Source organism: Ictidomys tridecemlineatus, chromosome 2, assembly GCF_052094955.1.
Source record: "Ictidomys tridecemlineatus isolate mIctTri1 chromosome 2, mIctTri1.hap1, whole genome shotgun sequence".
Taxonomy (NCBI): Eukaryota; Metazoa; Chordata; class Mammalia; order Rodentia; family Sciuridae; genus Ictidomys; species Ictidomys tridecemlineatus.
This window is the reverse complement of record NC_135478.1, coordinates 113,307,330-113,374,081: the sequence shown is the minus strand read 5'-3', so window position 1 is coordinate 113,374,081 and position 66,752 is coordinate 113,307,330. Positions and strand designations below refer to the sequence as shown.

At 42.7% G+C, this 66,752-nt stretch overlaps 2 protein-coding genes across 3 annotated transcripts; both read right to left on the bottom strand.

The window, feature by feature from the left end:
* Window positions 1-10,846: 10,846 nt before the first annotated feature.
* LOC101972647 (SEC14-like protein 4) lies at window positions 10,847-29,470 on the bottom strand. 2 transcript variants are annotated; one of them, XM_040292023.2, is made up of 13 exons: window positions 29,251-29,468; window positions 28,680-28,837; window positions 25,353-25,428; window positions 19,064-19,107; window positions 18,720-18,779; window positions 18,405-18,593; window positions 16,794-16,889; window positions 16,427-16,487; window positions 15,403-15,486; window positions 15,001-15,107; window positions 14,774-14,913; window positions 14,512-14,681; window positions 10,847-12,635 (listed from the first exon to the last, which is right to left on the bottom strand). In XM_040292023.2, exons 1-13 carry the CDS (start codon window positions 29,303-29,305, stop codon window positions 12,496-12,498), a joined length of 1,380 nt encoding a protein of 459 aa, XP_040147957.2. In that variant the 5' UTR covers window positions 29,306-29,468; the 3' UTR covers window positions 10,847-12,495. The 2 variants fall into 2 exon arrangements, with proteins under 2 accessions (XP_040147957.2, XP_077895735.1); XM_078039609.1 differs by lacking the exon at window positions 14,512-14,681 and having other exon boundaries at window positions 29,251-29,470.
* An 8,927-nt stretch (window positions 29,471-38,397) lies between these two features.
* On the bottom strand, window positions 38,398-54,055 carry LOC101972354 (SEC14-like protein 6). The gene is made up of 12 exons (XM_005341873.3): window positions 54,002-54,055; window positions 52,122-52,197; window positions 45,889-45,932; window positions 44,296-44,355; window positions 44,029-44,217; window positions 43,415-43,510; window positions 41,603-41,663; window positions 41,398-41,481; window positions 39,613-39,719; window positions 39,386-39,525; window positions 39,124-39,293; window positions 38,398-38,882 (listed from the first exon to the last, which is right to left on the bottom strand). Exons 1-12 carry the CDS (start codon window positions 54,053-54,055, stop codon window positions 38,770-38,772), a joined length of 1,194 nt encoding a protein of 397 aa, XP_005341930.2. The 3' UTR covers window positions 38,398-38,769.
* Window positions 54,056-66,752: the final 12,697 nt, after the last annotated feature.

The window sequence follows — 66,752 nt, the reverse complement described above, 5'->3', positions numbered from 1 at the left end:
GTCCTCCTTTTGCACCAAAAGTCTGTAGTCAAGTAGAGAACAGGATGAGGCAGAAAATGGAACTCAAAAGGTGTTCTTTGTGAAAATTTGTTTATTCCATGGGGATACTGCTCCTTTTCCTGATGTCTTTCAAATCTCATCCCAAGGAGCTGGTCCTGGAGACCTCAGGATGGGAAAAAGCCGAGCACCCCTACCCTGCTGTTTCTTCCCATCGCCAAGGTCATGAGAACAATAAGGACTTGTCCAGGACCCTGTGCCTCCAGTTAGTAACAGCTCCCTTAGTGAAGTGGTAGGCAGGCTAATGGCCTTGTGCAACGAGGGTGTTTTTAAACACCTGGGATTTCCAATACCCTGATCACTGAAGAACATCCACCTGAAAGGGAAGGTCACCTACGAGAAGACCCAGAAGGTTTCTCCAGCCTTTGATTTCTATCATGCTGCCTGACAGTCCACCAATAGATGAACCTGCAAAGAACCCAGACCTTCTCTCCACTTCTATATAAAATCTCCATTTCAGGATGGCATCTCTGAGGGCTACTTGCCTACAGAATGGAGCTGTCAACACCTGCCCTGCCCTCCTTAAATAGTTGGAAGGAGGACCTAATGAGATACATAGACTTTTAAGGATTATACACATCTAAGGAATTATTCTCTTGTAGTTCTCAGAAGCTTCAGGAAGGGAGAGACTCTTTTTTTTTATGAAGAATTTAATTATCTATACACATAACTAATTCAAAAGGTTGTATTACAGTTGTTAAAGCCGCAGGTTTATATATTTATATATTTTACATTCATTTGTCATGTCTGAGGGAGAGACTCTTTTATCCATGATGGTCTATAAAACAACCATCTCTTGAGGATAACAGTATTAACTTTTCTGGGCATCAAGGGGATCTACATAAGCTGAAACCACCTCTGGTTAAGCTTTAGTCCCCATGGCTGGCCCATGACTCCTGGGCTATCTTGTGCCCTCTATTCTGGGCTATCTCAGGGCACAAGTGGATGATTCAGAGGTACCAGACTCTGTATCTTTCTTGGTCTGGACCCCTGATACAGTTGTGTCCAAAGGAAGGTGGAGGCATTTCTGTCTGTATCCCTTTGTGTGGGGCACAGCTATGTCACTTAGAAGCAGTTAGGTAACTCTCCACACCCTAGCCCCACCCCACTTCACATTCCAGCTTCAGTTTACACAAAGCCTGGGCTACACCCCTCTCATCAGGCTGGCAGCATGCACAGATTGGGTTTCTCCACTGCTCTATCATTAGATCCTAATCCTGCCTGTTTCTCACCAGTCTCCTTTCTCACCTTAATCCCTCTAATGTGAAGCATCCCAGTTGCTTCTGGGGGCATCAGAGGTTTGGCTGCAGGGAAGTAAGGAAGGGTTGCTGATCCTCCCAGAAGCTGTGGACCTTCAGAGACATCTTTAAGCACCTTTTCTGGCCCAGATCACAAGTGCTAAGCAACCTTCTGTGTACACTATGTGGTACTGGGGTCAAATCCAGGGCCTCATGCATGCTCAGCAGGTATTCTATCATGAGTTATCTCTAGCCTCAGAAACTGAAATTTTAATTTAATTGAATTCTGATTAATTTTGCTCTAAATTTCCCCAATGTGATTGTAGCTACTGTATTAGACAGTGCAAAGGGATCATATTTCTTGAAAGCTTATTACACGGAAGGGCTCATTCTGAATGTATCACCTCTTTTAAACATTAGAAAATCCCTTGGGGGTAGGTTCAGCCTCATCAGTAAGATGAGGAAACTGAGGTAAAGGGAGGTTAAGCAACTTATCCAAGGTTAAGCTCAGATCATTACCCACTCAGGTTATCCCATAGTTTTGGCTCCAGGAGCTTCCACACTAATTAGGGAGAGAACTCAGGCACAGGGGTCACCCCGATGTGATGCAGGTGGCATTAGAGCCAGGCCTGGGAAGAAAAGGGAAGATGCTAATTGGTGGAGAGCCAAGTAGAAGACTGAGCATCCCAAGTGGAAGGAATAGTTCCTTCCAAGCAAAGATGAAGAGGTGAGAACATGGGGGAAGTGATGGGGATATTACATTAAACGAGATGGATTAGAACTTTATGTCATTACCAAACCATCTGGAAGCAGATATGAGTATCTCCATTTTACAGCCAAAGAAAAAGGAAATTAAGAGAGATCAAGAAAATTTTCTGAGGTCATGTAGTCAGAATTTGAACCTTAGTCAGGCACAGTTGTGCATACTGAAATCCCAGAGATTTAGGAAGCTGAAGCAAGAGGATTGCAACTTCATGGTCAGTCTCAGCAACTTAGCGAGACCCTGTCTCAAAATAAAGAATAAAAAGGACTGAGAATGTGGGCTGGGTTTGTAGCTCAGGGGTGGAGTGCTCGCCTAGCATGTGCGAGGCCCTGGGTTTGATCCTCAGCACCACATAAAAATAAATAAATAGAATAAAGGTATTGCATTCAACTACAACTAGAAAATAAATATATTTTTTAAAACAAGTCGAGGGGGAAGGACTGAGAATGTAACTCAGTGGTAAAGTATCCCTGGGTTCAATACTCAGTACCGAAAAAAAAATAAAGTTAGAATTTAAACCCAAACCTGTCTGAACCTTCATTGGAACTATAGCAAGTCCTTCCATCTCTCAGAAGTTTCAACATTGTGGCTGTAATATAGTGAGAGATCAATAAGTTATCTAAATCACCATCATAGCTTAAAAAGCTGGGATCCACCCTCTTTTTTTGGGGGGAGGCATCTATCCTCTTTGAGTTTCAGGCTGTCTTGGGGCCAACAGGATTAAAGTTCTCTTCTTTAAAACAAAGGCCTGGGACAGGAGAACCCCCTTCCCCCACCTTCTGTGCACATCCTCTCAAAGCAAGGCTCCCATGGTGTGTTTAGCAACTTATTTGCCAAGCTCCCAGGGGACCATGACAACAACCACACATAAACAAATTACCACAGGCGGGTAGACAGAGTTGCGAGCTAGGATCCCTCCTTCCAGGCTGTTACTAGGAAACATGAAAGGGCTGCCCCTCTGGCCCCAACATCCAGCACATTCCTGTCCACCTGCTCTATGGGAATCATGCCAGAACTAGTTGATCGAGTATGGGGTGGGTAGAGGAGGTACAGGAGTCTCAACCTGGGGCAAGCATTCCTGGGAAGAAGCAAGCGTGGGGAGGGGAGGGTGTTCAGACTACCAGAAATAGGAGGTAGGGCTTAAAAAGGAGATTTGGAAAGGGAATTGGGGTGCTCCAGAGTCCCAGTGATGCTTTGAGTCACCCCCTGGGACAGTTCCCGTACCAGCTTTTACCCTTCAACATTTTCATCATATTTATTTAAGATAAAAATTTTTTAATGGCACTGGGGATCAATCCCAGGGTTTTGTGCATCTAGACAAGTGCTCTACCACTGAGCTACATCCCCAGCCCTTTACTTTCTTTTTTAAATTAAAAAAATTTAAGTGTAATATAATTCACAGACAATAACCGTATTTCCCCACACAACTGTCAGCACTGTGTAATCAACACACCTTGCTTTTTCAGTCCAAAAATTGATTTATAACCTCTTATTATGTATTCATCACATGGTCTAATTCTCTTCATCATGTGGCTTAAAAGACAAATAGCTTAGCAATGTATTCATTAGAGGAATATGGAGTCACATTTGTCTTCTTACACATTGAATCCCTAGAATCCTCAGTCCACATGTAATTTGTCAGTATATTTCTGAAAGCTGACTTGCATGGTAACCACATTTTATATGAATGGTACTGAGGAAGATTAAAATTTGTAAGTCCACACTTGGCAACATTATAGTAAATTTCTCAATAACAGCTGATGTGTTAACATTTTTTTCAGACTGGAAAATGGTTTACTATATTGTCACAAAGAAATGACATGCATTGTTTGAACTATTCAATTTTAAGATATATTCACAAGTATTCAATGCATCCCAATCTTGTACCCAACAACAATCTAGTAATAAATATTTTTAAGTAATACCAGCACAAATTTTAAAAATTCACATAATGTTTACATCGGACTTTTTTTGCAAAAAAAATATTATCATAAAATCTGGGACAATTATGTGGTGAAGCATGGGAATTTCCTTATTCTTAAAAGGTATATATTCTCAAAGTTGTATGCAACCATCACCACTATCTAATTACATTAATTTACGTCATTCTTCCCCAAGCTCATCATTAGTCATTCCCCACCCTGCTCCCCTACTTCAGCTCCTGACAAACAATAATATACTTTCTTCTTTTTTAAATTATTTTTTTAGTTTTAGGTGGACATAATATCTATTTTTATGTGATGCTGAGGATTGAACACAATGCCTCATGCATGCTAGGCAAACACCCTACCACTGAGCTACAACCCCAGTCCCAACCACTAATGTACTTTCTATATAGATTTCCCTGTTCTGAATATTTCATATTAATGGAATCTTTAAAAGTATATTTTCAAAGTTCATTCAATTTGTGGCATATACCAATATAGTCAGGAGCCACATAACATTTTGATGAACAATAGATGACTATACCACAGTGGTCCTATGTGATTATAATGGGGTTGAAAATTTCTTAGCTTGGTATTTTTTGCTGTACCTTTTCTATGTTTAGATGTTTTAGTACCCGAATATTAACCATTGTGTTCCAGTTGCTTATAGTGTTCAGTAACATGCTATACAGGTTTGTACATTTGTACTCCAGGAGCAATAGGCTAACCATGCTATACCCTATAACGCATGTAGTTTGCATTAACATGCACTATAATGTGCGCACACAATAAGAAAATTACCTAATGATACATTCCTCAGAATGTCTGTCTTCATGTCTCTACCAAATGGTATTGATTACTCTAGCTTCATAGTAAATTTTGAGTCAGGTAGTATCAGACCTCCAGCTTTATTTTTTTCTAAAGATTGTTTTGGCTATTTGGAAGCTCTTTGTCTATGTGTGTGATCTCTTGAAAGTTCATATGAATTTCAGCAATTTTTAAAAAATAGTTCTTAGCTGTAGATGGACAAAATATCTTTTTTTTATGTGATACTGAGGATCGAATCCAGTGCTTCACACGTACAAAGCAAGCGCTCTACCACTGAGCTACAGCTCCAGCCCAGCAAATTTTTTCTTCTACAAAAATATTATTGGGTTTTTGATAGAGATTGCATTAAATCTGTAACTAGCTTTGGGTAGTATTTACATCCTAACAATAGTAAGTGTTCCAATCCATGAATATGGGATTTCTTTCCATTCAATTTTGTTTTCTTTAGCTTTTTCCTACAATATTTTGTAGTTTTCAGTGTACAAGTCTTGCATCTTCATGAGTAAAGTTATTACTAAATGTTTGATTCTTTTTGATGCTATTATAAGTAAAATTGTTTTCTGAATTTAATTTTCAGAGTGTTTTAGTGTATAGAAGCACAACTAATTTTTGTATATTAATGTTGTATCCTGAAAACTTGATGAACTTATTAGTTCTAATGGTTTGTTTTTTGATTTCTTTCAATTCACTGCTTATTCACTTTTTCACTCAATAAATGTTTATTGCACATTTACCATGTATAAGGTTCTAGTCAAAAATGCAGTATATCAGAGAGACAGTCCAGTGAGAGAGGTAGACATTAAATTAATTCTTTATTATTTAATTTTCTTCTCCCTTTATAATCAGAAAATAAAGAAATATATGAAAATGATGACAATGATGTTGATGATACTGTTATTGCTGATGCCTGAGCCAGGAAGTATGAACAACCACCAAGAAGTCAAGACTTTTACTGGAGGAGACCCTCAAAGACACCTAAATCGGCAACACAGCTCTTGGTTAAGCTTATCAGCTCTTCCCTTCCCTCTCTCATATGATGCTCTCTCTGGTTGCTTATCACATGAATGGGTTTCTATGATTATAAGCATAGAGAAGAGTAACAAAAGATGCCACAAAGTGAAAGAGTTCTTAACATATACCCTGTCCAGGATTGGCACAACCCTTCCCATAGTGCCTGGGGGCACACTGAGGACAAGGAGTGTCCTAAGTTTTTCATATCAATCTTTTGTCTACTTCCATCACCATCTTTGGGGAGACTGGAGTACTCAGGACTACTGGGGAGGGGAACTGGGTCTGGAGATGACCACATAAAAACAGCTCAATTAGTGGTAATCACTCTCCCATCACCAAGCAAATAATATCCAAATAGTTCAAAATGGAAGGTGCTTAAATACCATATGAAATGTATGGGTCTGGATTTGAATATTAGCTTTGCCTTCAATGTGTTATGTGATCTTGAGTCTCAGTTTTCTGACTTGTAAGTTGGGGCTGATAATATCCTTTTCCTATGGGGTAATCAAGATGGCCAATGGAGAAGAGGGTAGTAATTTGCCTCATTCACCACCTGGTATGTGGTAAAGCTATAGAAATGGGCATGAGGAGGCCCATGGACTCCTTCTAATGATCTATCAACAATGTTGGTTTTTCATGTTATTATTGATTCAGTCACCCAGCCTGCCATCAACTCAGGACAAGGACACAGTTAGGCAAGTCCATTATTTCTGCTTCCTTCTTTCCTGATATGTTTCTGCCTTGCTCCCGCTGTCCTCGAGTATCTCTTCAAGGCTGAAGGACTGGAGGTCAGGAAGGTTGCTATGGTTTGGGTGAGTGTCCCCCAAATGCTTGTGTATTAAAGACCTGAACCCCAGAGTGGCACTCTAGGAAGGTGGTAAAAGCTTTAGGAGGTTGGTCCTAGTGTGAGGTCCTTAGGTCACTGGAGGTTTTCCCTGGCAGAAGATGTGCAACTGTGTGGGACTGAGGCTCAGACCCTGGGAAACAGATTCAGGATCCTAGCAGGTGAAAGAAGATGTGAAGTGCAGTTGGGATAGTAGACATGCTTTATTCAGAGGTGGTAAGACCTCAGTCCCCCAGTCTTTTTAATATGTTTAGTATACATTAATCTTTTTAATAAAGTCCCCATAGGCTTTTTAATATGCAGACCAAATAAGGAAGGCACATTGCCAACAGGTTACATAAGAGTGCATGCTCACAAGCTAATGTTTAGGACCTTAAGTACCTATGCTGAATCAAAGTGTTTATGACCTTGTCTACACACTGAAAACATAGCTCACCAGAAGCCTCTGTGAGGGAACCTAACTATAGCCATTTGGAGCTTGCCCTACAGACTCCAGTCTCTTCCTCCTCTGTTTCCTGGCTCATTACATAAGTTATTTTGCTCTGCCATGCACTCCTGGTGTGCTATTTTCACCAAAGGCCTAAAAAAATGGGGTCACCTAATTTTGGACTGGAACCTCCAACATTGGAAACACAAATAACCCTTTCCTCTTTATAAATCAGTGGCCTCAGGAATTTCATTATGGTGATGGAAAACTGACTAACAAAGAGACACATAGCTGTGGAGTCAGATATTCCAAATTCCAGTCCTAGTGCCACCACTGAGCAATGATGCTGTCTCTAAGACGCACTTTGTTTCCCTGTAAAAATGGAGGATGACTAGTACATAGGGCAGCAGGACTATGCAGGTGCTCAATAAATTGCATCTATTTTATTATTTTTTTTTCTCCAGGATTTACGGAGCATCTGGGGAGTGCAGGTTGGGTTAGCTCTAGGGGCAAATAGGAGACAAACATAAGGCAGATGATGGCTCCATTATGTGACAAGAACTGGTCCTCCATGAGTATGGAGGAGGGTCCCTAATTCTGCTAGGCCTAAGTGGAGGTGGGGCCTATGGAAGACCTTCCAGAAGAGGGCTCCAGTGGTCTTGAGGGTACACAGAACGAAGCTGAGGAGGGAGTCCCCAACTTCGTTGGGAAGAAGAAAGGAGCTTGAAGAATTGGTAAATTCAGGTTGTTAGGTGCAACTGGAACAGGGGTGTGGTGCCAGATCACTGAGGCTCTTGTAAGACACCAACAAGTCTGATTTGATCCAGGGGGAACTAAGAGCCAGTGAAAGGCTTACACAGGGAGAGATGTGATCAGACTTCCATTTCAGAAATATTTTTATGGCTGCCCTGTGGAGTCAGGATGGAAGGGGATAGGAATGGGCACGAGGAGGCCCATGGATTCCTTCTAATGATCTAATCCAGAGTTGATGGAGGCTTGATAAGGCACAGGAAAGAAGATGAAGTCCAGCCAGCAGTGGCAGAGCCACTTTCTGTCACTCCAGGAGGACTCAAACACCCCAGACCTGGTGAACTTGGCCTCTCAGGCCTTAGCATGCCTGTGAAGCAGCCATTCCAGGAGCTGTTTGGAGGCAAGAGAGCCCTCTTCATGCTCTCAGAGCAACACTGCCTCTGGTGGCTGAAGGCAGGGGTCACCATGGCCATGTGAGCTCCCGAGCTGGCCCAGCTGCTTTCTCTCTAAAGCCACCAAGCCTATCCCCTTCCCCCTCCCACTGTTCACACCTTACCTCCTCCTCTTTACATTGTGCAACAGGACAGTTCACTTCCTGCCCTGAGTTTCACTCTCCTCATCAATAAGCTGGAGATGATGCTTTGTGCCTCAGCTCAGCTATGGCACACAGTAGGTGATAAGGAGGTAAGCCTGCACTGTCACAACCCACCGAGAGGCACAAATTTCTTGGAGGCTTCTCTAAACTCTGAGCCTTCCCTCCTACCCCAGAGACCCCACACGTCACTTTGTCCTATCTTGTGTCCCCATCCCAAGCTAAACCTTCTAATTAGCAGGGCTCACATGCCCACAGCAATCCTCTCCTCTCAAGAAGCAGAGCAGGGGACTGGCAGCTGATCTGGGTCCCTTCTCCAATTCTGCCATTGGACACCAAGCCTTTGGCCAAGGCAGTCCTCCTGGCTAAAAGCCTCAGTTTTCTGGCCTGTAAAATGGAGTTATAATCCTGGTCTCCTTTGAGGTTGCATATAAAGGATTGTGCAAACTGAAGTGCAGTGCCATGGAGCACTGCCGAAGACCTGCCCTGGACACTTGTGGCGACAGATGTTCCACAGTGCTGTCCCCTCTGGCATGGGTTCCTTGGAAGGTGAGCTGGGCTGGGGTGAAGATTTGAAGGACACTGGAGAGGAGACTTTCCAATTGCCATAAGACACCCCTAAAATCCCCTACCTGCTTTCCTCCAAAGATTGTGAGGAGTTGAGCTGGGAAGAGTAAGTCTTGTCTCCCTTTCCTGGATAAGTGAGTCCTCAGTGTTTCCAACACCTCATCTTGAGCAGGAGTTTAAATGGGTGGCCTCCTGCTAAAATTTTGCCATTTTTCCTGACAAATAGCAAGACTGTTTTTTTTAATGTTTATTTTTTAGTTGTAGTTAGACATAATACCTTTATTTTTATGTGGTGCTAAGGATTGAACCCAGGGCCTCACACATGCTAGATGAGTGCTCTACTACTGAGCCACAACCCCAGCCCAAGACTGCCTGCATTATAACATGTTTTAAGTTTATTTATCTATCTATTATTTATTTACTAGGGATTGAACCCAGGGGTACTCTACCACTAAGCCACATCCCAGCCCTTTTTAATATTTTATCTGAAGATTAGGTCTCACTGAGTTGCTTAGGAGATCACTAAATTGCTGAGCCTGGCTTTGAACTCACAATCCTCCTGCCTCAGTCTCCTGAACTGCTGGGATTACAGGCATGCACCACTGCCCCTGACTAATTTTTTAAATTTTGAGACAAGGTCTTACTATGTTGCTGAGGCTATCCTTAAATTTGTGATCCTCCTGTCTCAGCCTCCCAAGTAGCTGGGATTATAGGGTGTGTTACTACCGTGCCTGGCTAATTAAAAAAAATAATAATCATTATCTAATGTGTGTAGTCATTCTGAAGAAACAAAAAACACTGGGAAGTTGTTACCAGTTTTACCCCCAGCCAGAAGAATGCTCCCACCTTTCCTCCAGTCCCAGGAACCCAGTGGCTGTCCACACCTCATTGCCTAGTCTAGAAAGGCTTGCCTGCACCTAAACAAAAACCCCATACATCCTTCAGTGGTCGCTTCCTTAGGCAAAGCTCATTTTACACCTGTCAGGTTTCTTTGTTGGATGGTCCCCGAAAATTCAGCTCCTGCCCCCCACAAGTGCACATGATGACCACATGAATATTTGATTATTATTAGAATCACTTCTGTTTCCTTCAATGTAGGCAAGTTTCCTTTTAGCAAAGTTGGGTTAGTTCAACATCCTTGGTGTCCCCGGAGCTTGTGGTGCCTAGTGCTGGGCATATACTCAATAGATGTTGAAGAATGAATGAATAAATGAAGAAGCAAATTTGAAGTGAGCCAGTGCCCTGCTCTGAGTGACTTCCTTTTTTTTTTTTTTAAAGTGATACTGTTGAGAGTTAAGGATGATGTTGTTGAGGACAAATCCCTTGCTGAACTCTCAATGTGCCCCTGCCCATCTTGCCAGGTAGGAGACTCTGCTGTCACATCTGCTGGTGACTGCTGTACTTATTGCTTAACCACATAGCACACTCACTGTGCCTGGCTCTGGGATCTGGAGCCAATAGTGCCCTTACATCGTCTCCTTGTTACTTATCACCCCACCCCGCAGGCAGCCTGTATTTGTGTCTGGTTTTTGTAAATAGGAGATCAGGAAACCCTTGTGCAAGGGCAGAGCAACATTTGCAACTTGCATGAGGCTGTGCTGGTAATGGAAAATTGGATGGTTAGAAGGGCAAGGGTCAGGGTTCAAATCCAGAAATGTTGTTATTAGGCAGGAGGTTTAAAGGCTGAACTGAAGCAATTCTGAGTCCACATTATGACAACAGATGGGCTTTATGATATCTGTCACAGGGTCCTCCCAACTGCAGTTGCCCACACACCCCTTTTTTTTTTCCTTGCCAATCTGCTTAAACATCATGTTGGACAGGAATTCCTCATGGCACTGGGATTTAGAAGTTCAGTTTAGTTTATTTTTTTATTGCAACAGAGCTCCTGCTCAGATTCCAAGCCATGAACAAAACAGCTGCCCCAGTTGCAGGGGCCAGGAGGGATAGGGAGCTGAAACTCCCACAGGGCTCTCCTAAAGACTCCTTGCCTTCCTCAGCCTCATCATTTTGTCTCTTAAAATACATCTTGGGTAACAGAAAGCACCTATCAACTGAAGAAAATGAAATCACAGAATCTTGAGAGAAGAAAATGGGCTGGTGCCTGGCATCTTGTTTGTAAAGTGCCTGGCCGGGTGGCATGTGCTGAGACCTTCTGGTCTCTGGGAGGGGCTGTGGCAACCAGAATGCTAATGCTTTGCAGCAGAGATCCCTTTTACAGCAACATCTGACCACTCACTCCAGGGGATATAGCTGGGTACTCAGTATGCTTGCCAAGTGGGATAGCAATGCAAAAAGACCAAGAGGGCAGGATCAGTGATTCTGAGCCAGAGACTAAGCCCACCTGGGTGGGACACAGTCTTTTGAAATATTGGTGGCCCCTGGCATGGCCCAGCCAGAGACCAGGGTGCAGGGCAGCATAACCTGGGCTCCCAGGCTCCAGATGATGGCCTCACTGCCACCCAGAGTCAACCCACCAATACACTAGCTCAAGTTGATGGCTTCCTCAACTCATTCCTGGGCGAGGTCTACTCTGTGGGGTACAGTCCACACTGCAGAGGAGGTGGCTGTCCTAACTGGGTACCAGGAGGGTCAGTCTTAGAGCAACCATTGCCATTATAGCCAGCTCCTGGATCACAAAAGTGGGGGGACATTGGCAGCAGACTTTCTATTCTCCCCTTGATAAGATACAAAAATGGAGGAAGAGTTGAATGGTTCTCCAAGAAGTAAGTCTGAGACCAGCATGAGCACCCTGAGGTGGCAGCTCACACTCTTTATCCCAGCACCATGACACCTGCTTCTAACTGTGCTTTGGTCTTGGCCCCTACTCGATCCACAAAGAACCAGAGCTGAATGTGGCAAAACCCCAACAAGTGTGGAGGGGAAGAGAGGTCAATGGAGACTCAATCTTTATCTACCCAACTTTGTAAGGGCTCAGCATGGCTTCCCCCAGCACTGATGGTACCCCTGCAGGGTCCTGCCTCTTCATTTCTGTCTTTCCCTAAAAGGCAGGAGAACAAGCTTAAAGAGGCCCTGTTGCTCAGCTGGACCTGAGCCTCCTACTCCTGCCCCATCTTCTACCCAGCTACCTCAGCCGGCCTTTCCTATTCCTTTTGACCTCCTGCGTGCAGAAAATGGGGCTTCCCTGCTCTTTAAGCCTGCACTTAGCAGTGCTCCCTGACAAATCTGGTGCTCACATATACCCCCTGCCCCAAGCTAGGACACCAAGCATGGGTAAATGCTGGGATGGGTAGACCTTGTGGGAGGAACCTTCTTGGTGAACTCGGGGTCATGCTATTCTCACTCTCTAGGAACAGGGGATGAGAAGCTCATCTGGTTTCCTCCCCACTGCTTGGCCACTATGCAAATGGGCCCACAGTGGGCTGAGATGATGATGTGGGATAGATGGCTCTCTGTGACCATCAACACCTGGGAAGGCAGGAGCAAGGAGCAGGGTATAAAGGGGTTGGAGAGAGCAGGACAGTCAGGGTACTCAATGTACTGGGGAGGGTTTCACTGCATTGAGACTCTGCAGTTTCTTCTCAGATGTCTTGTCAGGGAGCAGCACCTCCACAGTATAGCTGATATTCTTGGAATGCAGCAGGCTGTAGGTGTTGTCAAAGCGCAGGACATCTGCAAAGATACATCAGGCAGAGTGAACCCAGCACATACGAACAGCTGGTGGCCCTGGGAATGGGCTGTCCAGGGCCTTGGGTGGGGCCTGAGGGTCAGCCACTGCCCAGCCCCTAGCCCATTGCTCACTCCTACCTCCTTGGATGATGCCTGTAGTACATAAAGGAATCATGAGACCCTCTACATGCTGTGTCACCCCTTTTAGCCACCAGGCATTACATCAGCCCTTCCAGCTTCCTGAATCCTCAGAATGACCCATGAGGAAGGTGCTGTCATTCTCATTGCTATGGATAAGTGTCTCACAAAGGTCCACATGTTAAAGGCTTGATTCCCAGGGTGGTGCTACTAGGATATGATGGAATCTTTAGGAGGTGGAGCTTTGTGGATGTCCTTAAGTCATTGGGGGTGCCCTTAAAGGAGATCATAGGACCCCATTCTCTTCATTTTTTTCCTTTTTTTTTTTTGCATTGCCCACTCACAATGTGCTCCCACCATGATTTGCCATCCATCAGAGATCCAAAGTAATGGGGTTGCTAGATCTTACAGTGGAAACTGCAGGACCATGAGCTAAAGTAAATCTTTCCTCTTTATAAACTAATTGCTTCAGGTATTTTGTTATAATGACAGAAAGTTCATAATCCATTGTATGAATGAGGAAACAGAGGCTTAGAGAGGTGATATGACTTTCCAGTGAACAGAGAGCAAGGGAGAGGAACTGGGACTCCCTTGTCCCAATGGCTCAGCCCTAAGAGCAGCCCTACTTCCTCTGGAGGCAAGCACTAACTGAGCTACACGAGCAGCTTTTCCAGCTCACAGATGGAAGGCATTTCCTACAATGCCAGGGTTCAGAATGGACTTTGGGACATGGAATCATCCATACTTCTCATTCACCACCTTCCTAATACTCCCTTTCCTCAGGCTGCACTAGATAATGTATTGGTTAAAGTTTTACTAACACAAATTCTCCTTCTTCACAGGAAATTGACCTTGACTTCCCTCCCTCCTTGCTCTACTCACTACAGAAATGGAAAGTGAGCAGTTTCTGGGTGCTATAGTTAGATTTTGAATGCCCCCTAAAAACCCATGTGTTAAAGATTTGATCCACAGGGTAGGGCTACTGGAAGCTATTGCAACCTTTAGGGGGTGTGACTACTCCCCCATCTTTGGTAATTGGGACATGTCTTCAAAGGGGTTGTGGGACCCTGACTCTTCCTTTCTTCTTTTGCTCCCTGACTTGTAAGCGATTTTGTTCTACTTCACACTCCTGCCATGATGAGTGCCTTGCCAGAGGCTCAAATCAACAAGGTCCATTGATCATGGACTGGAACCTCCAAAACTGTGAAACAAAATAAATCTGTTCCCTTAAAAATTCATTATCTCAGGTATTCTACTGTAGTAACGGGATGCTGACTAATATACTGTGCAGTAATGTTTCTGATAAAATTAACCAAACTGCCTTTGTCCTGGGTGATCTGGGAACAAAGGATAAGCAGCTAGAGGAAGCCACCTTTTGGGGATTCCTGGAGCAGGGTGGTCCATGCAACTAGTGGTATGCCCATGGCTATTTACTCTCCTGCCTCAGCCTCCTATGGAGAGTTCCCAGGACTGAGCTCACAGCCCCAGACTCAGAACTCCAGCTCTTTCTCTGTAGTGAATCTCTGCCCTTGTATTCACAAGTAGGGGCAACTCTTCAGATCTAAGATTCCAAAGCCGACTCCCATAGACCCTGTGGGACCTAAGAGCTTATAAGGTCCCCAACCCTCTCCCTGTGAGCTGGAAATAGTGGGCACACAGAAGGCTGGACTGGCAAGAGATGACCAGCTTTTTTCTCTGTCAGGAAGAGGACAATAACTCCAGTGAATCCTGCAGCTCTTACAGACACCGGCCTTGAAGCAGGAGAGGCTCCCATCCTCAGGCACCAGGTGGGCATTGTAGCGCTGGCTGGGCAGCACCTCTGTCATCTCCCCAGCCCTCTGCCGCTCCCCTATCTTGGTCTTCAGGAAAATCCCAAAGCCAATGTCTCCACCATCTGATGCAAATTGCCACCTGCAACAGACGGAGCCCCACTGATGACCTCCTGCCTGGGCCCTGGAGCCTCTTCCAGTTGCACCCAGGTGTGGAGCGGTCGCTGTCCCTACCTGAGCACACAGCCTGGGAACAGGATCTCATTCTCCACGTGCTGGGAGGAGCCACGGCCCACGGTCACTGTGTGCTCATACTGCATCCTCACCTGCTTGCACAGGTGGTAGCTCTTGGGCACCTCACCCCCGTAGTTGATCTGTGGGTGAGGGTGGGTGAGGGTGGGTGAGTAGACACTAGGCCACGGTGGTCTCCCCTCTGTCTCCATCCTCTGGGCACTCCATACCTTAGTTATGCACTTGGGGTTGCCATCAGGATCAGTTAGAGTCCCCCCAAACTCCACAGGCAGCTGGTCGGGGCTGATGAACTTTGACAGCTCCTGCTTCCAGTTGTCTGTGTGGGAACAAGAGCGGGCCTCCAAGGGGCTCAAGGAGATCAAAAGAGAGCCCAGGAAGGAGACATAGTATGTCCCCGGCTGTACCTGGGCATCTACTCCTAAGAGTATCCAAGAGCTTATGTGGTTTCCAGGCCATTGATCTAGGAGTCAAGGCCTTGCTTTTGTATACAGAAGCTGACTGGGTCACCCAGGGTCAGTGACTGAGTCACGATGAGCCAGGCAGAAATGGGGCCTTCAGCATTGACCTCTGCAGATGCAAAGAGAGTCTCTCCAGGAGACCAAGTCACTCACCTCCCAAAATCACTATCTTCTTGCGTGTCTCCTCACTCATGAACGATTTAACCAAGTTGAAGGCCACTGGGAAAAGTCTGGGGGCTGAAACACGTAAAACTCCCTCAAGAAGCTGGACCAGAGAAGACACTGGTATTTAAAGCCATGCCCAGGGGCATGTGCTAGACAAGATTTGGACAGATCTGGATTCTGCCACTCCCTGCTATGTGACCTTCAGCTAATAACTCACCTTCTCTGAGTCTTAGTGCTGTGAAATCATGTTATGGGTAACACTTGGCACAGTAGCCGCCTCTCAATAAATAGCTGTATCCCCTAACCCAGTTGTAAGGTGTTGGGTCCAGTGTCAAAATTGACCCCAGTGGTGCCTCTGTGTACTTGTGATTTTTTTTCAGGTGGCTTTGGGATCCTCTTTAGTACAAGTAGATAGGGCATCTGCTTTAGACTTCCTGTCTCATCCCAACTTGGTCCCTCTCACTGAGTGCTTTCTGTGAATTGGGCTCTGTGCTGTCTTCTCCATAGAGTGTCTCATACCAGCTTTCTTTCATTGCCTCCTCATCCCACAGAATGAGAAAACTGAGTCTCAATGGTGTGAAACAGACTTAACTCAAAGTCACAGAACTAGTTGGATTCAACCCAGATCATCTGATTGCAGGCACCTGTGGCGACCCCCTCCCTGCAGACCCTTGAACACAGGGATCATCCCTGCTCAAAGAGTGTTCGTTAGTTAGCATGGTCCATGGACTGTTACCAATCCAGTCTGAAGTAAGTAAGGAAAATAACAGCAAACACGGAGAAACTTAGAACTTATTTGACACTGCTGCAATATACCAGTGTAGGATTCTGCATGTCACAAAAGTATTCTGCCCTACTGAAAGGCCTGGAACTCAGAACCCAAACAAACAAAAGAACCAGTTCTTCACAAAGGATGGTTTGAGAAGCCCTAAACTCAAAGGCTGACCTACTGTCCCTCCTACCCCGTTCCTCACTTCTCCCTCCCCAGAACCCATCCCAGTCATGGGCTCACCTCGAACAACAATTAAATTCTTCATTGTCTCAGGATAATTTGCTTCCACCATGGCAAAAAACTGTGAAGTCAAGATGAGGCGGGTCACGGCCTTACCTCTCCATTTCTGTGGCCTCTGACACTGCTGAGACAAGAAGCCCACCCCTGGCCCCTCCTGACTTCCCCAGGAGTGTGTGTTCCCTCCTCTGTGTTATTCTAGCTCCTGTCTCCCCTTGGAGGGTGGACTCCAGGTGAGCGTGGCTGGCTGGTCTGTGGCGCCCCTGGAAGGCATCTCCACTTTCCCACAGACCAGAAGCTAGTGTGGACTGCAGCTCCCTATTAGCCTGGGAGCCACCGCCACTCCAGCCTCTGGCAGCACCTGACTTACCTGCTGGTAGACCTCCACTGCTGGCTTCCACAGGTGTTTCAGGCCCAGTCCCTCCATGTCAAACACCAGCAGCACCATCTCAATCTTCCTACCCAGCTGCATAGATCAGAGCAGTTCTACTGGTCAGACCATAGATCCTGGAGAGCCTGGCCACAGAGATTCAGGCACTTCTCTGGACCTCCCTGCAGCCCACACCCTTGGCATTTTACAAACATCTGTAGTTACATGACTGTATTCAATCCAGAGCTATGCTTTTGGCAGGCTGTGTGGCCCTGGGTGAATTTTTTTTAGTTGCAGTGGGACACAATACCTTTAATTAATTAATTAATTAATTAATTTGTGTGCTGGGGATTGAACCCAGGGCCTTTTGCATGGGAGGCAAGCACTCTACCATACCAACTGAGCTACATCTCCAGCCCCAATACCTTTATTTTTATGTGGTGCTGAGGATCAAAACCAGCACCTCGCACGTGTTACACGAGCGCTCTACCACTGAGCCACAGCCTCTGGGTGGATTTTCAACCACTCTGATTTTTAAGTACTCTGATTTTTAACCACTAGCTCTCTTTCTTTGTGAAATGGAGATAATTCTAGGTTCTGCTAGAATTTCTATGAAAATTCAGTAAAATGATGCACAAAGAACTCAGAGGCTGGCATTTGCTGGTCCCTGATAAATATTATCAGGTATTATTATATTAGTATCATCATCATCATAATTATCGACTTCAATTGGGAGCCTCTATGGAACGGAAGACATTGTGTTGACACCATAAAAGCAGCACAGCCCTCCTGACTGAGAGACATACATCTATTCAAACCAGGCACTAACTACAACACTTCATAATTTGATTATCCTTGCCACAAAGTCCTTGCTGGGGTCTATTTTGTATCCAGCGTTTGTGCCAGGTGATGATGACAACACAGGACTTGCTCTTGTCATGTGGAGTCAGTCATTTGCCAAATCAGGCCACAGTGACATATCAGCTCCACCAGAGGAGACTTCTTAGCCTCATTACTTATGTAAACTCACAAAACCAACAAGGCCACATGTGGCATTAGATTCATCCTAAAGGATACAGAGGGTCAAAGAGCAGCTCAAGGCAAGGAAAAGAGATCTGCAAAGGAGGATGTGGAAGCCTTCTGGAATCAGAAGCTTCATGCCCCATAAAGCTCAATATTTGTGTTTCAGCAACTCCCAAGTAGCTTCAAGGGTTCCTCAGGGGATGCACCTAGTTTCAGGGTCACTGTTATCAGGGACGCTCACCCACTGGTGTTTGTTGTTATAAAATTTGTAATGGTGGGATATCTTTTCCATAAGCAAAGCTGAGTATCTACTGTTCTCAGAATTCCCAGAAGAACAGAGCTAGATCTTTATCTGCAGCCCAGATCAGCATCTCATCTAGAGGTTTTGGTGACCCTAGACCGATGCAAGTTAAGTGTGATGTACACCTTGGATACTCACAGAGGGGGACAGCAGGAAGAGCTCATGTTTCACCAGACCTCTAAGTATGAGGGGTAGGGGGACAGGGTGTCATCCTTCCCTGGACCTGGGGCCCCAAACTGGTCAGACTAGGTCCCCATGTGCCCCACCCCCACTCCCCAGTTGCTCACCTTTTGACTCTGCAGCTCACACTCCTGCAGAAGCAACTCAAAGGCCTTGATGCGTTTCCGGATCAGCTCCTGCTTGGAGGCTGACAGGAGAAGACCCTTGGGGTCGAGGGTCCCAATGATTTCAAACCACACAGGACAGCCTTCATAGTCGTAGCCACACAGACCGCCCGAGTCATACCGCTGGACCACCTGGACACATGGGTAAGGCCCTGACTCAAACTGGCCCACTAGACCATGTCCCTGCTCCCTCAGGTGGTTGTGAGTTGGTGGACAGAGGGACGTCAGATGGCCTAGGAGATGCTGCATGGGGCTCACCTCTGAGGGCTGCCATGAAAGGATGTTGTCCAAGTCCTGTTGCTTCCGGAACTCCATGTGCTGCAGAGACATGAGAAGGCTTGCCCCAAAGGCCTCTGCAGGCACCTAGGGACACCAGACCAGGTCTCTTTGCCCACAGCCACCAATGTCCTGTCAGAGCATCCACAGGCTCTACCACACAGAACTAGGAATAGGGACAGGAGGAGGGCTTGAAGGGGAGGGACCCAGGTCTGATGTAGACAGGAAGCTGAGGACGAAGACACTTGACAATGGTTACACTTTCTCACTGAATACTGGGGGAACAGCCTGCAGGAAACAGGACCCTAGGGATGATGGGGCCTCACCTTCCGGAGCATGTCCTCTGACTTCTGCAGGTCGAAGTTTCGAGCTGAAAGAAGAATGAGGGAAGAAGCTGGAGGCCAGATGGAGAATAAGCTGCTTTCTGAAAGCTAGTGAGGACATGATGGGGGTGTTCCCAACCTTTTCCTGACACTCCAAGAATACTTGGGGACTGGAAATGTTTTTCTTTTTTTTTTTTTCTTAAGCAAGAATCTTTACTCTTCTGGAAGACACTGGAGGGCCCTTGATTTCTGTTTCCAGGCCTTTGAAAACTTTGAAATCTAGAAGTCAATCTAGCCTGCAATAGTTGGCATTCTCCAAGGATCTGAGACCCCACACAGTATTTGAGGTGCTAAAAAGCATGGGATTTGCAATTAGAGTTGGGCTTGAATTCTAGTTTTGCCTTTTTGTTTCCTATGCAACCTGGAACAAGCTATTTACCATCTCTGAGCCTTATTTTTTAAATCTGTTAAATAGGAATAATAATTTGTTCAGTAATTCAAAGGAAAGTGTGAGATACAGTAGATAAAGTGCTTGGCACAGTACCTAGCTCACAGGAGGTTCTCACTTTTTTTGTGTGTGCTAAGGATTGAACCCAGATGCTCATACATACAAGACAAGCAAGCACTCTACCACTGAGCTACATGCCCAATTCACAGTTAAATTCTCAATAAAGAGTAGCTATTGTTGTGATTACTTATTTTGAAGAAATTGTTATATTTTAATAAAAAAATGTAATGCTCCATTTGATTTAATTAATTTTTGGAGACAATCTATGTTACCTAGATTGACCCTGAACTCCTGGGCTCAGCATCCCACGTGTCTAGGGCCACAGGTACATGCCACCACACCCAACTATGTTCTATTTTAGAAATGTCATGACCATTGCTCTCTAAGACCACTGTCTCACTGTTGAATTTGTTCATTGATGGAGCTGCTGAGATGCAAGATTAGAGATTTTCAAGTGGAAAGGGCTTGATATCACCCAGAATTCCTCTGCCCTAATCATGAACCACCTCCAGCAATAACCATTGAGGCCACTAGCTCAATTCTGATTATCTCCCATAATGTACTGTTTATTGTCTAAACAGACAGATAGCCCACAGCTCTTTTTAAGTACTGGAGATTGAAGCCAGAGACACTTTACCACTGAGTGTGCCCTAGCTCTCTTCTTTTAATTAATTCATTTATTTATTGAGATAAGTGCTCACTAAGTTGCTGAGTGTGGCCTTGAACTTTCAATCCTCCTGTCTCAGCCTCCCAAATTGCTGAGATTACAGGCTGTTGCCACTGCTTTTGGCTCCTCAGCAGCTTTGACTGAGGCTAAATTTGCTGCACAAATGATCCTAGTCGCATTTTCAGAGGTCAAATATGTTTGTCAATGGAAATCTGTGCAAATATATCAAGAGGAGCTATCAAGTATAAATGTTTTTTTTATATTTGTAAAAAGTATTTTCTCCCAGTTATATATTCATTTAAAAATCACCTCTGTGTCAATGATGTTCAACAGAACTTGTTAGACCAGGACGCAAGAAAAGACCACTGACTCCAATTAAAATCAAATTAAAGCAAGCTTATTATTTCGACCGGCCAGGCTGCCTCTCCTACCCTAAACCTCGGGGAACAAGACAGCTGCAGCAGCTTTCCTGCAGTCCAGATTTATAGCCCAAAGTTACACAAAGGGAGGTTACAGATAACAGAACTCTGACAAGCATCACACTAATGGTAGTTTACATTTTTGCTGGCCCGACATCAGAATTTATGAAGGTCATTAGAGCCTCAGAAAGGGTTGTTATCTGGCCAGGGAAGGCCAAGATTTGTGAGGCGTCACTAAAGTTTCAGAGAGGGCTGCTATCTGGTCAGAGAGCCAGGCAAGGGTGAGTTCAAGGCACGGGCAGGCATTCCAAGCAGGTTCAGAATTTACAATAATTTATAGTAAAGCCGAAATTATCTTTTCATGGTTTTGTGGCAAGATGGCTCCCAATTTTAAGAGAAAATCAGGTTGGGTGTATCAAACTTTCAACAATGATGGAAAATGTCCTATCTTTGGCTAGTGTGACAGAAGATCTCAAGTTTTAATTTGGCTTAATTTAAATTTTAATAATTATATGTGCTTAGAGGCTACTGAACTGAACAGAGCAGTTATATATACTTCCATGATTTTAAGATTTTTTTCATATATAGATCTTCTGTGCTCCAGGTTAAATGTCTAGTTATTTTATAAGCTTTGTTGTTACTTGGAATAATATACATTTTTCATGATATTTTACAATTGGTTGCAGCCATAGAAAAAAATACTATTGAATTTTGTATATGGAAATATGGTTAAGCTTTCTCTTTAGATTTAGAGTTTTTTTTGTTGATCCTGTGGTTTTCAAGGGAGATAAGTAATGTATCTGAAAAACTTCTAACTCTTTCCTTCCAGTCTTTATTTTTTTAACTATTTTTTTTAATATTTATTTTTTAGCTTTTTGGCGGACACAACATCTTTGTTTTGTATGTGGTGCTGAGGCTCGAACCCGGGCCGCACGCATGCCAGGCGAGCGCACAACCGCTTGAGCCACATCCCCAGCCCCTCCTTCCAGTCTTTAAACTACTGATTATTTTTTCTTTTCTTCTAGCATTAGCAAAAGTCTCTAGTTCTGTTTAAATCATAATGTTCACTGGTGTCATCCTCTCCTTATTTCTGATCTTAAAGGAAATGTATCTAAAATTTATCCTTATTCATAATATTTGTTAGGGGATTTGTGCTATGTTACCATTACTACCAAGTTAAGGAAATTCTCTTCTATTACTAGTTTGTAAGAATTGTTTGTTTTTGTTTCTGGGTGCTAGAGATTGAACCCAGAGCCCTGTGTATTCTAGGCAAGCATTCTATCACTCTCCAGTCCCCAAAACACTTGTCTTATAAATAGGATTTGAACTTTTTCAAATGTTTCTTCTGTGTTAATTGAGATAGCCATATGATTTTTTCATTTCTAAATCTATTAATGATTTCAAAGACACTGATAGATTTTTTAATGTTGAACTATTCTTGCAGACCCAAGATAAATTCTTCTTGATGATGTCATATAATTTTAATATGCTAATGGATTCCATTATGTAATATTTTATTTATATTTATTACTATATTAACAAGTAAAACAGGTATAGACTTCCTCTTCTCTTTTTTGTTTTAATTATTCTTATCTCTATTTGAAATAATACTCAAGCCTCACAAGAAAAAACCTCTTTCTTGGGGCTGGGGATGTGGCTCAAGAACACACCTGGCATGCGCAGGATGTTGGGTTCGATCCTCAGCACCGCATAAAAATAAAATAAAAGATGTTGTCTCCACCGAAAACTGAAAAATAAATATTAAAAAATTCTCTCTCTCTCTCTTTAAAGAAAAGAAAAAGCCTCATTCTTTCATATATCCTAAAACAATTCATATAAGATAGTAATTAACCAGTCTTTAAAATTTTGGAAGAATTTTCCTATAAAGCCTGGAGTTTGAGTTTTGGGGGAGTAGAGGTTTTTTACTACCTTTTCCATTTTTTTCTTTCTTTTTCTTTTTCTTCTTCTTATTTTTTTCAGTGTTGAGGATCAAACCCAGGGCCTCTAACAGGCTGAGCATGTGTTCTACACTGTGCTATATCCATAGCCCCTTAATTTCTTTAAATTTATTAGTCTGTCATTTTCTATTTCTTCATGCTGGATGTTAGCCCTATATTTTTTTTCCTAGAAATTCATCTATTTTATCTAGATTTTTAAATTTACTAGTACATAATTATTCACAGTATTATTCTATATCTGTTGGGGGTTCTTATCCTATAAACAGTGGTTTGGGTGCTGATGATGGGATATGAGGATAGAGTTTTTAGTTGTACCTACTATGTGCCAGACTAAGGGGACCAGGGCAGGCATAGATACTGCCCTTATGGAGCGAGCTAGCATCTGACTTGGAGAAACAGACACTGATGAAGAATGCAGATAAAGAAACAGAGGGGAAGGACATCAGAAGGAGGTTTAGGGAAGGCTTGTCATTATTATTTTTTTAAACATTTTTTTTAGTTGTAGTTGGACACTATACATTATTTATATATATATATATATATATATATATATATATATATATATATATATATATATTTTTTTTTTTATGTGGTGCTGAGGCTAGATCCAGGGCCTTGAAAGTGCTAGGCGAGAACTCTACCACTGAGCCCTAACCCCAGCCCAAGGCTTGTCATTATTAGGCCTGAGGGAGAAGCCTCTGTGAAGCTCAGCTCCATCACTCAAACTTCTCTTGATCTATATCCAGGGTAGGTAAGGCAGGGAGTAACGTGGCTGACACCCACGTGGATGGTCATATCCACAGTCCTGTCACCTACAGCAGGAAGTAAAAGGCCACACTCGATCTGAGATTCTTTTCTTTTTCAATGATCTGGCAGCTTAAGGTATCTGTGATCTGTGATCTCACTTACTTATCAAGAACACACCAGACACCCAAAAGCTGGATTTAAACCCAAAAAGACTTCACAGGAGGAGAAAAGACTTATATGCTATGGTTCAAATGCGGTTTGAGCTTGTCCCCAAGGTTTCATGAGTTGAAATTTAATCCCCACTGTGAGGTATTAAGAGGGTGGAAACTTAATATAATTCTGGTATTTAGAGATGAGGCCTCTGGAAAGTGGTTAAGATTAGATTAAGGTCATCAGGGTGGAGCCCTCATGGTTGAATCTTAGCAACTTGATTAGAAGAAGAAAGACCAGAAGAGAGATGATCATGCATGCTCCTTGTCTCTTGCCATGTGATGCCCTGTGTCATCTGGAGACTCTGCTAACAAGAAGGCCATCACCATATGTGTGAACCTCCAAAATGGTGAGCTAAATAATCCTCTTTATAAAGTTATCCAGTCTCAGATGTTTCCTTATGGTAATAAAAGAAAATGAATGAAGATGTGCCTTGTCAATTGGTTTCTAGAAACTCTGTTCCAACTCCTTCTTTAGCTCAGGCACATGACAATGATATGCTCCCTTTTAAAGCAAAACAAAACAAAAACAAACAGAAACTACTACAGCCAAAAGGATCTGAAGGAGACAAATGATTAAATGTAATGTCAATGTAAAATGAAATCTGGCAATAGAAAAACTAAGGAAATCCATATAATATAGAGTTTTTTAGTTATAATAACGATGATGTATTCATATTGATTCATTACTTGTAATAAATGTATCATACAAAGATAAGATACAATAATAGAGTACAGGGTATATAGACCATTCTATGCTATCTTTGCAATTTTCCTGAAAAATCTATAACTGTTTTAAAAAGTAAAGTTTATAAAAAAAGAACTCTTAAAAAAAAGGATGGAACAAAACAAAAGGAAACAACCAGCCTCTGGATGCTTCCTTCATTTGGGCCTTGTGCACATCTGTGACCTCATGTTTGACCCACAGACACCGTAAAGATAGGGACAAATATGCCTGTTATGTGTAAGAGGAAAGTGGGGATGAGAGACAATGAATGACTTGCCACAGCCTAGAATGTTGCATAGCTGGGGTTCAGCTGCAGGCCTATTGAAGACTGGTGTTTTGTTTTGGAACTTCTTTAATAATATTTTTCTCATCCCCACATCCCCACTCTTCCCCTCACTCTTCTCTACACAAACCAGAGTTCTGAAGACTGGTGTTTTAAACCATGCAGTGTGTGTCTAATTTCTGGGCTAATCTCACCTCAAGTACAAAATTCATTCTGTGAGATGCAGTGAGTTAAAATGATTTTTTCCCCCTAAACCTTGCTGTGGTTTCTGTTATTCGTTTGTTAGGCTGTTGCTATAGTTACTTCAAGAAACTCCTTCTCTCCCTTTATTTAAATCCACTTCCTTAATTGTTGGCTGTACTCAGTGCCCTCAGGGACATGCAGTTTCCTCAAGGAAATAAAATAGCTCTGTCCACAGGCAACTGGATGTAGGTCCAAAGGCAAGTCCTGAAGATGGTGCTCAATGGTATCTCATTCAAGGCCAGGCCAGTTAATTCCTGAGGACCTTCTGGGTGTTCACTCTAACTTTACCTCCACTCTGTGCCTACTCACTTACTCATACCCATTTTGCAGATGCAGAAACTAAGATTCAGTGGGGATTTTGTGTGGTGCTAATGCACATGGAAGCTCAGAATTTAACCCGGAGCAGGAGGATGCAAAGCCTGTTATTTACTGCTCTGCAGCATTGCTCCCCAGGTTTAGCATGCTTTCTCCTGAGACACCCCCCCCATTCTTTCCCTCCCTCTCTGTCTCTCCCAATTCTTGCAGTCAAACCTCGAAGCCAGCGCAGGAGGAAGTAGTCATCAGCCTTGGGCAAGGTGGGTAGCAGGTCCTGGAGGTTCTCCTGGAACTAAGAGATGGGGATATGATGGTCAGAGATATTCTTGTGACCCATCTGCAATCTTCATCTGCCACCTGGGGACCCTGCATAGTTAGCACCTGCCCTGAACCATTTGGGTATCTGGGAATGGCCCCCCTTCAGCCCACCATAGGAGGAAGGAAGCATTGGGTCCTTCTTAAACTTGGGGGATCCCTGCCCCCACAAGACTGTCATTCCACAAGTCTTAGACAAGGTCATGGCATCCCTGTTTTCACACACACAGAGAAAAATTTAGTAATATCACCCCGATGGTGCCTCTTGGAGGCCTGGATTTGGAGGCAAGTTACATAAACTCTCTGAGACTCAGTTTCCTCATCTGTAAATACGGATAATGATAAATTTGTGCCAGTCAAAGGAAAGTGTGCATGTAAAGCAGTTTAGCATAAGGCAGGTGCCTCACTCAACAAGTGTGGCCTGCTGGATGCTCTGGACAGTGAAGCATCTGGGGACAAAACTAGAGATCACTATGAAGGGACTGCAAAAAAGGCTTTGGGGGGATTGGAGGAAAGGAGGGCAGACAGTCCACTGGAAGGTGCCTTTTCTTCTTTCTTTCTTTCTTTTTGTTTCATTTGGTGGAGGCTTTTGCTCCTTGGCAAAGTTTAGAAAAACCACTGGGAGTTTGGGCCTGAGATTGAGGCTTTGGTCTGGGATAGAAAAAAGATCTCACTTCTATAGGAACAGAGGGACCTGAAAGCAAGGGCCATGTTTAAAGGTGAATCGTGAATCTGATTTTGGGGTCAGAAACAGATATAAAAAAAGCTACAGGAAGTGTTCTTGATGGTTATCCACCAAACCTCCTTTAGCTTTAGGAAGTATATTTAAAATAAGAATGTATTCCTGTGTTGTTTACACAACAAAAAAGGGAATAATCAGTTTACACATTTCTTGGTGTTAACAAGTCACAGGCACCTAAAACAGACATTGTTACACATGAAAACTCCTATAGCCTCTGGGCACCTGAGAAAGCTTTTTGGCAGATATGGAAGGGGATGAACTCCCCCCCACACACCCCAGAAAAACCATGACACTGCACTCCTCATATCCTCCAGGTTACTGAGTTCCCTCAAAAAAATGACCCTCAGGATGAGATCCGATACAGGAGGTGCAAAGGTCATATTCGACTTTGAAGATGAAACTGATGCTGGGGTGGGTGAATCTTCTCCCCAGGAACAGAGTAGGAAAAGTGGCAAGGGCCAGGAGTAATCCATGTCTTCTACCCTTGCCAGGGTCACATAATTCTTCAATGAGCATCAGGGAAAAGAGAAAGCTACCAAGCAGGTGCTGGGGAGTGTCTAAAGTAATGTGGAGTAAACTCTTCTCTACCATGATGCCATATGGAGACAGCAGCATCTAGCAGTGTAACCAGAATTGGTCAACACCTGGTCAGGCTGATGATATGTTGTGGTGTGAACTGATAAATACAATCAATAAGAGTGTAAGTTATAAGTTATAGATTAGTTAAAAATATAGATTATAGATATAAGATTTTGATGAGTGAGATAAGACAATTATAAAGCAAGAACAGGCCTAAGACTCCATTTTGCTGCCTTCTATAAAACACTGCTACAAGAGCTGTTTCTGAGAAACCGAAATCAAAGCTGTTTCCTTATTTAAAAAATTGTCTTTCTGTACTTTGTATCCCACAAATTGTACCCTACTCAGGATGCAGTGGTGGTCATGGTGAGCTCCCACTGGGTTTGAATGCCCTTGTAGGTCTACATAACTTTGAAGTAGATTCTCGCCCACCGTACCCCCACCCAAATTCAGGATGCGACTGTCCAGCACCTGCTTGAACGGGGGATTATGGTCAACTGAACTGCAAAGCTAATGCTTTTTTTTTTTTTTTTTTTGCTTCTGTTTATCGCTTACTTGCTGACTGGAAAATTCCAGTCCTGCCTAGAGCCCATAGGTCCCACTTATTAATGTGTTAATTTCTATGATTGGCTAGCTTACATGATGCTAAGCAAGTCACTGAGTTGTGGTTTTTGTGCTTATATTCTCTTTGGATGGACCAGGAAGCTGCTGTCCTCCCACAGAGCTTGAGTCTCTGCCGTGGGTGACAGTCCCTGGCCAGGTAATTACTTATCTCTTTTGATTTGAAATTCGGACTTAGAGTGCATTTTGAGGCGTCTCCCCATAACATACAGACCTCTGGGACCATGAAAAACTTTTCCCTATTCTCCCTACTTTCCTCCTTTCCCCGTGTTTTAAAATAATAAGAATTCATTACATTAAATAATGGGAAAAATAAGAATAAACTTTTTACATTGTGTAAAGCTCTGACCCACAGGCATAAACATTATAATTCATCCCCAAAGGCCAAGTGTCCAAGTCCCTTTGAAGAGCTTTGTGTTAGGGGCTTCCCTGAGGGCATCAGCAGTGGGAAGGGCAAGGACTCACCAAGGAATCCCATCTCCTTCATCTCAGGACTCTGAGATGAAGAGTCCTGGGGACCTCTCTCCTTAACTCAGGACCCTCCACCTAGGGATACCTCTTTCACCCATAGGTGTTTTTGTTTGTTTGTTTGTTTTTGTTGTTGTTGTTTTGTTTTTCATCTAGGGGACCCTGAGTGGATTCCCAATCCCCAAGCCCCTTTTCTTCACCTTGGGTCCTCATTCCTATCTGGAAGTCCTCAAAATAAATCATTCCCCAAGAATTTTAAGCTACCCTTTCCTTCACAAGCAAAGTGTGAGCCAGGGTTGTGTCACCTAAGACATATACATTCTCCCCCTTTCCCATGATCGTGTCTCTCCCAAGTGCACCTACCAAGACTATCTCAAAATCATCAAAACCCCCTCCAGTTTCCTTTTGTAATTATTATTTTAATTTTTTGACCACAGAGAGAAAGCTTAAGCCCTGAGGAGTTAGAGAGCCATGAGAAACTAAATAAACAAATGTCGCAATCTGAGCACAAGATCTGAGAATCCCTTCAGCCCAAGGCTCACGCCACCCCCTCCCCAACAAGCGGGGGAACAAAGGTCAGGGCAGGGTGGTGGGGATCCCCGCAGGGCTGGAAGGCTGAATCCCCTGTAGAGTCTCCCAGGGAGGTCTCCCGCCCAGGGCACTGCTGCACAGGGGCCTCAGAGCTGTACCCTGGACAGGCAGGCAGGACTGTGGCACTCTCCCAACTTCCCGATCCTACCCTAAGGACTCCAGACCCGTGAGGCGGCGGATGATTGCTGGATCCCTCCCCAAGCCTCCCTGCCCGCCAAGCCCTTCACCTTGGCCAACGCCTCCTGTTGTTGGGGGCTCAGGTCCCCTACTCGGCCGCTCATGGTGTCCGGCGGCGCCGAGGGGTGCCGGCCACAGATGTGCAGATCGCTTCTGCCTGCCCTGCCCGCCGCCTGGCTTCGCCGCTGCCACCGCCGCCTGGTTTTACCTGTCCGGGTCAGATATTGGTTCCGCCCTGATCCGAGAGCCGCTGGTCCTGCCCTGCCCTGACGGATCCCGTGCCTCCTCGGGGGTTTCCTGCCCCAATCGCCAATCGCACCCTACCGGGGGCACCGAGGTGACTGGGCACCAAGAGAGTCTGGGGCAGCGGGTGGCCCCACCTCCAGGTCTTCTCTAAGTGCTCCTCGCGATTCTCAGGAGGCAATGAAGAAAGAGGTGAGCACAAAGGATACGTGGAGGGGTTTCAGATCCCGTTCTGAGCAACCTGGAGGAATTTTTATAAACCTCCGGACAGGCGATGTACCCAGTCCTTTTGCCTAAGGAACCCCTGCCCCTCTCCCCTGACTTGGAACACAGGCTGGGCTCTGTCAGTGCTCACTGGGTAATAAGGGGAACCCTTACCTGACAAAGAGCTCTGGCTCTCAAAATGTTGGGAAGGCAAGTTGGTGCCTGGCATTTTATGCTCAGAAAGTATTGGTTCTTAGGAGGAAACTTATGAAACTTTTTCGGAAGTTTCATAATTATTGAGGATGTCACCAGAGCCAGGAGACATAAGGGTAGAGATCCCGATGTGGCCCATTTGGTGACCCCAAGTGCAATCCCGAGGTTGCTGATGAGAGGGAGCTGAGCTAACTTCCGGGAAGGAGAAGGAGATGGTAAACAGGCCACTGAGAATTTTTCCCTCAGTCCTCCCATTGGGTCACATCAAGTTCTGGATCTGAGATGACCAGTGCCATGATGTGCTGTGAGTACAAAATACAAATCAAATTTCAAGGACTTGGTAAAAGTAAAAGATCTTACTCATTTTTTTTCCTGTTGATTACTTGTTGACATGATAGTTTTTGATATGAGATAAATATAATATTATTAAAATTAATTTTACCTGTTTATTTTTATTATTTTAAATTTAAATATATTTAAATGTAAATTTATACATAAAATATATTTAAATATAAATTTTTATATAAAAATATACATATGGTTTTATATAGGGTAGTTTTAGGTTCACAGCCCTTTCCTCTGACACATCAGAAAGAACAGCATTCCCAAATAGCCCCAGTCCCCACATAGCCACCAACTCTAGTATCAGAATGGGACATTTATTATAATTTATAAACCTACATTGATATTCTGTTCTCACTCAAAGTTCAAGGCTTATATTAGTGTTCACTCTGGATATTATTCATTTTACAGATTGTGACAACTATAAGATGACACGTATCCTATTGTTGCATAATCCTATAGTTCCACTGTGCTCTGTGCAGTTTTTTTTCTTTTTCTTTTTTTTTTTTTTTTTCCTTTTTAAAGTCATAGCTGCAAGGGGCTGGGGATATGGCTCAAGTGGTAGTGCTCGCCTCGCACACATTAAGCATTGGGTTCGATCCTCAGCACCACATAAAAATAAAAGAAAGATATTGTGTTTACCTAAAACTAAAAGATAAATATAAAAAAAATCGTAACTTCCAGAATATTTTAAATTACATGTGTGGCTCACAATTGCGACTTGCATTGTATTTCATTTGAATAGTGTTTGCCCTAGGGGCATTTTAAATCAAAGAAAGAAATTCACAAAAAAATGCTAAAAGATCTTCAATAGATGAATGGATAAAGAAACTGTAGTATAGATAATGGAATGAGATGGAAATCATTACCCTAGATACATGTATGATTGCACTAATGATGTGACTCTACTTTGTGTACAATCAAAGAAATGAAAAATTGTGCTCCATTTGTGTAATATGAATCAAAGGGCATTCTGCTGTAATTTTCAAAAGCTAAGAGAAAGCAAAAAAGACACCACATTTATGGAAGGGCATGGTTTGCATTTAAAAGCAATGAAAGAAAATCATAAAGGGAAAATGAATTTATTTGACTATATAAAAGTATGAAAATCTGTTAAACAAGAAAAAATTAAGATATTGTCAGTGTTTGCTGATATGAATTTGGGGAAATGAAAATGTAGGAAAATTCATATTTTAAAAAGAACTCACAAAAGTAGACAAGAGAAATAGTAAGACACAGATAAATAAATGGACTATTTGCAGAAAAGAAAATACACAGGACACATTTATTAAATGGCTAAATGCCCAGTGTCCAGAAAAGAAATGTGCAATCAAATGTTACAGTTTGGATCTTGAAATGTTTCCCAAGGGCTCCTGTGTTAAAAGTCTGGTCCCCAGTTGGTGGTGCTATTGGGAAGTGATTAACCTTCAGGAGGTGAAGGCTAGTTGGAGGAAATAGGTCACTGGAGGCCTTGCCCTTGAAGAGTATATTTTATCCCTGATCTCTTCCTCTTTCTCTCTCTGCTTCCCCACTATCAGGAAAGCAGCTTAATTCTTCCACACCTTCTAGACCATGATGTTCTTCCTCATTATAGGCCTAACAGCAATGAAGCCAGCTTTTCATGAACTGGAACATTTAAAACTATGAGCCAAAGTAAATATTTTCTCCTTTAAGTTGATTCTGTCAGATATGTTGTCACACGGACAGAAAGTTGACTAACACATTGAGCAATGAGATGTTTTTTTCTTTTAACATATGAGAAAACAAACAATAACAAACCCCAAACAAACACAATCTTTTTAAAAATGATAATAAAGTTAGGTAGAAGTTGGTGAGATGGAGATAGTTCCATACTGCTGGCAGGAGTAGAAACTGATTGCTTCTCTAGAAAACTACATGACCATACACATCAGGATGCTTAAATATTTTACCACTTTGCCCAATGATAATCCTGACAGAAAAATATTTTAAGTATAAAGTAATCTGTATATTGTTAACAGGAAAATCTGAAATAATTTTTAAAGAAACTATGGTGCTTAACATGGTTGATGAATCCTTTATAATGGTGTGAGAAAAATACCACAGAACAATTTGAAAAAGATAGGACCACAGAATATTTGCTATATGCTTCTGGAATGTAAAACAACTCATTCAATGCAGAAAGGTCTGGACGAGAAAAGAAATTTGCCCCAACCTTTCTCAGTCCCTAAGGAATAGGTAAAGCCATATTTTAAAATGCCACAGGGAACGAGTCTCCAGCAAAGAGAAGTCTTTATTTAACTAGCACTTACAGGTATTTTCTACTTACCAGGCCCTGCTTGAAGGGCTTGTAAATATTAGTTCAGTGCTGTCCACTAGAAAAATAATGTGAGGAGCTGGTGATGTGGTTTAGTGGTAGACCTCTTGCTTAGCATGCATGAGGCTTTGAGTTCAATTCCCCACACTGCAGTGGGGGAAAAATGTGAGCCACCCAGGGGACTTTAAGTTCTCTAGCAGACACATAAAATAGTCATTTATATTTTATATCCAGAATGTTATTATTTCAAAATGTGATCAATATGATTAACAAACAAGATAGATTATCTCCTTAATAGTTAATTAATGATGACATATCCTTTTGTTGTTTTGTACCAAGTCTTTGAAATCTGGCATGTGTTAATACGGTACACTTCATTCCAACTAATCACTTTTTTTTCCTTTGGTACAGCTACATCCCCAATTCCCAGCCCCTTTAATTTTTTATTTTGAGACAGGGTCTTGCTAAATTGCTGCGGCTGGATTTGAACTTGGAATCCTCCTGCCTCAGCCTCCTGAGCTGCTGGGATTACAGTCTTGTGTCAGTACGCCTGGCAACAACTAGTCACATTTTTGAGTGTTCAATAAGCCACATGTGGAGTTATGCATTGAATCATGCCCACCCACCCCCCATTCAAATGGGAAACTCCTAATCCCTAGTAGTTTAGAGTGTGACTTTACTTGGCAACAGGGTCATTGTAGATGTAATTAGTCATGATGAGGTCATAGTGGTATAGGGTGGACCCCTACTTCAGGAACTTCTTATAAAAAGGGACAAATTGGACACAGAGAACCACACAGAGAGAATATCATTTGAAGATGAAAAAGGATCAGGATGATGCTTCTTCAATTTGAGGGTTGCCAAAGGTGGCTGGAAAACCTTTAGAAGCTAAGGGAGAGCACATGGAGCACATTCTTCTTCCCAGTCCTTAGGGGGGAAAAAAAAAAAACTTACATTGCTGACATCTTGATGTTGGACTTCTGGACTCAGGAACTGAAAGAAGATAATATTCTGTTGTTTAAAGTTAGGGAGTCCTAGCACACTGGTGAGTGGCTGCCATATTGGATGGAGAAGAGTTGGCTCATTGAACTCCTCCTGACTGTGCTCAAAGAAAGGACTATTATTATCCCCATTTATGGGTCAGGAAATTGAATTTTAAAGAGCTTCCCAAGATCTTGTGGCCACCAAGTAGCAAAGCCAGAATTGGAGCCCAGGGAGGTGGTATGGGACCCCATGTTCCAGGTCACCCTTAAGTCCCTGTCTTTCCAAGGCAGGGCAGATAGCCTGCAGTCTACCAGTCCTCCTTAAACCTTAAATGTTGCTGGGCATGGAAGACTAGTTCTAACCTCTGGGCATCAGGGAACCAGATGGTTTCTCTCTTCCATAGTGTACTCTTATCTTCCTTCCTTCTGAAAGGTGGCTCATGCCTTTGGTCCCTCCTGAACTGTGAGCAGAAAAGTTGGACCTCAATGATGCTGCTGTCCTGGTATGATCCACATCCATGCCTCGTGGCCAACTCAACATGGTGCCTTTTCCTACCACCTTCCTGATTCTCCTAAAATTCCTGGCTTCTCTCTTGGGCCACAGTTGCCCTACTGGGAGTCCTAGCTAAAGCCTGTGACCTGCAAAGTGAAGGAAACCCCTTGAGGTAAATGATACCTGTATTCTAGACAGTGAGAGGAAGATTTGCAGATTTGCTGTGCCCCACATTGTGGCTACATCAGCCCCACTCTGCAGATGACTTGGCTGAAGAGATGCCACTAGATGTCCCTCCAAATACATGGGACTTGGCTTGGGTGATCCTGGCCAGAAAGTTGGAGGAGGGAATGTCTGCTTGGCAGATTCTTAGGGAGGTGGCCACAGGCCTGAGCCTGCTTAAAAGGTAAAGATCAGGTTCCAGGGATGCTGAGGGAAGAATTTTTCTGTGCTCCTTCCCCAACAACTCAGGGTGACCCCAGGAAAAGTTTTGGCCTGATAGGTCCAAATCCACTCTATTCCGTGGGAAGGGAGATGGCCACAAAGCTGGGAAAAGGGAAAGGGGTAGACTGACTAACTGCCCTAAAGACCCAGCACCAGCAAAAATTCAGGTTAGAGTATCTGGGTCCCCGGGTCCCCACTTGGATTTCTGTCTTTCTTCCCCTACAAAAGCTGGGAGGTCCTTAGTTCTTGCCAGGCCACGTGGCACCAGGTGGGGAGTGTTTGGTGCTATCTATATTCCCTTGTTGCTTCCTTCTACCACAGGGCCATTGCACATGCTTTCCCTTTGACTTGAATACTCTTCCTTTACCTACTCCCTCCACACTACCATTTAGTGACCTCTTACTCTGATCCACCAGAGTAACTGCTCCCATAGAATTTTACTTCTCTTTTTTAGGTATTATTCTCATTACACATAGCTTGTGATTATTTCACTCTCCTCCTTCACTTTCAGGCCCATGAAAGCATGGACTGTTCTTCTCATCATTGTACCTGTATTTTCATTTCATTTAGATGATGACTGAGCTTCAGAAACTAGTCAGGACCAGGTCGAGGTTTAGACACTTATCCATCTATACCTAAGTCCTGGGTCAATCACTTTCTGTCCTGGCTCCCTAAAAATAGACTATTATAGTAAGGTCTAAGAAAAGCATGGAACTAGTGGATCCCCAAATGTCCCCCAGAGAAGGTGACATTTGAGCTGAGCCTTCAAGGTGGAAATAGGAAGATATTCTAAACAAAGGTGACAAAACAAAATCACAGAGGTGAGAAAAAGATGCCATAGGACACATTGCTCAAAAAGTTTGAGGTCAGGTCACCAAGAAACTTCAGACCATATTGGGGACTTTGGGTTATCCCTTCTCAGTAGTGAGGAGCCACTGGAGGTTTTAGAGAAGAAACCAATGGGACTGTGCCTATGCTAAGATAACCTTTGGCCCAGTGTAAAGAATGATCTGGGGACAAGAAATATTCAGAGTAGGGAAAACAGGAGACTACTGCAGAGATTCATGGTAGGTATGGGAGAGGACTTCAGAGAAGCCAACAGTGGGCAGGGAGAGGCCAGTGCCTTACTTCTGTCCCATGCCAGAGCTGTGTTGCAGACTTACTCCAGAAATTTTGAGGGCCAGAGATTATTCAGGGCCTGATCTAGGGAAGTTATGTTCTTCCTGTAAATTATAAATTTATTGCAGCTGATTCTTCTGACTACTTCAGATACTTTCAATGACTGGGCACAGTGGCACATGCCTGGAATCCCAGCAGCTTGGGAGGCTGAGGCAGGAAGATCGTGAGTTCAAAGCCGGCCTCAGCAACTTAACGAGGCACTAAGTAACTCAGTAAGACTCTGTCTCTAAATAGAATACAAAAGGGCTGGGAATGTGGCTCCATGGGTTAGTTTAATCCCCAGGGACCCCCACAAAAAAGATAAACAAAGCCAGACACTAGTATAGACCAAAAAGATAGACTTTATTAAGTAATAACTATAATTATATGTCATTTTATGATAGGGACATGTTCACAGAAATGTGTCATTAGGCAACATGATTGTTGTGCAAACATCTTAAAATGTACTCAAACAAAGACAGCTGTGGCTTTGCTAGGTGATACAGTCTTATGGAACCTGATATATGTGGCTCATTGTTGACTGAAACTTCATCATGTGTCATGTGACTGTATTACAATCAGGAAGCAAGATCAATGTACTTCAACAAGACAAAAGGCAGGAGACATTTTTAAGTGCCAGGATGGGCTAATGAATAACATTTGATCCATGTGACCAGGCCATTTGGTTTGCTAATGAACGCTTATTCAGAAGAGGGACAAACTTCTTATATCTTTATGACATGTGATAGTGGTATAAGGTGCTCACCAAAGTTAGGCCTTCACTCTCCCATAGGAAGTAGGAGCCAGTCAGGTAGTACCTCTTGAATGTTTGCATTTCAAAGAGCCAGTCCTGGAGGAGACAGTTTTAGGTGGCAGAAAATTCTTATCTCAAAAGGGGCCTGAGGAATCTCATTTATCCTTAGAGCAAACAAGCTAGAAGGAGGTACTATTATGTCATCCATTCGCCAGTGAGACAGAAGCTCAGAGGGCATCTGGTCACTTGCCAAGGTCCCAAGTAAATGCCAGAAACAGCACTTGAACTCAGGTCTGTCTAATCTTGCCATACCCTGTTCATGAAAATATACTCAACATCACTGGAGAAATTGAAGAAATGTAAATTAAAACTACAAGGAGACATAGCCAAGTACCTATTAGAATGGCTACCACCAGAATACCTGAGAGTACCAAGACAAGGATGTGAAGCAGCAGGAATGTTCCCATGCTGCTGTGGGGAATGCAAAAGAGTGCAACCTCTCTGCAAAATAACTTGGCACTTCCCCATGGCATTAAATGTACCCACTTCACATGGCCCAGTGGGAATCCCACCCTAGAGAAAAGAAAAACTTTCAATCATGAAAAAAAAAAACTAAATATGAATGCTTACAGCAGCTTTTTTAATAATCACACCAGATTGGAAACAAGTCAACTAGCCTTCAACTGGAGAATGGATAAGTAGCATCGTACATTCACATATATATCCACACAATGGAATACTGCTCAGTTGCAAAAAAGAGTCGATCACTTGTGTATACAACAGCGTGTTTAAATTTCATAGGTATCATGGTGAGTGAAAAGCATATAAAAAAAAATATATCAAATGATCTCATTTATTTTGCATTCTGGGAAATTCAGAACTGTAGAGATAAAGAACAGATCAATGGTTGCTCAAGGTAGGGTAAGAGGAGGGTCTGACTCCAAAGGAGAAGCGTGAGGGAATTGAGGGGGTGGCAGAGCTGCTCAACATGTCATTTATGGTGGCGGTATGTATGTGCTTGTCAAAGCTCAATGAATTGAGCAGTGGAAAAGGGAGAATCTCACCGGTTCAAATTATAGGTCACCTGTGCATCCTAATTCTGATTCAGCATAATTGAATTGCTGAATCAGAAAATTTGGACAGTGGGAAACAGTGGGTCTTTTGGGTAGAAGGACAGATTGAGCAAAGATAGGGATGAGGGCTGGTGAAGGCTGAGTGGAGGCTTTGGGTTGGAGGATAGTGGGAGGGAGAGGAAGTAGTCAGGACCAGTTGTGAGCACTAGCCATCAACCTGTGGAAGTTGTGGGGCTGGAGCAGATCATGGGGCCAAAGGGCCAGAGGCAGAGAGACCTTTCTGTCTTCACCTTTGCCTCCCAGTGCCCTCCCTTCAACAGCTAGGTTGCAGCCCCCAGGCATGTGCCCTGCTCCTTGGTGCCATCTGTGCAGGGGAATATGGTGGGTATGAGCATATCAGAATCAAGGAAGATAAAGGAACCAGGCATCAGATTTCAGAATCCACTAAGTAAACTTGCTGTCAAAATTTTGCAGTAGATTGTTAAGTAAGGGTAGATGGTGAGCCAATGTGGAATCACTGAGAATAAGGCCTTCTGAAGGGCCACATTTCCATTTGGGGCCAGAATTTCTGGAAAATGACCAATTAGGGAAATACTTTGACAAATGACTGGACATTAGGACAAGCTAGGGCAACATTGTGCACACAGCAGTGGCAGCAGGAGTGATGCTTGGTCAGAATCTCTGTTAATGGCACGGCACTGCCAGAGGCAAAGAGGCTTGATGGCAGGACAATGCTATCCTAGTAGCACTGTGGGACCTCACACTCATTGAGTTTCAGACTTAGGCTAAAATTGCAATCAGAAGCTTGGAGACCCAGAGGGTAGAAAATTTTTCAGAGGCCGTAACACTGGGAGTGAGAATATATATGGAAGATGGAATTGACTTCCAAAATTCTTTCTAAATGGGAAAACTGTGAGGTTGGATTTGCATTAGAAGCTGATTGTTCAACCACTTGATGGGTAACTGTGTTAATCATGTAATCCATGTTCAATATTCTGATGCATTGATACCTGGGGCCTTGTTGACCCTGGAAGGACTGTCCCTCCAAGTGTTAACCAATTCCTAGAGATTAAACAACATGTTCACAAGCAAGCTTTCCAAATACAAACCAAGTGATATAAGCTCACATTCCAACCATCTCCTTTCCCAGGCTCTCACTCTCTGGGCCACTATCCATCTATCTTAATTATCCCAGGACCAGGACCACGTACCAGATGATTAAGGATTGTACTCAAGAGTATGCTAAAAGTATTCAGACTAGCAAATCGTAAGCCTGCTTGCCCTACCTGGCCCATTCCTCCCCATTGAGGTCATAATAAATGCTCTTGGCTCGAGTTTTTTCCTTTCTTTACATCTCATGGCTGAAAATGTTGTCTACCATGTTATAGCATCTCCCCTTATCAGAACTGAGTCATATATATATATATATATATATATATATATATATATATATATATATATATATATAGTGCTGGGGATTGAATCCAGGGCTTTGTGTCTGCTAGGCAAGCACTGTACCACTGAACTATACCCCTCATTGAAAAACTAAACTAGTTTTTCAATGAAAATCATTTATCAATCTTTTCATCCCACTATACCTCCAATTTTCTACTGATATACTTTATTTTAGAATGGCAACTCATTTCTCAGTATCAGTTCATAGAAAAAGGCCTGGGGTTTTTGATTCAGAGTTCAAGGTCGTAGGAGATAGGAGTAAGGATAGAATATCTATGTTGCTTTGTTGGGCCACCTGGCCTCCACTAGACCACCACCCCAATAGCTCCTGAGGAACAGGCCAGTTGTGATGGCAAGGCTGCAACCTGCTAGAGTGGGATCCCTATTTTTGGAGAGGTTGGACAGGGGTCTGACCAGGGAAGGCCATGAACTCACTGAGGATTCAGAGATCAAAGAGGAGGATGTGGAACCGAAAGGTTTGCCTAGAATTTCTCCACCTTTTCCATGAAGGTTTGGTCTGGGAGTAGCACTTCCACGGTGTAGCTGATGTGTTTAGAATGAACCAGGCTGTAGGTGTTGTCGAACCTTAAGACATCTGCAGTGAGCAACAGACATTCAGACAGGATGCTCCATCTGGGACCCTGTCCTCCATGGTGGTAAATACATGTGTGGGTGCCCCGCCAGGGAACCATTGCTAGGGCTGAGAGCCCAGAGCCAGTCCCACACTGTGTCTATCAGAACCAGGGGCCCTTACCTGGTGGGAAGACCTGGATGACCTTTGAAGACTCCTCCCCCGCCCCCACCTCCAGGTGGAGCTGTTTCCTGCCAACACTCACAGACACCAGTCTTGAGGCAGGTGAGGCTCCCATCCTCAGGCACCAGGTGGGCATTGTAGCGCTGGCTGGGCAGCACCTCTGTCATCTCCCCAGCCCTCTGCCGCTCCCCTATCTTGGTCTTCAGGAAAACCCCAAAGCCAATGTCTCCACCATCTGATGCAAATTGCCACCTGCAACAGACGGAGCCCCACTGATGACCTCCTGCCTGGGCCCTGGAGCCTCTTCCAGTTGCACCCAGGTGTGGAGCGGTCGCTGTCCCTACCTGAGCACACAGCCTGGGAACAGGATCTCATTCTCCACGTGCTGGGAGGAGCCACGGCCCACCGTCACTGTGTGCTCATACTGCATCCTCACCTGCTTGCACAGGTGGTAGCTCTTGGGCACCTCACCCCCGTAGTTGATCTGTGGGTGAGGGTGGGTGAGGGTGGGTGAGTAGACACTAGGCCACGGTGGTCTCCCCTCTGTCCCCATCCTCTGGGCACTCCATACCTTAGTTATGCACTTGGGGTTGCCATCTGGATCAGTTAGAGTCCCCCCAAACTCCACAGGCAGCTGGTCGGGGCTGATGAACTTTGACAGCTCCTGCTTCCAGTTATCTGTGTGGGAACAAGAGGGGGCCTCCAAGAGGCTCAGGGATGGCAAAGGGGACCCAGCCCAGTTTTGACCTATATCCATGTGTTCCCCTCTCCTTGAAGTGCTTCTGGTCTCCATTCCCAGGAGCAATCCTGTCCCCAGGGATGGAAGCTGAGTAGCTCTGGGCCTAGGCTTGGAACTCAGCATGTGCTTCTGTGACTAATTCCTGCCCCAGGCCTGCTCCATTCTCACTGCCCCTCTAGGCCTGGCCTGTCCAGATGTTGGCTCATTGATCATCTTGACAGGGAGTCAGACTAGCAACTTCTGAAGCCTGGGGTCTAGAACAGGGAGACTGTGACCTAGGTTTTGCCATTCCTTAGAGACCGAACTACATCTCTTACAGTCATTCCCTGCTCTTGGCTCCCAGAGGTTTCTAGCAACCTCAGAACTACAGGCCAAGCTTGTAACAATTCCTATCAAGTTTGTTTACCCCAAAGGAACAAAGGCATTGCAGGAATAAAGTAAAAGAAAGCAGAAGTGAATACCTAACATGCCATAGTACAGAAATGGACTGCTGAAGCGTAAAACTGATGAAATAATCTAAGGGGAAAATCCCCCAAATTTGACATGAAAGCATAGCACTAAGTTAAAAATCAGATAATAGGACAAATATGAACTGGGGAAAATGTGTGCCACAAATATGCCAGGATTAGTCAATGTACTTAATATGTAAAGAGCACTTATAAATAAATAAGAAAATACTTCTCTAGAAAAGGGGTATGAGACCACAGGAGGCAAAAAATAAGAAATTCAAATAACCAATTTGAAAAAGTCCAAAATCACAAGTCATAAAAGAAATCCAATGTAAAAAATAATAATTATGGCCAGAGTCTTTTAAATTATCAATGCACAATTTTGACAAGAGTGTAGAGAAATGAGCACATTCATACATAGTTGGTGAAGTTAAATTATGCATTATGCATGGAGCACAGCATTGTTAAAGGTACCATAGGTCCTAATAAGTGTTTTTCTTTGAAGGAAGAAAAAAATACCTCTTGTTTTTATACAATGGAAAAAAATGTGGATGTGTACAAAAATCTATAAAGATATTCACTAATGGTAAAAATAATACAACCTAAACATAATTTTGCTAAAATGGAAAAATGTTTATCACATGATAAGTGATAACAAAATGGTAATAGGTGGGAAGCACATTTTAATTTTTGGAAGTATATTCCTTTGAAATAGACAGTAGATGTTACCAGTAGTTCCTTCAGTGACAAGATTTTCCCTCCTTCCTTATCCATTTCTGAATTTTCCATATTTCTAAATAGAATGAGTTGTATAACTTGGAAAAACCTGGGTCTCATTCTCCTCACTTTATGGATGGATGAGAAAACTGAGACAAGCACAGCAAGTGATACATCTCTCTTCAGCTAGTAAGTTGCAAAGTCAACCTTTAAATCCAAACCTCCCAACCTGAAATCAGGGCCCCCCTCCATCCTGCCTCTGGAGATGACTCTCGCAGACCCTCCTGGTCCCTTTGCCCTCTTGCTAGTATGCACGTTACCAGAGCAGTTGCCACGAAGCTGTGGGTCCCAGAGACTGGTGCCCTCAGATGCAGGTACCATCAGGTCTGCTGAGGGGCAGAACTTAGCTCAGGCTCCAGGCTGCAGAGGAGGCCCCAGACGACTCACTCACCTCCCAGAATCACCACCTTCCTGCTTGTCTCCTTACTCATGTAGGACTTAATCAGGTTGAAGGCCACGGCAAACAGGCTGGGGGCTGAAACAGGCACAGAGCTCTCCCTTGGGCAGTCAGCTGGGGGAACTGGCTCTCCTGGGGTCTCAGGTGCCTACCCATCACCTCCACATCCCCCAATCCCCAAATGGGTTGATTCACTTACGTCTCACAATAATTATATGCTTCAAAATCTCAGGGTAATTTGCCTCGAGTGCAGAGAGAAACTGTGGAGTCAAAGAAGTGAAATGTGTATAAATACTATCCCCTATGTCTGTCCCACCCTCAAGGCTCCAGAGGGCACACCCTTGGTTGTCCTTTACGGCCAGCCATCCAAGACATGCACACAGATGCTCAGACACATAGTAGAGCCGCACTTCCCAGTTGAGTCCTGGTCCCAGTCATCTCCTTGATGCCATTGATTATATATATATATATATATTTTTTAATTTTTTTTCAGGTACCAGGGATTGACCTCAGGGGCACTTGACCACTGAGCCACATCCCCAGCCCTATTTTGTATTTTATTAGAGACAGGGTCTCACTGAGTTGCTTAGCAAGCCTTGCTAAATTGCTGAGGCTGGCTTTGAACTTGTGATCCTCCTGCCTCCACCTCCCAAGCTGCTGGGATTATAAGTGTGCACCCAATCTCATTGTTATATATTCTTAATAGATAGGTCTCCACTCACTGCAGACAAGAAAATTCCCATTCAAGACTCTAGAAGGCTCCCTCCCCTATGACTCAGACAATAGTTCAACTTCAGGACTGAGACAGACTTGCTGTATAATATTCAAAATTGCAAGGCATATTTTTAAAAATTAAGTTATTTTGATATCATACATCTTACCCTATCCAAGTGTAAAATTCAGCAGCTTTTAGTCACAAGGGTGTGCAACCATCACTGCCATCTAGCTCCAGAACATTTTTAACTGACCCAAAGGAAATCTTGTACCCATGAACAGTAACTCCCCATTCTCCTTCTCTCTGCCCAAGGCAATCATGAGTAGACTTTCTGTCTCTACAGCTTAGACTATTCTGGATGTTTCATCTACAGAAGCTTCTTGACTTTACAATGGGGTTGCATCTAGATAAACCCTATGTAAGCTGAATATATCCTAAATGGAAAATGCATTGAATCCACCTAAGCTGCAGGACACCCTGGCTTAGCAGCACAGATCGTGAGTTGTTTCCCCTTGTGATCGCAGGACTGACTGGGAACTGTGGCTCACACAGCTCAGCATCACCATATCCCATATCACCAGCCCAGGAAAAGATCCAAACTCAAAACTTGAAGGACAGTTTCCAATGAATGCCTATTGCTTTTGCACCATGGTAGAACCGAATGATCATGAAGTAGAATCGTTTTAAGTGGAGGAACATCCCTTTTTTGTTCAGCTGGATTTCATTTCATACCATGTTTTTGTGGCCTTTTTTTAAAACAGATAATAAGAATACTAATCAAGCCATTACAAAAAAAAAAAAAAGTTTAATTTAGGTTCTTCGCTATCCTGAGTGAAACAAAAAGAAAGGAAAGGTAAAACTTCTGCTTCTGTGGCCCAGGCCTCTACTCACTTTTCCTTCCCTCCTCAGAGCCCCTAGCACCTACTAACTCCTGGGAAAGAAGCAACAAAGAATGTCAGAGGCTTGAAGCTGGGGGGGTGGGCAGCTCCTGGGGAGAGGAAGATCAGTGGGTATCTGGGAATGAGATGGGAGTATGAAAAGGGAAAGGCATCCACAGGTCCCCTGGTAGGTCTGGGATAGACTTCATTGTGACCTGTTGGGTACCAGATGGTGACTTTGGGGTGCCAAGTCTCAATGCAGGACTGTGGGTTTGACACATTGCTGCCAATGCTTGGGTGGATACTTACCTGGCAATGGGAGGCAGGAGGACCACTCACATCAACAATTGGAGAGGGAAAGGCCCTGTATTTAGGCCACCTGGAACCCTGCTGGGGAGGAGGGAAGGGATCACCTCACCTCCTGAGCAAACTCCACTCCTGGCTTCCACAAATGCCGCAGGCTCAGCCCCTCCAAATCAACAATGGCTGTGATTTTCTCCACCTTCTTTCCCAACTGCAAGATAATATCAGGAGATGAGTGTCTGTGAGAGTCAGTGTCCCCCATGTCCCAGCCGAGACAGGGCTAGGCTTAATCCTAGGGCATTGGTTTGTCTTGGTTTTTCCTGGCTTGGAGGTTTCATGTGGAGAAAGGTGCAGAGAAGGGGCTATTCTAAGCAAGGCCAGAACCAGAATGGCCCAAGGCCTGCCTTCTTCATCCGTCCACTATAAGGCAAATCACTGTGTCTCAGTTCCCTTCTCTGTATAGGGGCAATGAGATATCTCCCTCTTCAAATGAGGCTGCAGAGGGCAGGTTAGCCCAGAGGCTGAGCACAACCCTGGGGACAGTCAGGAGAGGAATGAGTTCTAGCTCAGCCGTGTGTTTTGTGGCCTTGGGTAGATCTTTGGCTTCTCATTCCATCCTGGGTGCTACTAGGAGCACAGGAGTCGAGGAGCTTTGGGAGGCAGATTCTGGATGTGGGTCCAGAATATGGGAAGGTGCATGGGTGCTGTGGGCCAGCCTTCTGCTCACACCTTCTGAGTCTGCAGTTCACATTGGTGCAGGAGCAGCTCACAGTTCTGGAACTTGTCCCTGAGCAGATCCTGTTTGGAGGCGGAGAGGAAGAGGCCCTTGACATCCAGGCTTCCTGCGATGTGGTACCAGAGGGGGCCACCCTCACGGTCATGGCCACAGATGCTATTAGCGCCGTATATCTTGACGACCTGGTTGACCACAAGAAGGGGGCTCAGGGTCTTGGGTTGAGGGTCTGGGAAGCAGGGGCAGGTTTGAGGGAGACATACCTCAGGAGGCTGCCATGCAAGGATGCTGTCCAGATCTTGTTGCTTCCGGAACTCCATGTGCTGCGGAGACAGGACAGGGGCTTAAGACTTGGCTTGTCCCAAAGGCTTCTGCAGAGACCTGGAGATATCAAGCCAGGTCCTTCTGCCTGCAACAACTAAGGGCCAACTAGAGCATTCTCAGACCCCACCCACATGGGGGGGGATGGGTACAGAAGGGGATACCATTCTGAGAGGGAAAAGGAAGAAAAGATCCAGAAAGGGCCAGGTGAGGCCTGATTCTCTCCCTGCATCCTCCATTTGCTCTATCTGTTCCACCCATCCCATGGCCAACCTGGGAGTCTGCAGAGCAAAAGTCAGCCAATATGGAAAACAGTATGGAGATTCCTTGGAAAACTGGGAATTGAAATACCATTTGACCCAGTTATCCTCTCCTCAGTGGGCTATCCTCGAAGGACTTAAAAACAGCATACTACAGGGACACAGCCACATCAATGTTTATAGCAGAACAATTCACAATAGCTAAACTGTGGAACCAACCTAGATGCCCTTCAGTAGATGAATAGATAAAAAATGTGGCATATATACACAATGGAATATTACTCAGCAATAAAACAAAATCATGGCATTTGCAGGTAAATGGATGGATTTGGAGAAGATATTGCTAAGTGAAGTTAGCCAATCCCCCCAAAAACAAATGCCAAATGTTTTCTCTGATATAAAGGAGACTGATTTATAGTGGGGTAGGGAGAGGGAGCATGGGAGGAATAGATGAACTCTAAATAGGGCATAGAGGTGGGAGGGGAAGGGAGGGGGCAGGGGGTTAGCAAGGATGGTGAAATGTGATGGACATCATCATCCAAAGTACATTTATGAAGACATGAATTGGTGTCAACATACTTTATATACAACCAGAGATATGAAAAATTGTGCTATAATATATGTAATAAGAATCATAATGCATTCTGCTGTCATTTATTTTTTTAAAAATCAATTAAAAATTTTTTTAAAAAAGTCAAACTCTATTCCTTGGACTCTAGTCCCTTTTAGACAAAAAAACCTAGACTCTCTATGGAAGCCTGCAGGGCATGGCTGGTGGGCCTGGATCACCCATGCAGCCTTGTCTCTCTCATTGTTCTCTACAATGTGACCTCCCTGTACTTCTGGAGGTTCTTGGATTGTGCCTTCTGCTTCTTCTCTTCACATGCCTGCCTCCTTTGGGGCATTCATGTCCCAAATGACATATTCATGACCAACTTCCTTCCTTCCTTCCTTCCTTCCTTCCTTCCTTCCTTCCTTCCTTCCTTCCTTCCTTCCTTCCTTCCTTTCTCTCTCCTTCCCTCTCTCCATCTCTCCTGTTTTACTGTTTTCATTGTACTTCCCACTCTCAGGAATTCTCTTATTTGTCTAGTTTATTTGTTCATTTGCTTTCTTTTTTCTCTCTCTTCCTGTCACCTCACTCTTCTCCTAGCACAGAGCCAGGTTTACTGTCAGGACTGAAAAAATGCTGAATGAATGAAAGAGTGAATTTGTGTCTTGAAATAAGGCTTGAAATAAAAAGCAGGACCAGGCTAAGCTGGAGGATATTGTACTCACCTTCCGCAGCATGTCCTCTGATTTTTGCAGGTCAAAGCTCCGAGCTGCAACAAGAGGACAGGACCATGACTATAGAATCCTAAGGCTTGCTTTAGGCATCAGAAAAGAGCAGCCCTCCCTGCCCCACTCTCCAGGCTAGTTTTGTCTCCTCTTATTCAGAGCACCCTGGTATCCACACCTGGAGGCACAGGGGGCTCAAGCAAGAACCAATGTACCCTTCCTGAGTCCCAGGAAGATTTGTTTCAGACCACTTGGTTCCCTAGGCTGATGATGGTGGAAATGTCCCTCTCTGGGCCTTGGAAGTGGTGGGAAGTGAAACCACTAGCCAGGAGGAAGGTAAGAAAAGAAGGTATCCAAAAGAAACAGAAAATTAAGTCCCTGCCATATCCACTGCTACTGCCAGGATCTTGGGGGCTCTTTTCCTGTTGTTCCAGAAAAGTCAGTGAGAAAGCAGACCCTCCAAATCTTGTGGCTGAGAATTGTTTAAATCTGCAAATCACAAACTTTTGGGTCTCAGAAACCCTTTATGTACTTAAAAATCATCAAAGATGGCAATGAGCTTATGTTCATTTGGATTATATCTGCCCATATTTACCATATTAGAAGTTAAAATTGAGAATTTTTTAAATACAAGAATACATAAACACATATTCCCTTTCATTCAAAGCAATGATGTTATTACACATCACAGAGCCTCTGGAAAATCTGGTATAAGAAAACAAGAATGAAAAATGCAAATAATGTTAGAGTCATTAAGAAAATAGTTAAGGGTGGGGGTTGTGGCTCAGTGGTAGAGCGCTTGCCTAGCATGCGTGAGGCACTGGGTTCAATCCCCAGCACCACATAAAAATTTAATAAATAAATAAATATAAGGTATCATGTCCATCTACAACTAAAAAAAAAATTAAAAAAATAGTTAAGACATTAGGAACTAATGATCCAGAAAGATCTTGGAACACTTGGGTTTCCTGGAGCATATTTTGAGAACCATTGGTTTAAATTGTGAATAACTTAAAATACATAAAAAAGTACAAATCAAAACTTATTTTCCAATATTGTCACCAACCTGCAGTATGACTTCAGGACAATCTTTTCTCTCTTGAGGTGCAGTTTCCTTACCTCTCAATTAAGGCTGTCCATTACCCAACAGCCCTACTTTTTAGGATCCACCTGACAAAAGCATTTGCATATATGTGCAGAAGGGAACAGGACAATGTTATCCCTTTTGAAGTATTTGTAATTTAAAAAAAAAATGGAAACAACCTGAATGTCCAGCTCTAGGGAACTGGTTAAATAAATGGAGGGTCCCTCTATACTGTAAAATACTATATGACTATTAGAAACGATAAGATGAATTCATATATAGATTTTTATGATGTGACTATGTTCAGAAAGTTCTACTGTAATTTAAATTTTAAAAAATAAAACAATAGTGCTTTTCACAGTCGGTGTGACTCAGCTTTCTATTACTATAACAAGTCCCTGAGATAATCAACTTATAAAGAGAAAACGTTTATTTTGGCTCACAGTCTTTGAGGTTACCCTCCGTCATAATGCAGACTTATTGTTTTTAGGCCTTTGGTAGGAGGGCAGCACATCAGGCAGAAGCAGGTAGAGAAGCAAAACTGCTCTTCTAATGGCCAGGAAGCAAAAGAGAAAAGGAGTGGGCCATATGCCCAAGGACCAGAAGACCTCCCACAAGGCCCCACCTCTTAGGGTTTCCACTACCTGCCAGTAGCACCAAGCTGAGGACTAACCCTTTAACACATGGGTCTTTGGGGGACATTCTGAATCAAGACTGTAGCAACTAGTCACTCTTCAATATTTAAATATGTAATTCAACTGGTCCATGGAGCAGATGAGGCCAACTTTGTCTTGCTGAGAAACAAGGGCTGCCGAGTGGGGGTCTTTTAAATCAACCATATAGAGTCACTTTTCAGAACATTCTGCAATCATACAACAACACTGAGGAAGAAGAAAAATTTCAGTGACCTGGGGTAATGTTCTCAAAATAATAGGTGAACAGCTGGTGTGGTGATGCACACCTGTAATCCCTATGACTCAGGAGGCTGAGGCAGGAGGATCGAAAGTTTGAGACCAGTCTGGACAACTTAATGAGACCCTGTCTCAAAATAAAAACTAAGTTAGGCATGGCGCACACATGGTAAGCCCAGTGGCTCAGAAGGCTGAGACACGAAGATAGCGAGTTTGAAGCCAGCCTCAGAAATTTAGCAGGCACTAAGTGACTCAGAGAGACCCTGTCTCTAAATAAAACACAAAAACATGCTGGGATGTGGCACAGTGGTTAAGTGCCCCTGAATTCAAACCCTGGTACCAAAAATACAACAAATAAAAATAAAAAGGGCTTGGGATGCCAGGAATGGTAGCCCATGCCTGTAATCTCAGTGGCTTGGGAGGCTGAGGCAGGAGGATCTTGAGTTCAAAGCCAGCCTCAGCAACTTAGCAAGGACCTAAGCAACTTTGTGAGATGCTATCTCAAAATAAAATATAAAAAGGGCTGGGGGGCTAGGGTTGTGGCTTAGCGGTAGAGCACTCACCTAGAACATGTGAGGCCCTGGGTTCTATCCTCAGCACCACATAAAAATAAATAAATAAGGTATTGTGTCTAACTACAACAAAAAAATAAATATTTAAAGAAATGAAAAATAAAAAGGGCTGGGTATGTGGCTCAGTGGTTAAGTGTCCCTGGGTTCAATAACCCGCCTAACAAAAAAGCTTGGAATGTAACTAAGTGGTAGCTCACACTCCTGTTTTGAAGCCCCAGAAATGCAAAATCATCATCATCATCATCATCATCATCATCATCATCGAACAAAACAATATAGAGTATATTAAGTTGATGGTACTTTAAAAAAATGTTACATGTAAATTTACCTCATGGCCATGGCGGGATTATGAGTGATTTTGGATAGCCCCTTTTCCCAGACCTTCCAGATTTTCCATGGTAAACATGTCCTGGTTTTATAATCAGAAAACTATCTGGGGATGTTATAAACAAATGAGAGTTAGGTCCCAGCAGGTCCTGCAGGCTGAGAAGGTTTTCAACACATGGACTCTTGAGGGACAAACCATAGCAAAACTTCCACCAAATCAGAAAAGAATCCTGATTGGAGTCATGAAGACCTGTATAGGACCTGGAGCAGGTGGCCTCCTTCCATTGGAACTCAGTTTCCTCATCTGTTTATTGGGAAAACAGCTGTCTGGGCCAGTTCCCAGCTCTCTTTCTCTTAGAGTCAACTTGTCCCTCTTGGCTCATTCCACTTCCAACCTGATTCAACAGCATTTCTATTAAGTGTCCTTGGCTGATGAGAACCAAGTGATTTCACTTGGTCCCTTGTGCCTTAGGCTGGTCCCCATTTTGACTTCATTTGGGCCTCAAGACAACCCTGAAAGCTGAGTAGGAGATAGACTCTATTTTCTTGTAAAGAGATGAGAAAACTGAGACCCAATAAAAGGAGGCCATCTATCTCGAGTCCTATGCAGCCAGTAAAAGACACAGGTGTGATTAGACCCGGTCTTTGGGACTCCAGTTGGGATTCTTTTCTGATTTGGTAGCCATTTTTCGGTGGTTTAGATGTGGTTTGTCTCCTAAGGGTTCATGTGTTGGAAGATTGGGTCTCCTATATAATGATGTTAAGAGGTGGTAGAAACTTCTAGAGGTAGAGCCTACTGGGAAGTTATTGGGGGTATCATCCTTGGAAAGGATTTAAGTTCTCATGGGACTCCAATTAGTTCTTGTGAAAGGGTTGTTGTAAAGAACAAGATCCTCTCTGAATCTTGCTCTGGCTTCCTGTCTCACATGTGATCTCTCCCTTTGCATATATTCCCACCATAGTGCCACCCACTGTGACATGACTCATTCAAGAGGTTCCTCACCAGAGATCAAATTGATAGGGCCACCTGATTTGGGACTTTCAGTTTCAAACTGTGAGATAAATAAGCCTCATTTCTTTATCAACTACTTAATCTCTGGTATTTCATTCAAGTAAGAGGAAAGGGACAAACACAAGTTTGAAAGGAATTCTAGGTAAAGAAAACTGCCTTCGTGAAGACCTTGAGCTGGGGAATCCTGTTGGTTAAAGTATCATGACTTATAAAACAATACACCAGGCTCAGAGGCAAGTTGCCCTCACTGATTTTATGAAGACGGTTCATCACCTACTAGGTTTTCTCTGTCATTCAGTGATTTGAATCCCTATGTAATCTGCAATAGTTGGGGTAGGCATGATCATTAACATGGTTTAGAATGATTTCCTCACAGACCCTGAAAACAATTCTGACCTTACTTTCTATCAAGGAGTCTGTGTGGGAGTTACAGCTACATTCTCAGAGCCACAGAATAAAAGGATCTCCTGTCTGTGCGTTTGGATTCTGGGATTCCAACATTTATCTCAAATGCAAATTCTTCCCCAGACTCACTCTCTGAAAAGATATTAAGTGATTGACATCTATATTACCTTTAAAGAAAAGAGTAACCGTAAAAAAAAAAAAAGAAAGAAACCACACCCATATCCTTTATCCCTGAATGTCCCCTTTCTGTTCTCCAAAACTTAGCCAAGTTAAGAGAACAATGAGAGTAAGCTTGGACCAGAATATCCAGATACATATTATCTTGAAGGATACTGTCTTTCTCCCATATACACTGGGGGAAAGGGCAAGCTAATGTTATCTATAGAAAAGTCCTTTTTACATGTACACCAGTACAGTTGGTCCTTGGGATACTGGTCATATAAACAAACTGTCTCTGTTGCCTAACATATAAAATTGTCCTCTCAGCAGAGACTGGTGTGAAACTGAGGGCACTGTGAAAAGGAAACATGTCACTCATCCAGCAGGCCACCACTGGACAAAATGCAATGAGGGAGAGGAGGCACTGCTTGGCAAAGCACCTTGAGGTATGGAGGTGTTATGTGTTCAGCCTGCAACCCCTGGACCTTCCTCATAAGTATTTCTCAGTAAAGCCTTATGCCTCATACCATCTCTGGGCATTTTCTTTGGTATCTCACCAACCTATCACCCTTTCCCGGCACAACTAGGCTGTGAACATGACAGCCTCTAAAATCAGACTGACCTGGATTTGCCACTTGCAAGCATGGTGAAATTCGTCAAATAGCTTAATTGCTCTGAACTACAGTTTCCTCCAATCAAAAAAAAAATGAGGCTAATAATAATCTCTACCTCATTGGGCTTCTGTGGAAGAAGAAGAAAGAGGAAATAAAGGAGGAAAAAAATAAATTAAAATTGCTTTATCCAGTTCCTAGTACAGAATTAGTGCTATGAATATGGCAGTTAAATACCACTATTCCTTGAGGGAGCCACCTCCAAGATGGCTGTTAGTGGTCCTCACCTCCTGGTATTCATGTCTGTTTAGATCCCTCCCACAATGAGCAGTGCTGAGCTGCATAGACAATAGGATACTGAATAAATTATGGAATATGATCATAATGGTGTTATCATAAAGACAAAGACATGTTTTCCCTCATTCTCTCGAATCATTCACTGTGGGAAAGCCAGCAGCTCTGTTCTACAGATACTCAAGCTGTCTTCTGGAAAGGCTCCTGTGAGGAGGAACTGAGGCCTCCTGCCAACAGCCAGCACTGACTAGCCAGACATGTAAGACATCTTGGAAGCAGATCATCCAGCCCCATGAAACCCTCACTTGACAGCATCCTTGAGCAACATTTTGTCTGCAACATCATGACAGACTATACCAGAACCTCCCAGCTAAGCCTCCCCATAAATCCTGGCCACAGAAACTGGGAGATAATAAATGTTCCTAGCTGTTTAAAACAGCTCTGTTTTGGAGTACAGCAGCTCACTCTAGCCTTGGGTTCTATCTACATCCATTCAATAAATAGCTACAGAAGAAAAAATAAATAAATTGTGTCTACATGGAGCATGTATAAACTTTTTCCCTTGTCATTATTCCCTAAATAATTAAGTATAATAAAACATTCACATAGCATTTGCATTTTATTAGGTAACATAAGTCATCTACAAATGATGTAAAGTATATAGGAAGAGGTGAGTAGGCTATATGCAAATACTATGCCATTTTATGTGAAAAACTTAAATACCCATGGGTTTTGATATCTTCAGGAGGTCCTGGAACCAATCTTGTGGAAACAGAAAGATGACTGTAATTTGTTACACAGCAACAGATACCTTTCGCATGCCCCTGACTCCCATCTCACTGCATCCTCTATCCTCACCTCGGAGCCAGCGCAGGAGGAAGGAGTCATCAGCATTGGGCAAGGCAGATAGCACATCCTGGACATTGACCCGAAACTGTGGACAGACAGATCGGGGAGAAGACTGGGATCAAAGAGTTTCCACGGTGCCCCCGAAGCCTTCAGGGGGCTGGTGAGCCACCCGCAGGCCTGTTGGGTTTGCTGGCCCCTGAGTGAAGATGACACACCAAGGCTGGGAGAGCCAGGACCTGGGTTAAGCTGTGGCAATTCTTTTTCTCTCTATGGAAAGTGGGATAATCATCAACTAGCTGCTCAAACCCTCAGAGAGGATTAAAGGTGGAAAGGATCCATGAGCCTGACTTTTCCTTCAGGGATGTGGGGATAGGGAACAGCCTGTTTCAGGGACCTGATCTTTATCATCAAGGAGCTTCCAGGCCAGATCAGGTGGCACAGTAGCTGCAAGAAGTATGAATTATAGAGATTGAGCAGTTTGCCCAATGTCACCTGGCCAGTGAGTGGCAGAGCCAGCAGGCTAATGATGAATTTGGGTTAGAGCCCATCATCTAGGCCCAAGGAAGGAATGACTTGGCACATCCTGGGAGAGAGTTCTTCTCAGACGGTCCCCAGGAGTTGCTCAGGGCAGTTCAGCTGGCCCTGCATCCACCAGACAGGATCTGAGGGCTGAGGTGCTGCTGCTCTTGGATGGATGTTTCTGGCTGCACTATGGCTAAAGTCAGCCTTTAATACTAATGAATCTGGAAGGTGAAAGAGCACCGGAAAGAGCCAGCTTCCCCAGTGTGGCCTTGCCTGAGTCACTTTCTCTATTTCTGAGTATCTATCTCTTTGACCTTCAAAGAGAAACTGAACCTCCTCCAGGTCTCCCACCTGAAATGAGCTGATAACTTTTGTCTTCAGTATCATGAAGGAGTGTTTAGCTCTAAGCTAAACTAATCCTGACATGAACTGCTTTTGTATCTATTCCCTAAGTGAGGAAACTGAGGCTTAAATGCTCAGCCAAGATGAGCATTTCTTTGATCTATTCTTGATCCCAATGAGTTTCTTGTTTTGTTTTGTTTTGGTTGTTGTTTTATTTTTGGTACAGGGGATTGAACCCAGGGGTGCTTAACCACTGAGTCACATCCTCAGACCTTTTTAATATTATATTTAGAGACAGGGTCTTGCTGAGTTACTTAGGGTCTCACTAAATTGCTGAGGCTGGCTTTGAACTTGTGATTCTCCTGCCTCAGCCTCCCGAGCCACTGGGATTACAGGCATGCTCCACTGATTTCAGTGGTCTTGTAAGAGGATTCATTCCCGGCTAGGGCAAAATATCACTTTCTCAATGTTGAAATTCTGAGGGCAGAATTGGGGCCTCCTGTGCCCCTGGAAGTGTGTGATCCCTACAGCCATGTAAGAAAAGACCTTGAACCTCTGAGGGACTCTCCCCAGGATAGAGAGGAAAATGCACTTTGTTCATGCTTCCCCTTGGGTTGTAGCTGAGGATGTAACCTGCCATGCCAGCCTCTCCGCATAGGGCCTGCAGCCCTCACCTGTGTTGCCCACTATAGTAGCCATATATTCTTAAAACATGGCTAGTCTGAGTTGAGGTCTATGAGAATAAAATACAAGATTTCAAAAACTTAGTAAAAACAAAAACAAAAATTCATAATGAATCTTACACTGACTACTTGTTGAAGTGGTAATAATTTAACTATACTGGGTTCACAGTATATCTCTATTGGTTGGGGCTGGTGTAGCTTCTGGCCGCCAAGATCTTAAGGGTTGGAAAGAGACCCAGAGCCCTGAGGAACTTCAAGGGCCTTGGGTCCTTTCCCTTGTGGGGCAGAAGAAAAAAAACGAAGCTGGTGTAGAACTCTCTCCCACTCCCTCTGCCCCCTCACCTGAGCCAGTGACTTCTCCTGGGATGGGCTCAGGTCACCCACTTGTCCACTCATGCTGCTTATGGTATCAGGGGTGGGATCCAGCTCAGTGCTCCTGGGTTCAGGCCGGCTCTGTGGTTCCATCCAGACTGCCTGCCTTTTGCCCAGCTGGCAGCTCCACCCACAAATACCTCTGTCCAGAAGACCTGTTCCTTCTTATTGGACCTATAGTTCTTACCTTGAATGTGACTGGCAGGGCTCATTCCTTGCTGGATGCCTGAGACACTGGCCCTTGAATTCAGACTGGCTTGGATTCAAAACCTCATTTGTAAAATGGTGACAGTGTAAGTGTTGCTTGCCTCACAGCATTGATGTGGTCATGTTGAAACTGACACTATGGTTGGCACCCACATGGAGGCTGGCACCCACATGGAGGCTGTCCTCCACCCTGCCTCTCAATTCCTTACTTTCTACTCCTATAGTCCCATCAGATGCCTCCTTGAGCCTAGGAAGACCACTTCTCACCTCAGACAAAATGGAAATCACTTGTGGTCATATCCCAGGCTCCATTTATCATCTGTGTCCAGAGCAACTGCTCTTGGGGCATGTGGCTTCAAGGTTGAGAAAGAGACTTTCCAGGCCCAGCATATGTGTGTATAACTGTGAATTGAGCCACACCAGACCTGGGAACCAGGGTAAAGGATAAGGGGTGAGAGAGTGGGTGGGGAGGACTCATTTACAGGCAGAGAACAGAACAGGTTATGCCTTGCTTGCAATTACTCCATGCTGTATAGAACAGCAGTGTCTAGCTCTAAGTTATTTCATTTTATAAAGCAGTAGTTCACCCTGAGCTCCTCCATTTTGAGTACAAGTGCTAAGACAAAATGACTTGGCAACTTTTCTAGACAAATGGGTAACCACTAGATGTTGGGCATTCAGAGCTTATTGAAAAGAATAACCTCAAACTGCACAGGATAATCATAAGGCACAAGCTGATAAATTAATTGTGCTGATAAAAAATGATGACCTGTGAACTTACTGAATTAAATTAGAAGCAGATGGATATATGGGTATATCAAACCCAAACCATGTCTGTAAGCTTATCAGACACACCAGATGTAATCCCCTCACCTGGAACACATAAGAGAGTGGTAAGGTGGCACACACTGACCTGTCATCTCAACAGACCATCCAGTGAGTTCTGCCAGGAGGTTGACAAAGCAATGAACTCCGGACTCTATAGCAACTACCATGTGGACCTTTCCAGAACAGCTCTTCCATCCTGAATAGATTGGCACCCTAAACAGGTTCTCTGGTTCCTAATCTTATCTGACCACCTGCTGTGATTCTTTTCCATTTGTATCTGCTCTCTGCCTTTGCTTTCAGTGTGGCCTCTTGAAACCCTCAGGCACCTTTCTTAGCCTTTCTGTAACTTACATATAATTGTGTAAAGTGTGATGTATGACTTGCATCCTGTAGATAGTAGTAATAAAGATTAGAATGGAATAAAAGAGCTTGTGATTGTCGAGGGCATAACACCAAATGATCCATGAGTATTTTCAGTGAATTAAAGCTGGCCAAAGTGAAGTGGCTTGTGTATTTGTTATTCTATAAATTCTGACAGTTCAAAAAGATGTGGAAAGACATAAGTCTATGTAAATGGCATAGCTCACTCATGACTCTACAACTGTCCCCACCACCCATGACATCGTGCTGTGTTTCCAGGGCCTGGCATACAGTAGGTATGTTTTGCCTCCTCTTCTTGTGCCCACTGACTTCTCTTTTCTGTGTTATGATGCAGCATGTGGTCCTCACCAGATGCAGCTGCTCAATTTTGGCCTTTTGGCCTCCAGAATCATGAACTAAATAACTTTTTCCTTTATAAATTACCTAGTTTCATTTATTCCAATATGAGAAAAGAAAATAGAAAAAGACAGCTTGCAAAGGGAAAAGGGAACAACATTTGTGAAGCCACAGAGGTGCAAGTAGCATGGCTTCAGCCCAGGGTAGTGGGGACCATGCAACAGAGGATGGCTGTGGACTGCAGATTGAGGATGGTTGGTAAGGGCGCCTAGGGGAGGAAAGTAAGGCAGAGATCTAGATAAAGTGCAGACACCTGGTACGAGCAGCAACAGAGCATGGAGGGAATATTAATTTTTTGAGTCCGTTGTGACAAAATACCACAAACTGGTTGGCTTAAAACAAAAGAAATTTATTCTTTTACAGCTCAAGAGAATACAGGTCTGAGATCAAGGTATTGGCCATGATCTCTCTGAGTCTTTGCACAGAATCTTTCCTTGCCTCTTTCTAGCTTCTGGTGATGACCATGGGTCCTTGACATTACTCGGCATTCTTGTAGCAACAAGACTCCAATTTCCACTGTTCACGTGGCATTTTCCTAGTGTATCTTTGTCTTCACATGTGGGCACGTGTGGACAGCAGACATATTGGATGAGGGCCCACTGAATAACGGTATCTTAATTTGAATGCATCTACAAAGACCCTATTTTCAAATAAGGTCACAATCAGAGGGTACCAGAAGCTAGGAATTGAACATATTTGGTTGAGGGGGCCAGATACTGTTCAACTCATAACAGAAAGGGAAAAGTAGGTGGTTTCATTGACGTTCTCAGAGGAGACAGCCATGACACCTACTCTGATTTCACATATCCGGTCAGTAAAAGTCTGGTCACCACCAATGCCCAGGCCCAGCCAGGAATGTCAGCGCTGGTCAAGACCAAATTCGACACCATGGCTCTCTCTGCCACCCAGGTGCAGCAACAGCAGTCTGGCTTCAGCAGGCAACAAGCAGTTTAAGCCCCTTAGGAGACAAGTACTTTTTCAACTGTGGGAGGGACACAACTGGAGGATGTGGAGGACAACTAGAATGATGCCAAGGATTTGCAGGTCTCAAGTCCTAGCCTCAGACCAGCCTATATTTGCATCCTATCTCTTCTGTGGCTGCCTGGTTCTGTGACTCTGGGCTGGTTGCTCAGTCTCTTGAGTCATTCACTTCCTTGAGGAAGAAAAGGGAATCCCCCATGTTCCCACAAGGAACTGAACTGGGCACTGAGTGGTTGTTCAGTACCTGTTGACTACTTCTTAAAATATTAATTATATTAATAAATGAGTTAACAGGGGAGATTCAAGATGATGAATTTGAGAAAGGCTGCATTTCCAGTTACTTTATGTTCTAAGATTCAAGCAGCCAGAATACTCCTCCTCAGTGAGATGGGTAAAAGAGGGAATTCAACGGGACAGCCAGAGATTTTTAGAGACCCAGAAATCTGAGTGCACGGAACAAGAGGCAAGAAGAGTACATTGGAACCAAGCCAGTGCCAAAGACAGCATTGGTGCTGGTTCACCACAGGGGGGAGGAACAACACCAACAAGAGAGAAACATGATGGACAAATTTGACATGGAAAAACCCAACAGAAAAAAAGGGTCTGAACTTAGCTGAACAAGAGGCTACAGAGCAAGCTGGTGTTTGAAAGTGCTCTGTGTTCCTCTACTGACAAGGAAATAGCTGAGAGGGAACCATCTTGAGGAGGCCAGATGCAGCTTGTTGCCCCAGGAGCCCAAGAGATCATAGCAAATATTATCATCCTATCCCAGCAATCACCTACTGTGTGGCCTAGGGTGTACCTAGCAGAACATGATTGAAACAAACACAGAAGATGACTGTACCCAGGTGGGTTCAAGTCAGAGACATGAAGGAGAGTGCAACTGACTTTCCCTTTGAGTCTGGTGCCTCACATGAACAGCTGAAGAGAGGCAGGAAACTGAACAGGCAGGTGTGATTACACAGGGATTATACTTGGGGACTGAGCTTGGGAAGGCTACCTTCATGGGCAGTGGAATGTGCGAGACCTGTGGAGAGTTGGCTCCCTCAACCTATGAGTAAAATTCTTAGGAGATAGCTAAATCTAGCCTTCAAGCAGAGACCAGTGTTTGCCCAGCACTAGGGGTGTGTTGATCTAATCTTTCCAGAGCAGATACCACCCAGTAAAGTCCCAAAGTCCTGACTGGAGCTAAACCTCAGCCATTGGAACTTCCCATTTAGAACTCTGCAGCAACCCCATCCTGAGAGTTCATCAATCTGATCTGTACTGACAAAACTCTTAGAAAATATTTCTCATTCTGTTCTACCTCGTACTGGTGAGAAGGGAAGCTGAGAGCTATTTCAACCAGTTTCAATTCTAGGCCAGTCCAGTTGGTAGCTTGGTGAGCAACACAAAAAGAGGAAGGGTTTAACAAGCCCCATCTCTTGCTCTCCCGAAAGCATGCTTACCCTGCCCACCCCCCCCCCCAAAAAAAGGGAAGTCTGGCATAGGCAGTGAATATCCACCTTTGTTGACAGTTTTGACTACCTCAGTGGAGACAATTCTTTCATTTTTAATTAAGATTTTTATTTCCTTCTTTTCTTTCTTTCTCTCTTTTTTTGGGGGTGGTGATGTTCTTACTAAGCTGACTGGTTCATTGACATATATGCATGTACATTTTTGTTTCTTTTTTCATTTTTATCATTTTTTAATGTTTGTTATTTTTCTTTGTCTTTTGAGAGTGAGGGAGTTTTGTTCATTTTTATTTTGTTTTGGTTTTGTTTCTTTTTCTCTCCTTTTTTCCTTCCTCTAACAGCCAAATTTTATTGTTCTCTTTATTTATTTTGATTCTTTTATTTATTTTTTCTCCTCCTTCTTTACAGCCATCACTAGCTACATCTCTTCTGAGTTCTCTCTGTTCACATTTTGAACATTCTAAACTTTCTTTTACCTTTCTATCAGATTTTCTTTTCTCTTTATGAACAGCATTTTTACCATATTTTAAAACTATTTGGTTTATATAATTCCCGAACCCACCCTTCATGTTGTTGTCATTAGTACTGTGGATTGTACAGTTGATACTTACTGTTTATTACCAGATCTAGTTCATAGCTATTCCTTGTTGTTGGTATTGGCAACTGCTAACCCCACCATTCCTCTGTGTGTGTGTTTAGATGTTGATGGACCTTTATTTAATGAGCTTATCAATATGCAGTGCTGAGAATAGAACCCAGTGCCTCACACATGCTAGGCAAGTGCTTTACCACTGAGCCACAACCCCAGACCCTACCATTCCTGTTTTTGTGGTAATTCATGTTGTAATAGTAGGCCCCCAGTATTTATTTTAATGCTGTGTATTGTTCACTGTTGATATTCCTGTCATTTGTTTCCCCCTTGTCCAGGAGGTGCTGTGAATCTACTGCAATAGTGGAAGTGTAAGTCCACAAGGAAGAGCTTCTGCTACTGAACTAAACCCGGTCAAGAGAAAATGCACCTTACTCCATGCTCATACTAGCTATGCTCAAACTTCAATGATTTTTTAATACAATGGGCAGGGGGACTTTAAGTCCCATTTATGGACATCCCTCCAACAGCAAAGCAGAATTAATAAAAAGACTGGACACTACACCTGTAAGGGATCTCAATCTAGATCACATCCATACACTTTAGAATATATAGAGGTGTGAAATGAAGAAGAGCAATCACAGAGGGTACACCCCATATACCCTGCTATATATAACACAGTTTCCAGATCTACAAGAAGGACCCCACTCTTGTGAGACTTACAGGGAAAGTGGGATCCTTAAGCTCTGATATAAGGATATACACTGTTTCAAAATACTCTAATCATTACCAAATAACTAGCAGGGAAATTATATTATAAAACTCACTTGTAAATATATTGAAAATCTCACAACAACCTGATATCCCAGAACACTTTGTTAAGAGAAGGCTGTATCCTAAAAAGGTCAATATATAAGAGAATAGAAATCCATCCTAACAGATGCACAAAACCAAATATAGGCATACAAAAAATATAAAAAAACAAGATAACACGGCACCTCCTAAAGTTCATAATTCACCAACAACTGACTCCAAAGATATTGAAGTGTATGAAATGCCAGATAAAGAACTCAAAAGAATGATTATAAAAATGATCAATGAATTCCAAGAGAACACATAAAAATATCTAAGTGAATTAAGGAAGTTATTACAGGATATGAGTGATAAAGTCAATAAGGAAATAGAGATAATGAAAAATAACCAAACAGAAATCTTGGAAGTAAAAGGCAAAATAAATCAAAATGTTCAGTTGAAAGTCTCCCTAAGAGAGTACACCATGCAGATGACAGAATCTCAGAGCTGGAAAACAAAGTGGCCAGCTTGAACATTCAGACAGTATTAAAGAAAAGAAAATAAATAACCATGAGCAGAATATACAAGGACTCTGGGACAACATTAAGAATAATTTGAATTGAAGAGGGTTGAGAGATGCAAGCTAATGACATGGGTAATCTCTTCAGGGAAATAATAACAGAAAAATTTCTAAGTCTTGGGAATGAGATGAACATCCAGATATAGGATGCACTCAGAATTCCAAAACAGACAATATTAAAAAAAAACACCTCTCCACACACTTTATAATTAAATTGTCTAACATAAAGAATAAGGATAGAGTTTTCAAAGCTTCAAAGGAAAAAGGACAGGTCACATTTAGAGGCAAACCATTTAGAATTACATCTGATTTCTCAATACAAACTCTAAAGACCAGGAGGGCTTTGAATGATGTATTCTAATCCCTGGAAAAAATAACTGTCAACCAAGATTGCTATTTCTAGCAAAGCTATTCTTCAGAATTCATGAAAAAATAAAACCTTCCAAGATAAGTAGAAACTAAAAGAATTCATGACTACTAAACTGGCACTGATGCTAAAAGAATTGCTACGCACAGAAGAAACAAAAAACAAACTCCAGAGCTCTCAAATGGACAGATCTCATTTGAGAGAGTAGACAAGTAAATAAGAAACAGTACCAAATCAAACATTAGAAATAAAATGAAATGGGGCTGGGGTTGTAGCTCAGTGGTAGAGTGCTTGCCTAGTATGTGTGAAACACTGGGTTTGATCCTCAGCACCACATAAAAATAAATGAATAAAATAAAGGTATTCTGTCCATCTACAACATAAAAGAAAGGACAAATCTTAAAAAAAAAAAAAGAATAAAACACCTAAAAAATATTTTTTAAAAATCCAGGAATTAATAAACATTTCTCTATAATAAACCTAAATGTAAATGGTTAAAACTCTCCAATTGGCAGGATGTATTAAAAACTAATACCCAACTATATGTTTGTTAGAGACTCATCTTACAGGTAAAGACAGCCACAGGCTGAAAGTGAAAGGATGCTAATTAATATACCATGCAAATGAAGCCCTCAAACAAGTGAGAGTATCTACTCTCTTATCCAACAAAGCAGACTTCAAGCCAAAATTAATTAAAAGAGACTAAGAAGGTCACTTCATATTGGTAAAGGGAACAATCCAACAAGAAGACATGATAGTAAATACTTATGTCCCAAGAGTTGGTGCATTTAATTACAAAAACAGACACTACTCAATTCAGACTCTAGTACAATATTGAGTAATTTCAACACACCTCTGCACTAATAGTTCATTCAGACATAAACTTAGCAAAAACTCATCAAACATAAAAATATTATAAATAAACTGTACCTAACAGATATGTGTAAAATATTTTATCCAACAACAGCCAAATTCACTTTCTTCTCAGCTGCTCAATGAACCTTCTCTAAAATAGGGTATATTTTAGATCATAAAGCAACCCTTAGAAAATATATTTAAAAAAATACAATTCCTTGTGATCTTAGGTGATCATATGGAATGAAATTAGAAATCAACACTAAAAAAACTGCAGAAATGATATAAATTTGATTGAATAATGCACTTTTAATGATAAATGGGTGATAGAGGAAATCAGGGGAGAAATTTAAAAATTCTTAGAATCAAGCAAGAATAATGATATAATACCAGAACCTCTGGGACACCATGAAGGAAGGTGGTTCTAAAAGAAAAATATTTATAGCTACCAGAGCCTACATAAAAAAATTCAAAGGATCCCAAATTAATATCCTAATGATGCATCTCAAGGCCCTTGAAAAATGAGAACTAACCAATCCCCAAACCAGTAGAAGGAGGAAAATAATTAATATCATAACCAAAATCAATGAAATCGGGAATTGAAACAATACAAAAGATCAATGAAACAAAAAGTTGGTTCTTTAAAAAGATAAAGAAGATTGGTAAACTCTAACCAGAGAGAGAGGGAAGACCCAAGTTAACAAAATTAGAGGTGAAAAAGGAGAAATTGCCACAGATATCATAGAAATCCAGAGAATCGTTAGAGAATATTTTGAAAACTTACACTACAATAAATTGTAAATTCTAGAAAAAATGGATGTATTTCTAGGCACAAATGACCTTCCAAATTGAATCAAGAGGCCACAGAAAACCTGAACAGACCAATAACAAGCAATAGAAGGAGTAATAAAAAGCTTTCCAGTAAAACAAACAAAAAAACCCAGGACCAGATGGATTCTCAGCTGAGTTGCACCAGAGCTTTAAAGAAGAATAATGCCAACATTCCTTAAATTATTCCATGCACTAAAAAGGGAGTGAAACACTTCCAAATTTATTCTATTAAGCCAGTATGACATTAATATCAAAACTAGGTAAGGACACGTCAAACAAAGAAAATTACAGACCACCATCCCTGATTAACTTAAATGCAAAAATCCTTAATGAAATATTACCAAATCAAATCTACCAAATTATGCTATATCTAGGTATGAATATACCACAATGAATCCTGAATACAATATATATATATATATATGTATATTATGCTATATCTAGGTATGAATATACCACAATGATTTCTGAATATAAATATATATACATACATATATATATGTATATATTACAACTATATATATATATATATAGTTGTAATGTACTAATTAAAATAACAATAATAGAGGGAGACCAGTAGAGTAGAGTAATGCATCAGAGGAGGAGAGGAAAAGGGAAGATACTAGGAAATAATATTGATAAAATTATGTTGCACACATATATAATCATGGCATAATGAATCCCTCTATTTTGTATAATTATAATGTACCAGTAAACAATTTTTAAAAAGGAAAAATAAAAAAATTAGCAAATTGCATTCAAAACATATTAAGACACATCATAATCAAGTGGTTTTCATTCCAAGATCTCAAGGATGGTTTGACATATGAAAATCAATAAATGTAATTCCCCACATAAATATAAATAGGATCAAGACTGACATAGTAATAGATTCAGAAAAAAGTCTTTGACAAAATTCAGCACCGATTATGATAAAAACATTGAAGAAACTAGGAATAGGAGGAATCTACCTCAACACCATAAAGGCTATATTTTATAAACCCAAAGATGACATCATGGTGAATGGGGGAAAACTGAAAGCACTTCCTTTAAAAAAAACATAGATGTCCACTTGTTTCTTGAACAAAACAAAGATGTCCTTTCTCACCACTCCTATTAGATATAGTACTAGAATTTCTAGCCAGAACAATTAGGCAAGAGAAAAAACCAAAGGAATAAAAACAGGATAAGAAGAAGTCAAATTATCACCGTTTGTAGGTGATATGATCCTATATTTAGAAGATTCAAAAAGCTCCTCCAGAAGACTGCTGGAGCTAATAAATTCAGCAAAGTAGCAGGTTACAAAATCAACATACAAAAATAATAGCTTCCATATATACCAATAATGAATGTGCTGAGAAATAAATCAGGAAAACAATCTCATTCACAATAGTCTCCAAAAAAAGAAAGAAAGAAAATCTAAACAAGGAGATGAGAAACTTCTGCAATGAAAACTATAGAACACTGAGGAAAGAAATTGAAGACACTAAAAGATGGAAAGATCTCCCATGTTCATGGATAAGCAGAATTAATACTATTAAAATGGTCATATTACCAAATGCAAAACATAGATTCAATGTAATCTCCATAAAAATATCACTGACATTCTTTATAGGACTAGGAAAAAAATCCTAAAATTCATTTGAAAGAATAAAAGACTCAAAATAGCTGAAGCAATTCTAAGTCAAAAAAGCAACTCTGGAGGCATCACAATATCTGATTTCCAATTATGCTACAGAGCTATAGTAACAAAAACTGCATGGTAATGGCATAAAACCAGAGAAATGAAATAAGAGACAGTCAGAAACTCACACAGATAGTCATCTAATCGATCCTTAACAAAGCTGCCAAAAACATATATTGGAGAAAAGACAGCCTTTAAACCAATAGTACTAGAAAAACTAATTATCCACATATATGTAGAAAAATGAGATTAGATCCTCATCTCTCACTCTACACAAAAGTTAACTCAAAATGGATCAAAGACCTAGCAACAATTTCCTCAATAGTATATCTAAAGTTCAGGAAATAATACAAGAATTAATAAATGGGATAGCACCAAATTAAAAGGCTTCTGCCCAGCAAAGGAAACAATTATGAACATGAAGAGAGAACCTATAGAATGGGAGAGAAATCTTTGCTAGCTAACCTTCTGTCAGAAGATTGTTATCCAGAGTATATGAAGAATTCAAAAAGCTTACCCATCCAACCCCCTAATAACACTATTATTAAATAGACAAATGAACTAAGAAGACACTTCTCAAAAGAAGAAATACATATAGCCAAAAAATATATGAAAACATGTTCAACATGTTTAGCAGTTAGGAAAATGCAAATGAAACTACAGTGAGAATTAATCTCACTCCCGTTGGAATGGCAACCATCAAGAATATAATTATGCAATCATAAATGCTAGAGAAGATATGGAGGAAAAAGGAAACTTTCATACTGTTGATGGGATTATAAATTAGCAAGACCACAATGGAAATCAGTATGGAGGTTCCTCAATAGAATTGGAACCCTTAAGGGCCCTTAAAAATGAATTTTCCTTTTCCCTTCCTTTGGCTCTATTTTTTAAAAATGAATAATTTGCTTCTCTAATAAATTCATGAGTTAATTACTGTAATGGTTTTAGAACCTATCAGGCAGATGTTTCCAATGTAATAATTTATATTTCTAGCACCTGCTGTCTACCAGCTTTGTTCTCCTCAGATCCCAAAGGATCTTGAAATGCCAATAACAATAAAATAATGCAATATATAATAATGTTATTATTGGTACTTCTAGGCCCTTCAGAGTCTAAGGAGATAAAATTATGAGGTTCTTTAAATCCAAGATAGTATCATACTACATACTGACTTCTATCTTTGACTAATAAAATTGTGGTCAAATTCTCTTATAGATTTGGGATTAATAACGTCTTTTTGTAGGTATAAACTTAGCTTTTAAAAAAAAATTTAAGATGTTGGTGGGCCTTTATTTTATTCATTTATTTATATGTGGTTCTCAGAATCGAACCCAGTGCCTCACACATGCTAGGTAAGTGCTCTACCACCGAGCCACAACCCAGCCCTAGTCTTAGTTTTTGTCAGTTCTTTGTTTTTGCTTATTTCCCCGCATATGATTTAGATAAAGTCTCCAAGGGTGTGTTGCAAAGAACATTATAGGAAGATTATGAAGGTGTAGGCAGGGTGGCTCTAGGGAATTGGTGAGGTCAAACCTTGTTTTCTAGGACTGAGGAGTTTCCTGGGATGGGGAACTTTCAGTGCTAAAACCAGGAGAGTCTCAAAATACTGGGACAATTAATCACCCTGACTCTTCCCCATGCTGCTTGGCCAAAAAAGCTCAGATATCACAAAACCAGAGAAGGGTCAAGAGCCGAGCCATGTTGGTTTGAGTTCTGCCTTTAGCACTAATTAGGTGTGGGGCTTTGAATTAACCTTCCTCATCTTTGGTGTGCATAGAAGGGAGGCTGTAGATACTTCAGCTCAGGTGTGTGTGAGCCTGACACAATAGGTCTCCAATAAACAGTTTCTTGACTGTGGCTTCTGGGATTCAGTTCTGGATATCAATTTCTAGTTGGAAGCCTGAGAGTATGTGCCACCAAAAGCCACCGTCCCCCTGGAGATGCTGAAGGAGGCAGTCACATCAGCTGAAGTTAGAGCCAGGAGCATCCCCACCCTGGTCAATAACATCTGACTATGCCTTGGTGGCCATCTTCTAGATATAAGTTCCAGGAGGGTCCTGACCAACTTGTTGACTGCTGTATGATTGAGGACAGATGAGGTCTAGGGGTGCAACAGGTATTAGGTGAGACCAGTTTGTTTGTTTGTTTATTTATTTATTTTTGATAAATTGAACTGAATGTGAGGGTGGAAGGGGCAGATGTGTGAGGCATTCTGGGGACAGCAGAAGTGGGAAAGATGGGTGGAGACAGAAGGTGCTAACTGGAAGCCAGGGGAAGGAGCAGTAGGGATAGAGTGAACAGACACAAAGACGGAAAGATTTGGGAGTCCTTGAGAGATCGTTTGGATCTGATATATCTTGTAATGTGACCTTGGGCAAGTCCCTTGCCCTATTAAGACTACAGTTCCCACATCTATAATATGGGACAGTAATTGTGCCTGGCTTGAAGATTATTATGAATATATAAGTATGTAACAACAAATCTCATCAATATGTACAACTATAATGTACAAATTAAAAATGTGTGTGTGGGGAGATTATTATGAGGATTAATGAGTAAGAAGCTCTTAGCCTGGGCCCAGAACCTACCCCACAAAATGCTCCCCACCCCACCTCCATCACACACACATGAGTGCGCACATGCATGCACAGACACACACATTCACTCATTCTTGGACTCCGTCCTGATCTGCCCATACTTTCCACTCACCAGGTACCTGCTCCAGTCCTACCATTTACAGTGTGATCTCAGCCAGGTGATTTTCCCTCTCTGA

Coding starts and splice junctions, on each gene's coding strand:
- LOC101972354 (XM_005341873.3), bottom strand. CDS start 54,055: ATGAGTGGACAAGTGGGTGACCTGAGCCCATCCCAGGAGAAGTCACTG. Junction 45,933..52,121: donor CCTCCTGCGCTGGCTCCGAG/GTGAGGATAGAG, acceptor CTCTTGTTGCAG/CTCGGAGCTTTGACCTGCAA. Junction 38,883..39,123: donor CTGCCTCAAGACTGGTGTCT/GTGAGTGTTGGC, acceptor TGCTCACTGCAG/ATGTCTTAAGGTTCGACAAC.
- LOC101972647 (XM_040292023.2), bottom strand. CDS start 29,305: ATGCCAGGCACCAACTTGCCTTCCCAACATTTTGAGAGCCAGAGCTCT. Junction 14,682..14,773: donor TTCCCAGGCTGTGTGCTCAG/GTAGGGACAGCG, acceptor CGTCTGTTGCAG/GTGGCAATTTGCATCAGATG. Junction 12,636..14,511: donor CTGCTTCAAGGCCGGTGTCT/GTAAGAGCTGCA, acceptor GTATCTTTGCAG/ATGTCCTGCGCTTTGACAAC.